Here is a 55,928-nt window from a genome sequence, read left to right on the forward strand (position 1 = left end):
TTGAATATCACACCTTCAGTCGTGCTCAGCCAAGTTCATTAAAATACTCATTGGAAATGTGTCGCTGACATTTCCGTTATCGTGTCCCATGGAACTTGGATCGTGTAATACAGCAACGACAGATTAACACCCTTTTACCACGGAGATCAATAAGAAGATGGATGACTCCTGAAGGAAGATACTTAAATTGAAAGGAAGTTTTCATCCATAATGCTTATTTATACCTGTAGGTATACTCCCTAAATCTCCCCTATCTGCTGTGTAATCATGATTACAGCAGATGGGGGAGTTTAAGCTACAAGATAAAGGGGAAAAAATTAGGGGCTACTAATTAGGACAGGGAGTGGTTATTATACCGTGTTTACTGAAACTTTGACACTTTTGAAGGTCAAGTCCACTTCAGAAAAATGTTGATTTAAATCAATAAAGAAAAGTCAGACAAGCATAATGTTGAAAAGTTCATCAAAATCGGATGCAAAATAAGAAAGTTATAACATTTTGAAGTTTTGCTTATTTTTCACAACAAGTTATATGCGCAATTTAGTCACATGCAAATGTGAGAATCAATGATGTCCCTCACTGACTATTTGTTTGTCTTTTATTGTTTTAATTACACAATATTTCATTTTTTACGGATTTGAAAATTAGGACCAACTTGACTGAACCATATTGTTTAACAATGGTAGTTCCACATGTTCAGTGGGATATAAAACTATTTTTCAAAGGACAATGAGGAGAAAATTAGAATATTTCATACAATAAAATACAAAAGAAATAGTGAGTGGGTGATGTCATCAGTTCCCTCATTTAAAATGTCAAAACTTTTTTATTTACATCCGATTTTGATGAAATGTTCAGTGTTGTTGGATTTTTCTCTTTTTATTCAAATCAACTTTTCGTTAGGGTGGACTTGTCCTTTAGAAATTCCCTCGCGAATAGGGAGATCATCTATATGGTTAGAGCTCGATCGCTATTCATCGCAGTCCATTAATCCGAAGTTTCCTTTATACAAAAGTTTGTTGATTTGCAAAGATCCGATTTTAAGCAGAGGGTTCGTTAATCCTACATTACCACAAGTTCTGTTATCCCAAACGTTCATTAATCCAATTATGAAATAAGGTTCGATAGCACGTATAGTCCATTGGGTATTTACAAACGAATCTTAATTTATTTAAGACCATCAAAACTTCGATTAATGTACCTTTGGAATAATGTTTGAAATGGTGGGACTAACGAACTTTTTTTCATTTTCGGACAAACGAACCTCTTGGTATTGTCCAATTTGTTTATTTCGGAATAACGAACCTTGGGAGTAACGAACGTCACCCATTTGGTTTGACACTCAAGTTTAATCAACAGCAGACCCTGTGACAGAATACATCCAACAGGCATAGAAGCACACCAGCGATTCGAGTAGTGATGTCTGCCGTATCAATGAGAATGAACAAGAAATAAAAATAGCTCCATGTATGAAATAAAATCCATGATCACATTACGTCACAAGGTACGTGATGAAAACAGCATATGTCACATCAAGGAATGGAAGACCGCGTTAAAGAAAAGCGCGCCAAAAACGTCACGATGTCAAGGAATCGTCTGCCTATTTTAGACGCATCGCAGAATAGAGAATAATCCATGGCAATTCGACATCTGTATTGGACGAAGAATGAGATTGAAATTAATTCAAGCAAGACGGTTTCGGACACATTGGTACCCTATATTTACTTTAAGCTATATTTCGTTAATGTTTTTCATAACTGTTAACTGTACAAGCACCTTTAATTTCAAAATCTATTAACGTTGACGAAATTCCATTAGAAAACAGGAGAGAAAGCCTAATAGTTGTGTTTTCAAATGTTCGATGACTTTCAAATCGTTCAATCTCGATCACATCATTTGGTAGTGATTTTTATTTTACCTGACTGCTAAGAAAGCATCAGTGCTTGTCAGCAAGCAACCATAGGACCGACGGCTTAATGTTCTCTGCGAGGGACCTGATAATGACCATCGAGAGGGATCGAAAATATATCGTTCCTTTTCATTGAACATCAAGGTGTTCTATTATCACGATTATGCCCCTTTTCACCGGTGGAAAGGCACCGACAAGGGTCCCGTTTGGCAAAGAATTGTTCTAATAACAAATGCACGATTTCTTAGGATTCAGTAGCTTTTGGTTGTTATTCCAAAGATGTTATAATAGTAACAATAATAATAAGGACAATAATAATAATAATAACGGTATATTTACCCAGGGTAGCCACTTCAGTTCCAAAAACTGTTCTCCCAGCAGACCCTGCTATTATTGTAACAAGCTTTATGAAACGGACCCCTGGTACATCGCCTAAACCCAAGGACTGGAGCTAATTTTAAAGAACGTTTACTGATTCTGCTTCATTTACAGCAATACAATCTATATACTCATTATAACCTTATCAGGCGAAGACTTATATATATAAGTCTACGCACGGTATATATCTCAAGGATATACTTTAAAAAATATCTCAAGTAGATGTGGTTATAAATACTGTAATGTTTTACATGTCATAATCAATACTGAATGTCCGCATTCAAATATGATAAATAGTGGAACAAAAGAACGATGACACAATGGATCCATTACAATCAGTCAAATATGTTTAGCACATGGGGGCTTTATAGGGGGCCATGGACCCCACCCCGAGTTTTTCAAACAAGGAAAAACAGAAAAAGAAAAAAAAAGGGAAAGGGTGAAATATAAAACTTTCTAAATATTTTGTCAACATCTATCACAAAATTAGATGTTGGTATTAAACAGGTCAATTTTGTGTTCTCTCGTTTCGCTCGCTCGCAACTTTTTGGACATTTTGCCCCTTACGCCATGTCTAGCCCCTCATTTTAGCTCATTTTGCCACTGCGTGATTGCTAGCGTTGTTTCTCTCTGTGTTGTTGTTCAAACCTATTTGTGTTTTATGTATTCACCATTTTGTTATAATTTAAAACTTCATTATTTTCTTAACCCTCAACACTATATTGCGTTCTGTAGGCATCAGTCGTATAGTGAAGTATGACGTCATACAGCTTCCAAAGTTCCTTTCTGATATAATCCTATATAAGTCTGAGGTGTAGTCCTGTTGGTTTGTTTACTAACTCTTTCTCGACTGAATCGTACTAAATAACGTTTGCCGAGGGTGGTCATGATAATATTAGCCAAAGGTGTAACCCAGAGATCCTTTCGTATGATTTGATTTTAATGAAAATCGGCACTATAAAAATATAATAGATTGCTGTATGTAAATTGCAAATAAATATCTCTATTGGAGTGTTGTATGATATTTATGTATAAACATAACAAAACGTAAAAATCATACAACATCCGTCCCAATCGAAATATTCATTTGCAGTTTACATAGAGCAATAATTTATTATAGTGTTGAACTTCATTCAAATCAAAGCGTACATACAAAGGTATCTCTGGGTTGCACCTTCGGCTAATATTATAAATAAATATATATATATATATATTATATAAATAGTGTACAATCTATTGTACAATATACTGGATTATATGTACGACAAATATAAAATTATCCCGAGTGCAGGTTTATTTCACCGAGGCCGAAGGCCGAGGTGAAATAGGCTTGCACGAGGGATAATTTTATATTTGGAGTTCATATAGTCCAGTAATATTGTATGATAGAACGTTCACTATTTATTATAGTAAATATATCCCTTAATCTAAGCCCCCCATCATGGATTTTGCCATCCAAAAATCGAAAGTTATATTGTACATATGTACAATATAACTTTTTGAAGGGAGGTCACGTGGTACAAATCCAGCCAATCACAGCTCGTATTTTACTACCACTATTTACTATATATATATATATATATATATATATATATATATATATATATATATATAAAAACAAACTAACAACCATTAAGTTCACTGAACTTTGATAGCATGATTAATCAAATAGTTTTTTGAAAACTATTAATCAAAATACCTTTACAAAAAAATGAAAAAAGAAGGGTATGAAAAAAAACCCATTAAGAATCAGTGCTTTTTGGCCAGAATAATCTGGTTTTGTTTTCGTCCTTTTATTTTCCAGTCTGTGCAGTCGAAGTAAAGTTGCTGAGAGAAAAAAAAGTCCAAATAGAAATTCTGTTGCTTCTCTTGTCATAATATTGAAGGCATCGTTGGCGATTTAAGAAATTATCACAATACCATCAATGAAGCAAAAGGCCACTCTAAAAATACACTATTCAAAAGGACAATAATTAACCTATCACAACGCTTTCGTGTGTCCCACAAAATATATTTACTTAGTCGAAGTACTCAGGTATTTTCTTTTTATTGTGCTGATCGGTCAAGGTTGATAATTTGATAATTGATAAAGCGAGAATGCCTAAAAATACCGTAAGTGCATTATATATATATTTCAAATCAGAGACTCTTCATTTCTACAATGTGGCTAACTATCCAAAACAGTTATTTGGTAATAAATATTTTAAATTGACAAACCTTAAATATCATTAACATGATTATATCAGTAGGTTATACAGGCGTATATACAACCACGCATACAATGTGACTTGCCTGTAAAGTTAAGATATTTAATATTAATCCAACATCATTAACTTAGCTTTAATTCAAAGAAAACGAATGAGTTACAAATTTGTTTTGGGTTTTGGATTAGAAAAGTTTTGAAGTGACCCATGCTACAATGCTATCGATAAGACAAACTGTAGAGGTCACAATCATTATACATCATGCACATTAAATAAAAGAGTCATCGATGAGGTATTTGAGAGATGAGCGCAATTCAAAAAGTGCAAATCCTCAGATCCACTTGATTAGTGTGCCCCTCCCCCCTTTTCCGGTACTCATTTAGCACATAAAAGAAAGGCTTTACTCCCCACCCCTTCTCTCTCTCTCTCTCTGTTTCTCTGTGCCCCTCTCTAGTCTTTATACCATTCTCATCTCCTTCGCATTTTTTCTCCCCTACTCTGGTATTTCCTATGTTTCTTTCTGTTGCCCCCCCCCCCTGTTCTCCTGAAGAGAACCAATAATCTGTAACGAGACAGCAAAATAATCACCGATTTGATGACACTTAATTGTCCTTAACTAAGATTTGTATGTCCTAAGAATATGATCCTAAGATTAGGATTATCTAACTCAATCGGCTTACTATACAAGTAATCGTGACACATACATTTCACCCGATTGTAAACAATACTGCTGGACCATGCTCAAAACGATATGATTCATTAGTCAAGAATGTATGTTGCGATGACTAAACCTTCAATATAAATTAAGAGCATTGATCGAAGTCTCCGTTTTATTGAAATACCTCATCAATGCACCATATAAAAATCTGCATGATTACGCGGTTACAATTTAATATGTTTCAAATCGTTATTTTTTCGTCCTAATAATAGAATCGAAAGTGCGGTTACCTCGTTTGACAAAGCAACAGTACCCCTTGTGATTATTAGGAATGGTCAATGATCGTTGTCAAACAACTATACACAAACACCTTTGTAATAGGCACCGGTGATGGGCACCAAGTGAGTACTTCAGGCTTTATGCTTTCTTTCCGCTCGATTGTAATGATGTACTAATATTGAATAATGATCTTCTTTATAAAGCCTAACAATAAATGAACTCTATTCGGTCGTGTTTTGCCATTCCTTTCAATACAATACGATGATTAGGCAGATTATACCCGGTGAAATTATCAATGCACTTATACTTTTGCCTTTCTTTCTTTTTCCACCAAGTCGTTTGACTTTTAAGGATCCCCTGTTTTGGCTGCAGTATATTGACACTTTTCAAACATAATACAACAAAGACATTCCTCGATGGGGTAGTCAATAACGAAATAACGACACACAATAAAGTGATTTTTAAACCAAGACAACCAGGCGACGCGTGGACATTGTTACTCGCTTGTCAATCTAGATATAGCATTGTCATTTTTGCGCATACACGTGCCAGCAATTCTTTTGTCAATATACAGTACGTTCGAAAGAACACTGTTACAGGTGCCGTGCGGTGACACGTACTCTCTGGAATGTCGATAGCTTAATATAAAGCGGGGGTTTGTCCCCAAACATAAGTGTAAATACTCATTTTAATTTTGTCGTTATTTATATTCGACCTTTTCCCTCTTCAATTACAATATTCATCCAATCAAAATAATGTCTGATGGTGCGATGGCTTGGCTGGCATGTATACACCCGCGTATACAGCCCATAAAACATCTGGTTCTATATTAAAATGCCAATTTATATATGACCTGGACATCACGAAGTGGGGGCTTCGGGCTGCTACCTTATTCGGATGTGATCACTATGAATGAATGAATATTCATCATTCATATGTATATATATTAATCTATTCATGAAATGTGTGAAGTTTTAAATTTCCATAGTGCTTTAGTTGTATGAGGTGGTGTTAATGTTGACATTATTAGTTCATCAGTATAACACAAGTAGCTTTGCGGTTATTTTAAATGTTTATTCTACAAAAATTACCAGGTCCTCATTTTAGTTCGGACAGACACCCTCTATTATAATCACGATTATTGAACCTCCCTAAAATAATGGTGTCAGTGTGGGGCTCCACTTCGAACCCGAAATTTTCTCGAATGAGAGTCAAAATGAACGAAATATATTTCCTTTAACTTAAAGGGGAATCAAACCCAAATAAAACCTTGTTTTATAAGAAAAAGAAAAATCAGACAAGTTGATAGGTGAAATTTTGAACAATATTGGACAAATAACAAGAAAATTATGATTTTTTTTAAGTTGTAAATATTGGTAATCACTATACCCATGGAGACTTCAAATTGGCCGCTTATGTGATGTCATAGTGATGTAAGGCAAGGACTACTCTTCCATGTACTCCAATACATATTATGGCTAAAATGTCATTTTCCCCAAAAGTTTTATTTCAAATGATATTTTTCTTTCATGAGGACATTAAACAATATACTACCTGGGTTATATTTAGATTAATTCCCCAGGGGAATGGGTACTTGGGAGAAAACCACAAATCCCTGATAATAAAGTACATGGCCTATGGGAAAGTTGTCCTTTTCCCTTGTCATAATTTATTTACCCAGTTGCCAGTTTGAAATCTACATGGTATTAGTGATCTCAATTTTAAAGCAGTTATATTTGTCTTATTGCTTGTCCGATTTCTTTCAAACTTTCACCATTCTGTTAAATTAATTTTCTCCTTCCCAACACAACATTCTACGGCCAAGGCTGGATTCCCCTTTAAGATTGGACGTTCGGGGAACAGTTGCCGATGAGTCCCCCCCCCTTTCATCCAGACAACATGTCGCGGTTTTATTGCAAAATCAAAAGAAGAAACCACAATAAAGATTTTAAATGTATCGCATACTCTTTATTTTTTTTCTCCACCAGGCATGACTTCGTATGGTCTTAGATTCGTTTCAATCAGTAGGCATGATAAGCATGTGTGGTTTGAGATCGGAAATCTACAATGCGGCACAATACTAATGTGCAACCAAAGATAAGAAAGGTGAAAAGTACAATATTTATCCGCAAGGAAGTGGCAAAGAATTTCAAGTGAAAGTCAAGTGCACAAGCCATGGTACAATCTCTTAAAAAATGGACATCCATTAGTCGTCTTTTTTTATTTATTCTTTTAATCTAGTTTTTATATTGTTTAATATATTCAAAGTGGCAGCAAAGATAAAACGGAAATCCCAAAGTACAATGATCATTGACAAAAATATATTTTTAATAACAAATTTGCATATTATTTTGAACCAAAATATTGACCTGTATTTTAAGCAAGAAGAATGATTTGTATATACCTCTTCTCCCCATTATAATGAAGCAAATATTCAAAATTTAGCCATGTTTATATTACACAAATTAATATAAAGCACCACATACTTTTGAAAAGTTCGTGAAAAAATGATTTGCGCAGAATATATGAATAAGAGTAGACGTTAATCACGAAGAACACATTGACTCTAGTAAGATTGATTTGAAGATATATTTTACCTTTTGACTTGTTTCCTTGCCCAAAACACGTCATAGAGCGCCATTGCGCCCCCCCCCCACACACCGAGGCCATCGTGATCTGATGATATCTAGTCTACAAATGTAGACCCACGTCTGCAGTGTGTGTACCACAGCTGATTCAAGGAGTCTGCATAGCAAACTAGGTCTACTGTAGCTGCAGATGTCTGAAATGGCTCGGCAGCGCGCTTCGCGCGCTGAGATCCCACCTCACGAGCCATTCAGAGACTGCATAGCAGACTAGATGATATCTGCTTTACACGGAGCTGTGATCCACATAAAATGGCTTATATGCTTGATTTCCGCTTTGTTTATCATTTTCAAGCTTGGGAAGAAAGTGGAGTAAGAAGAATCAAATGAAACGTGAAATGTAAACCCACTTTAAACTTAGTGACAGAATGCTGGAGATGTCAGAAATAAACTTTGGTTTCAGTTGTGTCTTCAGATCCATTTGGCACAAATAGGGTAAAGGCTGTGCTTACCTATCGGGTTAAAATGTTAATTTGTGTGGCAAAGTTGTTGCAAAATGTGTAAATATATATTATCTTGGCAAAAAATGCAAAAGAAATGGCATGAGAAATGTTCCACACGATATGTTTTCGTCTCTTTTCCTTGACACAGCGTGAAAACGAGCATTTCTGTGCAAACCGATTTATGCGAGCTTTACAAAAATGGATAGTACTCACTCAAGTCTAACATTCTGTCAAAATTTTTAATTTCATTAATTTGATAGATGAGACCCAAACCCAAGAATATATTTGAGAAAAATTATCCCCATGTTGTATAATCTTTTAATTCCCAGGTAAACTTTTTTGATTGACACCACTGGTGAAAAGAATCCTTAACAGCAAGCACTGTGGCTAGCCTGCAAAAAGTTGTTTACTAACAGATGATTTATTGATATATGTATAAACATTTATCTGGAAGGTGTGTTAAAAAAACGTAGCCCAAAGAACACCATAAAAGGAAATCTTCCGTATTATTTATCCAAACAAAATAAATTATGCTCTACTAAAATAAAACCAGTATTAAAATCACCGGTCGTTGGGCATTTGGGAGGGGTTAAATAACAAATACATAGGTCATTTCCCATAAAAAATAATGCTTGCCCATACATGTATACATTAATGACAGATAATTATGGGCGCTGCAAGAGATTAGGAAGTAAAGTCTATCCACGACTCCCTGATATAAAGCAACTATTCAAAAATGTATTTCTATCTATAGGTATAATGAATACCAATTTCTATCGAGAGCTTGGTGTTTGGACATCCAAACTGATACAAAATGTTCTCTATCACATAGATTTATAGGTCCCCTATAAGCTAAATAATTATTAAATACCATATACAAAAAATACATTGAGGTTTTGAAAATGACAATCCATATTTTATGGTTCGAAATAGACAAGAAATGACATACTAAAAAATTGCTTTGTCCAATATTGATCGTGGGCCCAGCAGCCTCTGTGCAGCGCCAGATCAACGAGGCTTTATCCCTTTTTAATCGGTGAACGCCAAACAGGGTAGCAGCAACTCCCATCTTATAACGTCTTTTGGTCTGACGCGGCCGGGGTTTGAACCCCCTACCTCCCGGTTGTGAGACGAACGCCTATACCAACTGAGCCGACACACCGGGTTTTGTATCTTTTCCATCACGTTGGCATGTATCATCAACCCTCTTTTAATAATTTTGTTTGTATAGTGATCTTTATTATTCATTCAAATAAATTTCATACATTCATAATCAAGGAAAATAAAACAAAATGATAATTGCAGCAATGCAATACACAAATTAAATAACAGTGTAATAAACATTAGCAGGCAAATTGTATCAGAACAGAGACATAATCCGAAATAAAGCAAAAATAACATTGCAACAACAAATTTATGCAGCTAAAGCAAATAATAATAATAATAAAAGACGTAACAACTACGCAAGTTGAAAGAATGAATGTACATGTACATTGAGCATTATCCCGCCCCATGAACCCCCCTCCCCCATCAGACCCCAAAACTGAACAAACTAACACACCAACAACAACAAACAGGAGAAATAGACAGAGGAGAAAAAAACATACACATAAAGGAGAGAGAGAGAAAAAAAACACAACAACAAACAAATAAACAAACAAAAGACAGGAACAATTAACGAAAGAAGAAAGAAAGAAAAAAAAAGAACCAATAATAGAAAATTCCATACATCGTGCTTGGCTATCCGATATCACCCTGATCATGAAAAAAATCAATTAATAGGTCAGACAATGTACGACGCTGAATAATTTACCCGGTTGTTATTTTCCTACTTGTGCCCCCCTCCCCCCTCGGGAAAAATATTAAATCATCATCCTTTATAATCCATACAACTTTCGAGAAAGTATAGCTCACAAAAATAATAAATATATATTTTTTTCATCCGTAGTCCATTCGCTCGCTATCCTTGCACTAGTCATTTTTTATATATTATTCATATGTACATGTATATAGGTATATTCGCGAGCAGGATGTGCAAGCCCTTGGAATATTCCACACCTATGATTATTAACAATTACGACACGGATTGGAAGGTCATCAACAAGTATATAAAACTATCAAGAAAACAAGCACATCCTAAACCTAAAATATTCAGGACGTTAATGACGTTGGAATCGCAGGATGTTAATAATGTCACATCAATCATCATTACCAATATATATGAAAGACTATAGCAGTACGGGTTTTGATTTTTTTTATAGGCCGTGAATATATTAAAGGGATTCTTTGAATATCATTAGAAAACTACGAACATACTTTTTTAATCGGATTTTAGTGTGGTTACATGGTTGGCTCGAAATTGAGGCACGGGCCCGCACTGTCAGTTTGTCCAAGAAAATAGATATTAAAGTACAATACATTCACAATTGCAATAGCCTGCATTTGGTAGCAAAAAAAAAAAAGACTGAATGATATACATGTAGAGTTAATTTAGTTTCAAACACAATATAAATATTCAAACAAGGGTGGAAATCTCTGGGCAAAATGAAAGGGGTTGGAAATCCCCCCCCCAAAAAAAAGAGTAATCACCCAAAAAGTAAGATCATTTCGTTCAAAATACATGTTTTATTTCGATTTTGAATGGCGTATTTCTTTCCATCATAAAAGAGCAAAAATGGTACCCTACTATTTTGGGTAGGGGGCGCGTCCCCCTGTCCCCTAGGATTTCCTCCCATGTATTCAAAGACGGAGACTGCAGGATTCCATGAAAATAATGAATTTCCATGATATAATATACGTTTCCCCTTTTTTATTAAAAGAATGAAAAATTGAATTACCTGATTTCAGTTAGCAAAATGCGTATTTTTCCGATTTGCCCTTAAAAATTAGCATTCGTCAATGTAAATTACCTCCGAAGAAAATTAATTTCGTCGGAAATTTGATGTGGTATAATCGTGACTCATATCTCTCATAACTTCATTAGTACTACCGTCATAAATTGAATTATTTGTAAAAACAGATACTCTTCTTCTTTTCTGTGCTTCCATTTAGATGCTAAACAAACGAGACAAGATTTTTGCATTCCGTTGAATTAGAAAAGCGCGGTTTAATCATTTGTGTGGATGTCAAATATAGAGCGCTGTTTAAATAATATACTCTGCTCTGCTGGAATTCTTGCGGTTATGGGGGACTTCCTAACGTGTACTTTTCTTGAACTTGACTCTGAAATACCATCGTAGTTCTGTCACCTGTTGCTAATTTTAGTCCCACTTTTTGTGGTAATTCTATCGTCCCACTGTACACATTGCGGGGCTTCCATCGTCAGTACTCGATCTACAAACCAACCCCCAAAATGATTCGTCACCAAAAGCTCCTATCCTAAATCATCGAGGGTACAAAAAACGCGCGCTTTTGTGACAGACGATAGCGATCACCGAATTTTATACACCACAAATTACCGTTCGGATGTCACCTGTGGTTTGTAAAGATCGTCGTCTGCTTTCGGTTTTTGCTTTCTTTTGTCTCCGCACAATACAAGGTTGTTGAAGAAAAGAAAGACATGTAAGAAAGGCAAGTGCTAATTATCGCGAAGAAAGGAGAAATATTCGAGGTATTTTATCTGTAATTTCTGTGCCAAGGACGATAGATATGACTTGGACACACATGTAAATGGTTGGTGACCTTTTGAAGCGAGCCAACGTGTTTCTTGCAAAATTGTTTGCAAACTGTCAGTACTCGAACACGAGAGGGAGCTTGACCGGTTCGTCGGCAGGCGGAGACAAAAGAAAGCACAAAAAAGTGCACAAACACTGATGAGTTTTCAAATGACTTCAATGTATTTCCAAACTTTCTCTTTTTAAGCAACGCCATCTTTGATTTGATATGATTTATCATATTTCATAAAATTCGTGTACAATACAATTTTCTTTACAAAACAAACATAATATATTGGTAATTTATTTTGGTATGAATCGTAAAGAAAAAATAAACTAAATAAAAAAGTCGTTCTAAACAAATATGATCTACTACCAACATCCGAGACCTAAATGATGGTTTTCCAGAAGGGAAGCGGAGAGGGGGGGGGGGTACATTGTCCTAGTTTACTAGAGGTGGTCGTCTAGGGGCTGGGGGCAATTTAGCGGGGGGGGGGGTATTGTCTTATAGAAGGTAATCATAATTGGGGTTAATTGTCCTCAAGGGTGCTTGCACTGACGGGCTTTTTTCGGGGGGGGGGGGGGGTACAAGTCCGAAATTATGGTCAACTTTTGTGACGGACGAGTGGGAATGTGATCCTTGAGGGAGGGGGGGGGGGGTGCAGGGGCTGGCCTTTCGGGATATTGATGACAGCGCAGATAAGAAATTCAAATGTATTCAACGTCTTAAAAAAATCCTCAAAAGAACAAATTAAAAAGCGGACCAGTCTTGTTCCTCCAGACTCTTCTAAACTATAGTGCCATGCTTTTTTCTTCTTCAATATTATATGCCAGAATAGCTAGATTGATGGGAGGTACATTTCGACCCGCATGAATCCTAAAAAAAGAATCCCAGAAAAATTACATGTACCTATACCAAATATTTTTAGATTAGACTACTGTAATTGATAGAAATTTCTTTATGAATTTCAGATGCTAATCAAGTTGAAATAAAGTCTATGTATGTCCGCATTAGACTAACACGAATATCATTGTCGCTTCTATAATACCTTTGAATATATCCCAATATATATCTTAGACATAGATTATAATTATGCAATGACAAATAAACTACCGTACCTCGTACTTTAGAAAATACTTTTCATGTAATTATTATTAAAATGATGTTCATAACAGCTTGCAACATTTTCATTTTGCAGGCGCTTCCCGTGGTACTGCAGCTCTAATTGTGACGTTGGTAAAATATTTGGACTAGTTTTCCGTTCAATTTATGCATTTGTATAATTTGCTTCATCATCACTGTCTAAAAGGACAAGTCAATCCCAACAAAATATCGATTTGAATAAACAGAAAACAAAATCCAAAGAGCATACACTGAAAATTTCATCAAAATCGGATGTAAAATAAGAAAGTTATTACATTTTAAAGTTTCGCTTAATTTCACCAAATAGTTATATCACATCCCGGTCGGTATGCCCGGGTCGGTATGCAAATGAAGGAAATGATGACATCACTCACTCACTTTTTCTTTTGTATTTTATTATATGAAATATTCTTATTTTCTCCTCATTGTCCTGTAAAACAAAGTTTTATTTCTCACTGAACATGTGGAATTACCATTGTTTAACATTATATGGTTCAGTCAAGTTGGTCGTTATTGTCAAAATCTGTTAAAAAGAAATATTGTATAATTCAAACTATAAAAAAACAAAATAAATTATGAGTGAGGGACATCATCGATTCTCTCATTTGCATGTGACTAAATTGTGTATATAACTATTTTGAAAAAAAAAAACAAGCGAAACTTTAAAATGTCATAACTTTCTCATTTTACATCCGATTTTGATGAAATTTTCAGCTTTAGGCTTGTCTGATTATTTTATGTTGATTGAAATCAACATTTTGTATGAGATGGACTTTACCTTCAAACTCGAATAAAGTCGTGATTAAACACAACATAACATATTGTTGATGGTTAGTCTGGTGGAGGTGATCATGATGTTGACGACGATGATGGTTATGATTATGATGATGACGAAGATGATGGCAATGATGATGATGACGATGAAGATGGTAATGATGATGATGAAGATGATGATGGTGGTGATGAAGATGGCGATGATGATGGTGAAAGTGATGTTATGATGATGATGATCACGCTAAATCAATTAGCATCATTGGGGGTTAATGAATGCCATGTACATCACGGTGTTATAATCAGCAACGTTTATAGGCCTACTTGACGGCGATGGGGGCAATGCCCACGGCGGATTGAACTTCTCAACGATGAGGGTGATTCTGATCAAGATGTCCATGCTGATAATCTTCAAAATTAAACCGACAAAACTTCTGCCTGATCGCGACAGGACAAAGATAGTTCGTCTCGCCAATCTGGAGCAGAGTGATGGACTCTCACGCCCCTGCTCGAGTCGGAGAAAGGTCGGTGGTCTAGACGAGAAACATGGGGTTCCAGGTGATATAGGGGCTATTTTGAAGAGCTATTTATAGGGGCGGCGTCATATCATGTGGATATGATCGACCAGGAACGTACCTGGATTGTACGTCATCAGACGGCGTAGGACTAATGAACAGACTTCTGCATATATACGATTACGAGCTTTAGCATGACGTTTCGAGTCGATTGTTCCTCCAATCTCAAAAACATAACGATGGACGCTCATGCCGCCCCGTTTTTTTGGAACAACCTTTCAAATTTCCATACAACAATTGATACGGTAGTCGAATTTAAGACAGGTTGTTGTTTCATAAAGCTGTTCGTAAAGTTCCGAACGACTTTCCGCACGACTAGAACATGTTCTTAGGTCATTACTCAATTACATCTAGATGATCTAGGGATATCACATAGCACAATAAAAGATCACCAGTCGTGCGTTTACAAAGTCATTCGTAGTATAAAATCAGCTTTATGAAACACCCACCGAGTCATAATACTTGCTAATTCAAAATGTACCTCAATTCAACAAGTAAACTCAGTATAAGAAAAACGGGTGTTTTTTCTTCTCTTTATTTTCTGAAGAGCATAGACAGTTACATTATGTGATGTGCACTATATTATTCAGACTCAAAAGCTTGTAACGGCAGTATGTGTTCCGAAGCGAAAGTGCAGGGGGGGGGGGCAGGGGCGTCGATCCATTTTTCAGATGGGGGGGGGGCAAAAATATGAATCAACTTTCCAAAGGCGCTCGATCACACAAAACCAACAAACTCACACACATATGCCTAGATATATATATGTGTGTGTGTGTGTATATATGACTCATGAGAGACACATATCTCATCAACAAATTAATGCGAGCGCGAGCTGAAATTTCTTTATATTCTGACATCAAAGCTTGATATTCTAAGCATTTTTGGTACCAATAGTTAAGATGGGTATCTAAAAAAAACGATAGATGCGAAGCGCAAGCTGAAAATTTTGATATTTCGATCTGAAAAAAAAATAGAATTTAATAAAGAACAAGATATAAATATCCAACAAAACTGAAAACGAGACATTCTATTCACCTATTCAATCATGAAAAGTATGGGTTTTTGCTAAAGAAATGATGCGAGCGCGAAGCGCGAGGTGAAATTTTTTTATATTCCAATCTGAAAAGCGGACATTTTGAGCACAATTTTAATTAAAGAACGAGTTGTGTATCTCAATCTCGCTTGCTGATTTCTGTGTAACATTACAACCCTTTTTTTTGCACATGCCGAATTATTGGGGGGAGGCAAAACGATATGTTTACCCCCCTCAATATTTTCATTGGTGGGGCGATCACCCCCCCCCCCAGGATCAACGCCCTGGGGGATGTGCCTGCACCCTTTTGAGACACCTCTAAGCGTTCCATTTGACGTAGAATAAAATTCGAGAAGTGTCCTTTAATTATCACTGGGGTTACTGAAGTTAACCTTAAAAAGGAAATGACATCAAGTTAGTACCAATCGTACTGACGTATTGGTCAAGTATCATTGAACTCAAAAGCAGCAACAATATGTTTTAAAAAAAAATTCAAATAATAAAACAAAAAGTGGGGTAACGGTATCATCAGATCACTCATTGCATACTCATGACATGCACAGAAAAGTTTTAATAAAAAAAATGCATAACTTAACAATGGGATAACTTATTTTCAATGACAATAATAATTATGATATTCAGCATTTATGAAGCGCTGTTATGTAGTATGCCTAACCATAGGAGCACTACATTTAGAATGTCAGTGAAAATGCTATAATACAAGTGAATGATGTAAAATGCTTGTGTATTTAGTGTCATTCAAAGGCAACAGATTACTCCAATATAAATGACTTTGATTTATATCAAATCATGATTTTAATAAATACATACATTTAGCTAACACATATAATGGTTGCCAAGATATGTCATATGTTAAAAGTAATCCTCATTTTCTGAACATATTGATAATATTGTCCATTTATGTACCACAGTTATCTATGGGCCTATTGGTTTTAAGTCAACTGCATTGATACTAATATATTTCCAAGACTTTTCATCTGTGCATTAAATAGATACTTCAAGAGAATGGGTATTGTGGCATGCCCTATGCATGCAATCGAAGCTTTGTGGGGAGTTACAAATTGATGCAGAGGTTCGCAGCCCTGGTCATACTTTTCGGATGGTGAAGTTAAAGGTCAGTCCCAGCTGATTGATTCACGTCCTACAAAACTCAATTACACACACACACACACACACACCCTCAAAAAAATCAATTTTACTATTAACTACTTTATTTTTTCAGTCTATAAGAAAAAAAATTAAATTGACTCCCCCTTGCTGTGAAAATGTTTCATATTTCCAAGATAAATAATCATTTTTGACATAATAGGGTTTCAAAATCAATACAAAATGCAAATGTATTTAACATGGTACAAGTCTTCCCATTCTATAAAAGAGAGCTTCTATTCAAACAAGTTTCACATCGCTGAATATATCAATAACTCCATCACCTAATGGAAAGTATTATAATATCACACTCTTGTCTAATTTAATATTACTTTACGACCCATTGAAACATCAATCTTTGGCAAGATATTTTGATTAAAAATGTTGAGTAGCTCAAAGGGTCTCCCTAACTTTGTGGAAAATCTAAATAATTTGTATAATTCTCATGCTGGTGGCATATAATTATATTTGGAAGGATAGGAATCAGGAGTATGAAGTTTTTGAAATGACATTACCATCAGGATATCTATAACTGAAAGGTGCTTTCTCAAAGCTACCCTGAGATAATATTAAAGTTTTTGAACAGGGTTCCCCCAGAAATTTGAAAACAGACTTCCATGACTCTCCCATGACTAAATGGCTGCTTTCCATGACCTCCCGTAACGTCCCGGGAGTTACGCAGACTTGGGGATGTCACAAAACTGGGAAAAATGGAAATCATGAACACCAATTATAATAGCAGAGTATGATCACAGATTATGAGAGTTGCGAGACACGACAAACTGGAAAGCTGCCACAGCCAGGAGGTAAATGCAATTCCATGACTTTTCACAAATTTTCCAAATTCCCTGACTTCTCCCCGACTTCCATGACCATAAATTTTTCCAGGATATTCCAGGACTGTGGGAACCTCGTTTGAAGGGAATATTATCTGGTCACTCTGGCTACTTGCTCATTTTCAAACTGTTTGAAGGACTCATGAATGAATCTTTGACATTAATTTTCAGGGCTTCACCTGAACTATTATCGTCGTTTGGCAAGTAAAAGGGCACTAAAGCACATATAGTAAAAAAATCAAATTATTCATTTTTTTTCAGATAATAATAATAATAATAATTAAGACTTATATCGCGCCAAATCCACTCTGTAGAGTGCTCAAGGCGCTTTTTAGGAAATTATAAAAGAAATTGAGAAGAATTGAATAGAAATGTTTTGAGGTAATTTTTGAAATTTTCAGAAGTCAAGCACTGTTTGATGTTATGAGGGAGGCTGTTCCATAGTTTCGAGGATGAGTAAACAAATGATCTTTCACCCCAAGTTTTGGAAACTTTGGGGGTAACAAGAGAATTGGAAAGGGAGGAACGTAAGAGTATTTGATTAATTTTTTGCAACTGATAGTGTCATTTTGCCCTCTCACTTGCCAAATGACGATACATGTATGGCCATGGAGCAAGTAGTACACATTGTTTTCAACTGACTTTAGCCCAAGCTACAGAAAGCTGTATACCAATCAAATTATTTGTTTATGAGTCAAATTCAACCTTGGGCCTGTTGCATAAAACTTTTTACCTGAGAAAACTCTGGTAAAAACTGAAAACTAAGGTTAGTCTGATTTCTGCCATTGACTTTAACACGGGGCAAAACTCTGGTAAAAACAACCTGAGTTTTCTCAGGTAAAAAGTTTTATGCAACGGGCCCCTGGAATATCTCCAGTTGGGAGTCAACTCTGTTTCATGTAAAAATGAATCATTCATTAGTCACTTTGACTCTGAATTGAGTGATTTTTCAGCTGCTGTTACACCATTCCAAGTCAAATTATTTCTGAGTCACTCAAACTTGGGAGAGAGTAGATGACAAGCTCTTGCCTTCCCTACTCAAATTTGACTACCATGAAATCCCAGAATGTAACAGTTAGCATTGGATAATTTGTTGCATATAGCTAAGGTAAAATGACCTTTTACCTTGGTCATGAGACCTGAAACTCATGCAGGATTTTCAGTAATACTTCATTACCCTAATGTCCAAGTTTCATGAACTAGGTCTATATACTTTTTTAAGTTATGATGTCAATTCAAAAACTTAACCTTAGGTTAAGATTTTAATGTTGATGCCGTCGTCGAAAAGCGGCGCCTATAGTCTCGCTCTGCTATGCAGGGGGGACAAAAATCAGATGTAAAATGAGAAATCATGACATTTTAAAGTGTTGCTAAATTCAAAATATCAGTTCTAGTACAACATATATGTGATATAAAATTGAGGAAACTGATGGTATCACCACTCATTTCTTTTTTATTTCATCATTTCCCTCATTATAATGTAAAACAGGGTTTGATTCCTTTGAGAACATGTGGAATTGCTAATGTGATACAATCAAGAGCTTCCTAATAGCAAATTTCCCTTCAGGGGATAATGAATTACTAGTATCATTTAAATTCTTACAACCAAATACAGAAGAATTTTAATTATTCTATAAATGGATGTCATATAATAGAATACAAGACGAATGGGTGGGCAGGTGGTACCACTATCTCTCTCAGTTGTGCCATTTTGTGCATTAACTGTTATGTGAAAATGTGGAAGAGCCTTGGTGTAGTGGTTCTGACTCTCGCCTTGTCAACAGAGGGTCGTGTGTTCGAATCCCACCGTGGTCTAGCGTCCTTTGGCAAGGCGTTAATCCACACTTTGCCATCTCTCGACCCAGGTGCTAAATGGGTACCCAGTAGGATGCAAAAGATATTGTATGTTTGAATTTGTCAGCGCCATAATTAGGCTGTGATGAATGCAAGGAATGCTCCCCAGGGAGTGGAAATTGTGCACTTTTCTTGCGGGATTGAATAGAATCCAATGAGCAGGTTAATAATATGCTGTAACGCGCTTTGAGCCATTCTGGGAAAAGCTATTAGCTATTATCATTAAAATAACTAAATTTCAATGATATTTCCAATATTACGTTTCTTCAATATTTCTCTTTTTATTCAAATCAAGCCAATGTTGGAGGTGGACTTGACCTTTAAAAGGTCATGAGAAAGTTTTCAAAAAGAAATAAAGAGAGAGGATGATGAAATGAATACCAATGTGTGGACTTCCACCTTCCCCCCTCCCTCCATCAACTACATGTAATGTAATGAGTCTCTAATGATTTTACATTAGGTTTTATCAGACGACTATGAAAGCGTACCCTCAATACGGTCAACAGTAATGTCACGGCACAAATTTAATGAGGCCTCCACACACCTTTGTACGACTGATCCAATTATGGAACTTATTGCATTTAGATTTCTTCCTGAAAATGTGAATTTATTTTTTTCTTTTTAATTTTAGGTTCAAATTGACTGTAAGAATACTCATACAAAAATTATGAGATGATTGCAAGCCTTTATTTTGAGTAAGGGCCAAATTAGTTTCAAATCGTAGCCAATCATACGATTGATATGACATCATTACGACTAGATATTCAATTCACTTTTATTCTAATAAGGAAGGTAGCATATGCGCATATTTGATTAGAAGTATTTGTATGATGATTTAGATGTTCCATGTCTCAATATTCGCATCAGTTTTACTACACTTTATTACGAAATAGGGTTGCAGGCCAAGCGAAGGTGTGCGGTGGCCTGTAGGGGTACATAGATGTAGACACGTGATGGTAACTCCTTTTAAGATAGTGAAAGCATTTAAAGCAATGATGGTATCTTAGAAACACAGAATTTGGTGAAACATTCTATCCTCTTTGTCCTTGTTCCCCTGTTGACTACAGAATTCTGTAATTCTCAATGTTACACGCAGTCGTTGTGCTGGGCTATTGTAATAGCAGTGGGCAACAGGTTTAACCTTTGGAATACTGCATTCTAAAATCCCAATAGGCCATGTACAGGGACCATTCGCTTCCAGTAGGCAAAGGGTTAAGTTATCAAAAGCTCCTTGACTTTTACAATCACTGCTACTCAAACCCTCCACTCTTTAATCGATGACCAAAATAATTTTTCACTAAAATGGGGACTCAAAGATAATTTGTATCCCTCCCCCTTCCAAGCAAATGAAATGTATACAGTCTTGGACACCTTCAGAGATGAGCAAACTTTGATATATATTTTGAATTTTATTGGCATGAAGAGATTACATATTGGTAAATGATGGTGTTCGCTAGCTATACCAGTCAAGGAAGAGGAGAGAGAAAGAGCAGACGACCAGGAAGAAGAGGATCCATAATCTCATGCCAGCATTATTCTTGATTGCCTAAAAAAAAAAAAAAACAGAAGGAAAGGAAAAAAAAAGTTTAAAAAAGTTGATAACTTGATTTTTTTTTTTTTTTTTTTTTTGGGGGGGGGGACATTTTAATGTAGAAACCTAAACATATCTTTTGCACACTTTCTGCACCAACACGTAATAAAGCAAAGCCAAAATTTTACCCAACGTTATGTCAAAATAAACAGAATATGGATGATCCTGAAATTGGCAATATATAAAGAAAGAAAGTTGAATGCATTGTGGTTAATTCCAACCAAATTAAAAAAAGGAAAAATAAAAGTATATAATCATGGCATTGGAATCATATTGAGTGAGAAATTTTAATACATTATGTTGAATGCCAGTATTTTTTTTAATGAAGCAAAAATGGTTAATCAATAAATTGGCAATGAACTGGGCGAGATAATTTCAACATTCTTTGTTTGATGCTAGTAATTTTTTTTTAAAAGATACCAAAACTTATAGTATCATTAAATGGTAAAATATTAAGAGAAAGATTATAACAAGAGTTAGTGATGTACAAGATAACATGGGCCACAAGATAGTAATATAAGATACAAAACTCTCTTCAATGCAATTTATATAATTGCTCTGTTCTTTCTAAAGAACAAATTATTGCAACCAATTTAAAAACAAAGTATGAATAATATGCCGTAAAATTGAAATATGGGCTTGTCAAGCAATCAACTCACTTCTCTTATATCTTGATTAGCTGCTGTGATGTTTTCTGTTGTGTGCACCACCGTGTCCCCAATCCTGTCAATGTCTGCACTCTGCAAAGGAATAAAAAAAAAAGAAAGGAGGAAAGAACATTGTTGAAAGTAGTAAATAATAAGCCAGTTGAAGGTCAAGACCACCCCAACAAAAAGTTGATTTGAATAAAAGGAGAAAACTCCAAGCAGCATAACAATGAAAAAGTCATTAAAATCGGATGTAAAATAAGAAAGTTATGACATTTTAAAGTTTTGCTTAATTTCACAAAACAGTTATATGCACATCCTGGTCAATATGCAAATGAGGAGACTGATGATGTCATCCACTATTTTATTACATGAAATATGAAATATTTTAATATTCTCCTCATTGTCAAGTGAAACAACAATTAATTCCACCCAAACTTGTGGACTAGCATTTATTGATATTATATGGTTCAGTCAAGTTGGTCCTTGTCAAATATGTAGAAATATTGTATAATTCAAACAATAAAAAACAAAAGAAACAGTGAGTGAATGACACCATCAATTGGCTCATTTACAAGTCACAGAATTGTGCATATCACTGTTTTGAGAAAAATAGGCGAAATTAAAATGTCATAGCTTTATTACTTTACAACCGATTTTGATAAAATTTCCAGTGTTATACGAGTTTCATTTTCTCTATTTATTCAAATTATTATTTTTCTGGGGTGGACTTGACTTTTAAGAGATACAAATTGTGCAAGACAACAGCATGGTAATGCAAGGTTGGCAGTCAATTGCAAAAGCAACGGTAAACCAAGACTATTGTATGCAGTTTGTTCAACCAGCGTAGTACAGGCACGGATCGGAGGGGGAAAATGTAATGGTGCAGCACGTACAATGCATTAATTGTGCACTCCCGTCAAAGTCATAAATGCATGAACATCGAACACCCTGTAAAATAAGCTACAACTTTTTTAATTCACATATTTGAATAAAACGATTTTTGAGAAATGTCATTATTAACGGATGACCTTCTTTTTGTTGCTATTTGCTTGTCAAACATTTCAGACAAATTTGCACCCTGTTAAAGTCTGACTCTGGTCCCCACACCTGTATACAAAAGTCCAGAAAGTTGAGAACAAGGATTGACTGTCCAAGGTCAATTCCAAGGACTTCAGACCTCTGAGGCCCCATAAATGTCCTTGAAGCTGGCCTTGAGGAGTACAACCAAACCAGTTACCAATGGGTTCTACCATGGACCTATAATAGGTCCATGGTAGGACCCATGGTTTTCCAACAGATCTCAAACTTTTGCATGATGATCATTCAATCTTAATTGAATAGTTAATGGTTTCATAAATTGAAGTACAAAAGGTGTTTCCTTTAAGTATGCTACATTACTATTATTATTTCAACTTCCTATTTGCTGAATGTTCACAATATCTGCTGAACGTTCACAATAAAAGATTTAAATGAATTAGAAGCACTTACAAGCTATTTAACTTTGTTATTGCATATCTGATTTTGATGAAAATATTCAAGAATTATGATTTTTTTCATCATGTATCAAAATGAAATTGCTTTGGGGGCAAACTTTACCATCAACAAGTCAGGGGTAAAGATTAGAGAGTTGAAAACAACGTGTTTGCCAAAGGATTGAGGGTTCCAGTGACATCATATGACATATTCAATAAGCCACATTTCACAAAGCTTATCATCATTAACAAGTTACAAGCTCGAAACTACTGAAATACTACAATTTGATTGGTTGAATATTTACTCTCCATGGGAAACATCGTACAGTAAACTTGTTTTGTTAAAGAAATTCTGTATTTTTTCCTTTGGATATGCCTTTTACATCACTTCTGATCAGGGGGTCTCTATCAAACCTGACGATGGGGTTACTGATGATGAAGACATCAAGAATTTCTGAGGTACATGAAAACAGAATACACATCTAGGGCATCCTTTATGATGAGAAAAACACCTCCTGCTGGGAAATGATTTACTTCAACAATTACCAGAGGTAATTACCTATGTTCACAGGGTAGGCGTGACAATGACAAACAAATATGGAGTTATTAAAAAAGACATTGGTTTGAAATATGATGGACAGGCGTGGAGATGGGTGAAAATGGTCCTCCTATTACCACTTAATGAGTTAGTGATGCAACAGGTGATGGTTTCACACAGAAAATGGTGACAAAATGACTTGAGGAGGAAGGATTCGAGAGCCAGCACCCAGCGTGACACCTCGACGTGACACCCACTGTCGCCCTGGCCGGTAATGAGCTCTGTCGCCTCGGGCCCGTCGGGAACCACTGGTGGTAGGGGCAATTTATATGTTGCATGGATAGAGTGTCGGAGTAATGGGTCGTGCATGTTGGAGAGACGACCTTACAAATTATCTTGTACCTTACTGGTCAATATCGACTAGCAGCCTTGTGACTAACTATGATCTTTAATATCAAATAATTTCTTCTAAGTGGAGAAGGTGCATAATCACAATTATGAACTTACTTGTGACCACCACAATATACAAATTATATGATCTTGAGGCGTTGATATTTTTCTCTCATCAGCATGTGTTCAGGCGGTAGCATATATATCGAGGTATGATGGTGCCAATGGGAATAGCTAACTATTTCTGAATAGTACACAAAAAGGCTTTTAATTTCAAAAGACTTGTTTCATATGGAGTGTTCGCAAGTTGCACAATAACAGTTATGAACATGCTATTCATTACTTGCATAGAACAAAATTATAACTGGGCTGCCTGAGGCATTTCTGTCATAACAACTTTTGTTTCTGGGATTATTAGTACTCATAAGAAATCATCTGGTAAAAAGTGTGTTTGTGGGGGGGGAGGAGGGGCTTCCTTGTATTTACATGTATCTTAGGTTATTATTAGGGTTTGAATTTGGATCAATACCAACAAATTTCTGTAACTCTGTAACATTTATAAATCATATATGTATAAATCATATATGATTCATTTTTTTCATAGGATTGTAGTATATTCCTTGTCAAGGAATGAATATTTGATGTTTCATCAACCAAAAATGTATATCACTGTTCCAATATTAAAAATAACTACGAACATGAATATCCAAAAGCTGTTACTGTGTGGATAGCAGGAAGGAAATATAAGTTTATTTGTGGATCTATTATATTTGCCATTAAAAAATTCATTTTAATCAGGATCTGTAAAAAGATATAAAAACCAAGCTCTCATATGCATAAAATGGGCTAAGCTTTTTGTTAAAATCTTCAAGAATTGTTTTTTATACACATGATATACACAATCACATAATTTGTAAGTGAGGGTTCACACCTTTAAAGGAAAAAAAGAATAATGAACGAGAAAAGAGAAACTTTGTAAAGAAGAATCAACATATGAAATGGTTATCATACTTTTTTTAAGATTGGAAAGTTTGATGACACTCTACAATAAATCACATTATTGAATTTCTGCCCGAGGTTTAGACATGCGTTCACCTATTAAAAAGGGACAAATCAAACCAAAACGCAAAAAGTTATATCAGAATTTGGTGAAAAAAAAGTTACATAAAATGTTTATCTTATATTCACAAATCGGTTATACACAGCATATTCGTATGCAAATGAGAGATTTTGTTACATCACACACACTCACTATTACAGTGTATTTCATCAGTAAAAATATAAAATAATTTAGTGTTTGGAGAATAGGTATCACACAGCTGCTCTTGCATGAATCATCATAAGTCAAAATTGTGTTAATATATTTGATTTGAAGTAATAATAATAATAATGATAATAATAGCTAATATTTACATAGTGCTTTTCCCATAACGGTTCAAAGTGCTTTTTGTCCCGGTCATAGGATTCATTTCCATCCTGCACGAAAAGTGAACAATTTCCACTCCCTAGGAAGCATTCCTTGCATTCATCGCAGCCTCATAATGGCACTGGAAAATTCAAACATACACACTTTCACACCCTATCGGGTACTCATTTAGCACCTGGGTAGAGAGTGGCAAAGTTTGGATTAACGCCTTGCCAAAGGACGCTAGACCACAGCAGGATTCGAACACATGGCCCTCTGTTTACAAGGCGAGAGTCAGAACCACTACACCACAGCTCTTCATTAAGGTTATCTAATTCACTTGACCTTTCATACAGATTGTGCACATTCATAAGTCCTAATTAAGTGCCTTTGTATATTTATTCACATCAATTATACTGTAAAATGAAGTATGAATTTCAACACAAGTCTATGGTATATAGCATCTGAGCTTAGTAATTAACTTTGCACTCATTATAATACACAAAATAGCATCTAAATGTACTTAAATGTAATTTGAATAATGTCATCCAATTAAGCAATTAAGATTATTCGCATGCAATCTAGCTTATGCATACATTTACTTGGACAATCTCATCAGCTGATGACTGCATGGGTCAATTCCTCTGAATTTATAAATACATAATAAAAACAGATTATTGTAATTAGAGGAAATTACATGCACTGGAGTGAATATCTGGCCAAACCATTAACTAATGAACGATTACACAAAACAGTTATATAAACAGTATTTGTCACAAATCCCATCATTTCAGTGTCAAATCCTTCATAGACCAAAATGTGCCTATTAGCTTTCCCTCTTGAATATAGTTCATTTTTCTGTTCATTCTCTATGCTCCTGTGCAAAAATTGTTAATTAAAATTGGATTTTACACTTTATTCACTTTTTGTAATTTGTATCTAGAAGGCAGGGAAGGTTAGAAAAAAAATCTATCATGTTACTTTCATTGTTTTAGCTTAATGATCTACCTGCATAAAATTCAAGTGAGGGCCAGAGGGCTTTAAAGGGAAAGTTCACCCTGAAGAAAACTTTGTTGTAAAAATAGCAGAAAAAATAATAAAAAAAATATTGGTGAAGGTTTTAGGAAAATCCGTTAAAGAGTAAGAAAGTTATTAGAGTTCAAAATTTTGGATTTGTGACGTCATAAACGAGCAGCTACCCCATGTGTTATGTAATATAAATGTATGAATTTCAAATTTTGTATGGTTCCTGATGACTTAATTTTGTTTTCTTTTCATGATCTGGTGTGAAATGATTTGTCTATTGATATACAAAAGTTACAGTGAAAACAATTTTCAATTTTCTGAGAAAATGACATTTCATTGATTTTTTACCTTTCGCTATGTAGGAATGCTGCTCGCATATGACGTCACAAATTAAATAATTGAAACTCTAATAACTTTTTAATTATTTGATGAATTTTTCTCAAACCTTCGGCAATATTTTCAATTATTTTTTCTGCTATTTTTACAATAAACTTTTTGTCAGAGTAAACTTCCCCTTTAAGATTTGGATATTGTTTCAACAAGGACTCAAAAGGTCTACCAAATGAAAAAAAAACCTGCAAAAGACCTGAATCAAAATGTTTTGGCATAATTTGCTATTTCATATAGAATCAAAGTTTAAATAAAATCTGTTGTGGAGATTATTTTTATCTTTATGTGTTCATCATTAATTGCCACCAATATATCAATCAACATAATTTGACAAAAGATTATATGGATTCATGACTTCAGTACGGATGGTTTAAATAGAAGTGGACAAAGATGGAATGATTTTTGCTATAAAAAAAAAACATAGAGTCATTTAGCAGGTGGATTTACATCCCAGGCGAAAGAAATCTTCAAATATATTGCTTCATCATGCATGTCCTAGAATCAACAAAGAAGATTTGAGAGCTATCTGTCATCATATGCTTCAAACCAATTTAGGAGAGAAATGACAAGCAGAGTTAATGAATGATATACTGTATAAAAGAAGCAAGCAAGCAAAACCCAGTTAGGACCTAAATTGGGAATGAGTGATAATATAGTCAGTTGCTTCTTACAAGTAAAATGGTTTTATCCTGGACTGGGGGGCGAGACAAAGACACTGTGACGTCCAACAAAATCCTTGTTGATTGCCCCCCTTCTTGACACCTTATGTTGCCCCCACCTTCTCAGTTTACTTTGTGGCAAACCTGACCACAACGACGTCAATCGTTGCGTCTGCCCGTCCTGATCGCCGATTGTGGGTCTGCAATCCAGACCCTGCCCACTTAATTGAGTGTTTGTCGCAACGAATTGACAATTAACGTTTGACGTGCATTCCCTAGTGAGACAGATTTGCTAATATCCCGATCTAAAGTTGATTCGCAAAAGACTTTGTGGCCATCCGCACAACAAAGACGGAGCAAATTGAAATTATGACAATGAAAGTCCTTGAATTTGCACCTATACTTCTAGCTATGACGCAAAGTCTTTAATGAGCTCTAAATTTCATAATTGAGGACAATTACTTGTGGCATCATAACAAAATGGACCAATTCATATTTAGTATTTTTCAAGAAGAAAGAGGCTATAAACAGGTGTTGAGGTCATGTTTGACAGCAAGATCACAAAATAGTACTTCATTTTCAAAATGATTTCTTGTTGAACTCTTCAAGGTTCAGCCCTACTAGCCCCAATGACAGAAGGTGGTTTCAGACCGCCTCGAAGTTCATCAGTTCCAGGTATTTTCTGATTGGGAAATTTACCTGATCAGAAAAAAACAGGTAATATTGGCAACTTGAAAGCAAATTACGCGTAATATCCCCAAGAGAAAATACCCACTAAATAGTAGGTACTTGGCAAAATTACGAGAACTTTCACGGGGATTTTTCCAAGGTCGCAGGTATTTTGGCAATGTGAAAGCAATTGAACTGGAACTTTTAGCCCAGCGTGTAGTTGTGCGCCGGGTATGTTTTTGGAGCGGTGTGAATGCAGGAATAACTAATGGGTATTGTTTAGCATAAAAAAGTTCTCATAATTTAACAGGGATTCTTATGATCGAGGCGGTTTGAAACCACCTAGAGAGGCATCCTCGCTGGAAAAAACACATAGTCTGTATGAAAAGAGCGTGCAACACATTGTTTCTCACTGTGGATCACATTACGCTGATATAATTCTACTGTGATAAAAATGTTTTCACACTGTGGTTACACACAGGGGTATACTACACAGTGTGCCATCACTGGATACAGACGCATTAATTTCATTATGACTTTACCAGAGGGTGAAAATATTCCCCACTTCTCAAGATGGAAAACCAGTCAATACTAGATGTTATTTTTCACTATGCGTTCAAATTGTAATTGTTCATATAAATTGGGCATTTTTCACACTATGGATATTCTAGTCACTACATGTATATCAATCAAATTGTTGATACACACCCCGGGCGGATGACTGAAGCCAGTGCGTTGTGTGTAAACGTCTCTCCCATGTTTCATAGATGCAGGCTATGTTACAATGGAAAACACTCCGTCCCTCGGATAGGACGTTAAATGGAGGCCCTGTGTAGAGGAGAGTCACCACCTTTGCACGTTAAGAACCCATTGCACTATTCGTATAAGAGTAGGGGGAAACCCCGGTGTAGTGGTCCACCTGCATTCCCCCCAATCAGTTACATCGGGAGGAGAGACCTGCGGGTCACAGTGATTCAGTTCGCTTTTCGCCTCCCAGGCACAGGTGACGCCAAAACAAATAATAATAAATAATGATAATATCATGTTCAAGTTAACTGCACTGGAATGATTACGTGAACACAGTTAGAACGTAGCATTGTTACACAACGTTTCACAGTGTGGTGACTATGTCTATGTGATCATTCCGATGTGGATTTTCCCGATAAATGGGGGGGGGGATGTCATTCAATGTCACACAAAAGCATGGGCATAAAAAGGGTTGTTGTCAGTGAAAGGGTATCATTATCAAAAATAAAGAAAAAAGGATACACGGTCCCTTTTAACACCCTGATACAAAAAGGATTATTACACTTTCATGAAAATGAAATAATTGAGGCATCATTCATGGTGCGGCAAGCCGGCAAGCATGACAAAATACTTTTTTCGGGTATTCTGAGATCGAAGGATGATTTCTTGTATAGAAAACAATTTCAAAGCCCATTTACGAGCATGAAGATGTGTACCCCGCAAAAAATTCAATCAAACATTTTCCACTAACAAAAAAATACACACAAAAGTTATTCAACTGTTTCAATAATCTTCAAAACCTTGACTTTCCTACACGTGTCATTTCCCGCTCTCACTGCGTCATTCCTGACGGACTTGAGCACTCTTGAAGAAGCCCCAATATAAAAATCATTAAAAGAAAACTTGATAATCATGGCAAAATTACAAGTGACATGCAATCACTTTTGGAAAACAAATTTGAAGGATTCAAATTGAAAATGATTACGTTTTTACTCTTCATAAGTAGGCGTTCAAATGAACAAATATTATCCTCATTACGATAACCATCCCACCTCTGCAAATAATTTGCCACTGTTGTGATGTGCTTGTGATTAAAAAACATGAGATGCAATAATTTTGTATTAAATGCTGTACTTAGAAGCAATTATTAATGGCCTCAAGAGTGGCAAGAAATATTGGAGTAGCCTTAAGGAAACTACAGGGGATTGTGGTTTGCTTCATGTAATCAAAAGGACAAGGAGTCCACCACAACAAAATTTTGATTTGAATAAAAAGAGAAAAATCCAACAAGCATAACACTTAAAAAAACACACATAAAAATTGAAATATTGTATAATTCAAACAATAAAAAAACAAAAGAAATAGTAAGTGAGGGATATAATCGATTCTCTCATTTGCTGGTGACTATAAATTTTGTGCATATAATTATTTTGTGAAAAATAAGCGAAACTTTCTTATTTTACATCCGATTTTGATGAAAATTTCAGCAATGTGCTAGTCTGATTTTTCTCTATTGATTCAAATCAACATTTTTCTGAGGTGAACTTGACCTTTAAATGCCCAATATTGCACATTTGCACTCATCATTTCAAAATTAATTTTAAGAAATAAGATGGTACCATGACATTTGCTCCCATGACAAGTGCTCTTACTGAAAATACACACACTAAGGCAAACAATTACAGGAACATCGGTCATCAAGCTATATCTTTAAACTTACATGTAACCCTAATTCCTCACATCATTCTGAACCAAAAAAACTCTGGGCATAACATGAAAACAATGATTTATTTTGGGGGCTACTTTTCACATCTTACTGCCTAAAACTGCAACATTGGATAAGCTTTAAAGGACAAGTCCACCCCAACAAAAAGTTGATTTGAATAAAAAGAGAAAAATCCAACAAGCATAACACTGAAAATTTCATCAAAATTGGATGTAAAATAAGAAACTTATGACATTTTAAAGTTTCACTTAATTTCATAAAAGTTATATTCACATCCTTGTCGGTATGCAAATAAGGAGACTGATGACATCCCTCACTATTTCTTTTGTATTTTATTATGTGAAATATGAAATATTCAATTTTTCTCCCAGTTGTCGTGTGAAACAACAATTAATTCCTCCCAGAACATGTGCAATTACCATTGTTTCATACTATGTTTCAATCAAGTAGGTCCTTATTGTTAAATATGTAAAAAATGAAATATTGTATAATTCAACAATAGAAAACAAAAGAAATAGTGAGTGAGGGACATCATCGACTCTCTCATTTGCATGTAACTGAGTTGTGCATATCACTGTTTTGTGAAAAATAAGCAAAACTTTAAAATGTCATAACTTTCTTATTTTACATCCGATTTTGATGAAATTTTCAGCATATTGCTTGATTGATTTTTTCTATTCATTCAAATCAACATTTTTTGGGGGTGGACTTGACCTTTAACATTGCAATGAATCAGGATATTCCAGAATTTCCTTTTTGAATCAGGATATTCCAGAATTTCCTTTTTGAATTTACAGGGCCCTTTTAGCATTTTGGGGGTAAAATAACCCCGAGCCCCCATGTATTTTTTTCCCCTGAAGACCCTAACATTCAAATTGATTAGTTGAGGAGCATATGTCTCGTTACCAATAAAATATCACTTTTCTGGTAAATATCCCCTTTATCAAGTAGGTAGCAGCCTATATGCAAATCATACTCAATCATGAATATATATAAATTTAATGATATTAAAAATCTGACAAAATTATTCCATAGGTGTCATACATGACGGATCTGAAGTTGCTGGGGGAGGATGCAGTTCATGTAAACCATTTTTAATAAACCAGACCAATTCTGCTTTTTATAGCACATTTTTTCAATTTGTGTTTGAAAAGAAATGGATTATTCTCCTTGAGCAATTAAACTACTCTAGTCAAGAGGTACAAATATAGAATCTTTTAATTTCAGTACCGTGCATCCCTGACAAAGTGCTTCTTTTGTAGGTCTAAACAACCCATGTTCACTCACCCCCAAAAGTGTGGCTTTTCGGTCAAAACCAGGTTTCCAGGGTTGCAAACTAATAACCAAAATATTTGAGATATTAATATCCAACAAAGATCAAATTTACTCATGAGGGCATGGGTATCAAGATGCATTTGTCAGATCGGTGGCGAAAAAATGATACCACTTGCGGCTTTGAACTCTGGGAGAGCTGTATCTACTTTTGGTGCACCCTTCATTTCCCTAGGGACCTATATGTTTGATTCGATTGCCTCATCAGGGTTTGACCTTTTCTTAAAGAGGTCATGAGGGCTGCATGAAGGTGGCGTGAACATGTAGGAGCAAAAACCGCATGTATGAAAAATTAGTGTAATTTGAAATAAACAGGGTACCGTAATGTACTCAGCAGATATCGAAAAAGAAGGAACAGAAAAATCTTGCTACAGTATTAATGTTCAATTGAAGGCTACTTTTGAAATTGAAAAGCTACAGTGTATGCATTCACAAGGATTCAGCCAAAGTCACTGATAATTATAATGTAAAACTTTGTTTCAAAGTTCTTTAGTACATAAGTCATGCTATCATAAATACTCAGGAACATCTTGACTAAACCTGCAGACTGAGCATATTGAATTGAGAAACCTCAGGGGTGTTGCGCAAAGATTTAAATATGACTTAGATGCATTTTTTAAGTTTATGTTTTTGCTAGAAGTAATGTAACCTGTCTAACTAACTATATATATATTTAGATCTGGACGCAGATGATTCTCCCATCAAAATATTGTTGATGCATTGGAATTTGTTGCCCACTTTTGATTTCATGTTGTTATTATTGCCATGTAAACATATGACAGCAATCGGTGACATCGTGCTCATCATCAAAAGATGCATGCAGAGAACTGAAATTAGTGAAATATGCGAGGAATGACACCCGGGGAGTGAGGTTTGGCAGTGGTAAGCTACTGAAAAGCCAGTTGGGATCCACCACAAAAGGTTGGAGGGATGATAGGAGATAGAAAGGATGGTGTCCTTAAAGGGACAGATCACCATAATAGAGAAAGTAATGACGACGTTGATTAGCAACCACAGTAATGATAAATACAACTTCAATAATGAGAATGTTAAGAGTTATGGATGGTAGCCTATGATTAATGATAAAAACAATGCCAATGACAGTTCAGTGATGACAGTAACAAAATATAAAAATAGTTATCAACACTAAAATCGGTAGAAATTTGCCTAAAATCTAAAAGAGCATGCAAGTCACATTTTCCTCCCTCAAAATCTCTCTAAAAACTTTTTACCATTCAATGGCACTCTTTATTCTATCATTGATTCCAAATCACTCATTTTTATATATGACATATATTCGATTACAATACCACTTAAATATTGATTACATCAATACTCCTAAATTTCCTGCCATTCCTTAAACAAGGGGATTTATGAGCAAGTCTAGCCTGATTTGGCAATCAATGAAATATGTAAAATTACATTTTGACCCCAAGATGGCCTATGATGTAAGCTGTGTAGGTAAATATGTGACAATGGTGATAATTTGTTCGAAGTTTAAACGGAAATTATATAAAAATAAGGAAATGAGGACATGTTTTATTTGACCTTTTGACCGCTAGATGACCTTTGACCTCACCATCTTCATAACTACGAATGTGGTATCACCCAAGGATCATTTGCACCAAGTATGAACACGATTGATGCAGAAATAAAGAATATGAGCAAGTTAAACAAAAACTTTTGTAATATGAACTTGATGCACATGGCCGCCCATCATTTGACCTTTTGACCCCTAGATGAACTTTGACCTCACCATTTTTATCACCATAAATGTGGTATTACCCAAGTATCATCGTACCAAGTATGAAAACAAAAGGTACAGAAATAAGGAAGTGAGAGCAAGTTCTACAGGATTTAAACATTTTTGTAACAGACCAACAAGAACTTTTTTTGGTATTAGGCCAACAGGAAAAGCGATCAATAGGTCTCTGGTTATCTCTGGCAAACTTCGTTCAGGCAAAACAAATACATGTAGGCGTTGATGTTGTATTTTACAATCACTGATGTTATAAAAAGTTAAAATTTCTCAAATTTAAAAAAAAAATCACATAAAGAAATAAATACTTCACAATGCTCCCTTCCCATCATCCAATTTAAGAATGTGCAATTTCAGACAGTTGAACTACGTGTACAATGAAAAAAAAGAGATAAATCGTCGCACGCACCACGAACCGTCCTCTCTGCGCACTTCGATGCGAAAGTTACTTTGCAGAAAACGCATTTAAAAAAGTGTTGTTTTTTTACAAAAAATTTTTTTTTTTAAACCAGCAATAAGTGCACCTACAAGGAGAGCAAAATATTTACCAGTGACTTCGTTAAAAAGTTCAGGTTCCAAAGTTTCATCCCGTATCTCTATATTTTTTTTAAGTTAATTATTTACGCCACAATGGGCAACGTAACAGAAAGGACGGTTTGTGGAATAGATACAGTGCACTTAAATTTTGCATCGAAGTGCGCAGAGAGGACGGTTCGTGGTGCGTGCGATGAAATGAACACCATGCCAAATAATTTTCATATTGTCAACACTTCAAGATTTTTTTTTACTGCCAATATTATTTTCAAGTACAGCAATCCACATGTTGAGAGCAATAGCCAACTCCATAAAGAGAAAAAAAAACTTTAATTCACACTAATCAATTGATTAGCTGGCAATAATGAGGGTAATATCTCAGTGGTTTCTAATCTCAGTTAAACTGCAAAAATAACAAAGGTGGGAGCTACATGTACAAAAAAGAAGACCAACCACATTCATAAATGGAAGGATATAATAGAAACAGAATGCAGCTAGTCGCCTAGTACCTCAATGTGTTTATTATCCCCTACCTATTCCAGTAAACCAAGTTCAATGCTCCAAAGTCAATCATACTACTTTCAAACTCTTTGGTAAAACCCGATTGTGGCTTTGGACCTGTAACCTTCCAGCTTTGGGGTTGACACACTAACAGCCTGACCACCAATCTGGCCACAAAGCAGTTAGTCTGATAGTCAAATGCATATCAATATGCCGTTTAAAAATTCTCTATCCAGTTTAAAATGGTATGATGAAGATTCAAAATGAGAGGGGTTGAGAAAACTAATGGGCACCGATGTCAAAGCCAAGATTTTGATAAGCTTGCTTGTTTTGTTTTTTGTCTGTGCATGACTGTTTCTGATGCCCTTTTTACACAGGATTTTCTTAACCCCGGACTATCGCTAACCCCGTACTATCCTTAACCCCGTACTATTTTTTTTCCTTTTCACACATGCCAAATTGTTATTGCTAACCCCGGATAAGGAATGCTTGATTTTCACACACGAAACTCTCTAAACCCGGACTAGTGGTTTTTGTCGATCATTCGTAGTACAAGTACTTCACTCGTACACTTTTTACACACGCTACAATTTCCTTAACCCCGTACTATAGGTGGGGCCAAATTGCCATTTAGCCCCACCTATAGTACGGGGTTAAGCTTAGCCCACTTTCGTTTTACACATGCGATCTTAACCCCGTACTATTGCTCTTAGCACCGCAATTGGTGGGATAACCCTGCTTTTTTTTGCAGGGCCAAATAATCCCGTACTATAGGTGGGGTTAGCCCACTTTGCAAAAATGCTGTGTAAAAAGAAAGTGGGCTAAGCGTAACCCCGTACTATAGGTGGGGCTAAATTGCCATTTAGCCCCACCTATAGTACGGGGTTAAGGAAATTTTAGCCTGTGTAAAAAGGGTTTTTTTTTTTTTAATATTCTATTAATGGGTGAAGGATGTCACATTTTATCTTGGTCAATCTATATATAGTAGGATTAAGCATGGCATACATGTAACTACAGTAGGCACAATAAAACACACATTCTATAGAAAAAAACTCATACCCTGGTATTTTCTTACAGGAACATGAACTTGGAAAATAAAATGCATATGTCATTTTCATCATCATCACCATCATAAATGTCATAACCATCATCATAATCATCATAATTATCATCATCATCCCCACTATCATTACATCACCACCATCATCATCATCATAACCATCATCATCATCTCTGCCACCATCATCATCTTCATCATCTTCATCATCGTCATCATCACTATCTACCACCATCATGATTACCATCATATTCATCATTATCATCATCAATAATACAATTAAACTAGCACATCACTGATGTGGAGCTCATCCAGCATCTCGCAACAAAATTTAACACAATTTTTATTTCAGCCCAGTCGACACTGTAGTGAATTATATTGGTGACATATATTGAGGATATAGAATTGAAATTGATGAAGAAATGACATAAAAGCATTTTTTGTGATCTTTGAATAAATTTCATATGAATTAAATATTAATTATTGAGTCAAAAATTCTTAACTCTGTGTAGAACTTTGGTGAAACTAATGTACATGTAGCTCTCAGATGGAGCAAAAATAACCAAAATCAAGCAACAAATAACTAAGTAATTTTTGAGAGTTTTGAAAATATATGAATAAATTATCATATTTAATGAGTTTCAAAACTCTATGTTGAAATTTTGTATCACCACCTCGAGCTATCACATAAAGCAAACAAAATTGAAATTGATCAACAAATAAAGAAGAAAAAATATTTTTTTGTGATTTATGGAATAAAGTTTGCTTAAATTAGAATAAATAATTTTCCAGACAAAATTTCAAAATTTTGTGTACAAGTTTGGTGAACCTCATGCAGCTCTACAAGATGGAAGAAAAAAATCAAAATCTGTCAACAAATAAAGAAGAGGCATTTTCTGTGATTTATGAATACATTTTGCATAAATTAGCATTAATAAATTTCTACTAAAAATTTCAAAATTCTGTGTAGAAGTTTGGTGGGCCTCATGAAGTTCTACCAGATGGAAGAAAAAATTTCAAAATATGTCAACAAATAAAGAAGAGGCATTTTCTGTGATTTCTGAATAAATTTCGCATAAATTAGCATAAGTAATTTTCTACTGAAAATTTCAACATTATGTTGAAGTTTGGTGAACCTCATAAAGTTCTACAAGATGGAAGAAAAAAAAGTAAAAATCGGTCAACAATAAAAGAAGAAAAAGCATTTTATGTGAATTTTTAAAAATATGAACAAATTAATTTCACATAAATAAGCATAAAAATTGTTCTAGTCAAAATTTCAAAATTCTGTGAAGAAGATTGGTGAACCTCATGAAGCTCTACAGATGGAAGAAAAAAAAATCAAAATCGGTCAACAAATAAAGAAAAAGAAGCATTTTATGTGAAGTTTTTAAAAATATGCATAAATTAGCATAAAAAATGTTCTAGTCAAAATATCAAAATTCTGTGTAGAAGATTCGTGAACCTCTACCAGATGGAAGAAAAAAAATCAAAATCGGTCAACAAATAAAGAGGAAGCAATTTATGTGAATTTAAAAAAATATGCATAAATTTCGCATAAATTAGCATAAAAATTGTTCTAGTCAAAATTTCAAAATTCTGTGTAGAAGTTTGGTGAACCTTGTGAAGCTCTACCAGAGGGAAGCAAAAAATTCAAAATCGGTCAAGAAATAAAGAAATTAGCATATTTAATGAATTTCAAATTTCTGTTTAGAAGTTTTGAATCCCCCACCTAGTGCTATCATAAAAAGCAAACAGAATTGAAATCGGACTTGAAATGGCGAAGTAGTAGCATTTAGAGATTGTGGACGGATGACAGATGACGGACGCCACGCCATGGCATAAGCTCATCTTGCCCTTCGGGCCGGATGAGCTAATAACAGGAGACGAGAAGGAATCAGGGTTGGCGATTTTTTTGATTTTTTTAAAAAAATAAAAAAAATCTGATTTATTTGATTTAAATCAGATTTTTTTTATTTAAATCAGATTTTTTTGATTTTTTTGATTTTTTTAAAGTTCCTTCGAAAAAAAAGGTAATTATCCCCCCCCCCCCCCTTATTCTAACAATGAAATCAATATTGATGTTATACATTTCACCCCTACTATTGTTCTTAACCACATATTTTGTAATTAAAATCCAGTGAAAATGGACAATTAAAAATAAATTTGAGGAATCATGTATCTGAACTTAATTCTATCATACATAGGCCTATGAAGGAATATTCCATAGGGAATTCCCAGTGAGTAGAGAAAATTCCCTTCTGGGATTTTTCATTCAAATATTTAAAAAATCCAAGAGAAAAAATCCCTTATCAAAACTGCCAACAAACCCTTTGCCAATTACTAGTATTCATGTATATCGTAAGAGACATAATTCAAATCAATGATTTTTTTCAATTAGTCACAGCTTTACAATAGTCAAATAGAGACTACAACTGTATATGTTTAGGATCTTTTTGATAAAAAGCTCTTCTCTTGCTACAGATATAGCTGCAAAACTCTCAGTTTTGGAGAACAATATAGGAGATAGCTTAGTCAAACGGTGACTATACTACATTCTGTTAATGTGATTTTTATAATTATGTTATTTAAAACATCAAATGTATGATAAATGTAACAATACGAAATAAGAGGCATGTTAAATATATTGATTACATGCAGGTATCATTTTTTTTATTTTACATGACAGCTACATGTAGAAGTAGTTATGTGTAGGCGAAGGATCAAAAGTGGAAAACTGCCAACAAACCTTTTCTCATTGACTTTTATATATTATATATTTTTTTTTACAAACTGCTCTCTGAAAAGTCTATGGATTATGTGAAAACTTTATGTTAAGAAAGAAATTGACTAATAATAACTGACAAAGAATGTAAAACTTCAGAAGAAAAACTCGACATAATTTAAAAAAAATGAGTACCTATTGACAACATACATCTGTAGTTTTTAAGGAATTACCTGATTTTATTAATTTGATTTTAATTTGTTTTAAGTAGATATGAAGACTTTGTTGATCTTTTATTGATATAAAGTTAATTCAAAGTTTTTCAGTTGACTTGAAGAATTAAAACTGCATTGAACAAATACTTTGTCCATGATTTGTACATTTTTCAATGGAAGTGATTTAAATCAATGGTTTTTAAAAAAAAATCATGGTGATTTAAATCACGATTTAAATCAACGTGATTTAAATCCGCCAACCCTGGAAGGAATATGACCTTGATTCAAACAGCAGATAAGGAAGGGAGTGAAAAGTAGTAGCCATGATTATTAAAAGATCAATATTACCTGTTGGAGGACTTTATCAGTGAAAATCTCCTGGAGTTGTGCAATCTCAACGACTTTGCCCTCAATTTGTCTGTAAAATTGAAGAAAGTTTAAAAAAGGGTTAGTTAGATTCAAATGTTGGCTTCATATTGCATTAGATTTATTTTTAGCCAACACGTTTTCAAGAAGAATATACATGTAATAAAAGGCCTCAGGCCGAGTCACAGGTATAAATTCTATGGGAGGTTTTCTTGGCCTTGACTATATCTGCGTGCTTTAGATTTGGGAGGCCTTAAAAATTGCTTTACAAAAGCTAGAAGAGAAGTTTCTTAAAAAAAATGCAACCCAAATGGAAAGAATGTTGATTTATATCAGAATGTTATCCCCTCCTTGAGATTCACATCCATTTCCTTTTTATCATTAGCACCTGTACTGTAAGCAATACAATTTTCTAAATGGAGATGGGGGTATAAAATGCAGTACATTTTCATCCAAGATACATGAAAGTCAGAGTGCACTAAACTTTCTAATAAGTCATGGTGCACCAAACTTTCTGAAGACTTGGTGCTTTTGGTCTGACGTGGCCGGGGTTTGAACCCCCGACCTCCCGACTGTGAGGCGGACGCTCTACAAACTGAGCCAACACACCGGTCATCAAAATTTCCACCTCATTTGTCCCCTAATCACTCTCTAAAATCCTTAAAACCTTATTCTTTGTGGCAATGGTTTTCTTTAGTTGTCAAAACTGCCACAACATTTCTATAAAGAATTACTATAGAATTATCATATATATTATACATGTATATATTATTACTCAGCTGGTAAGGGGTGAAAATGCATAAAGCTTGCATTGCTGTGTTTAAAGCTTTCAATTTGTGTAAATTTCACTCTGTGGGTCTGGTCTGGGTCTTTCAACATTGCCAGATGAGCTAAAGCAAACAAAGGACATTAAATAAAAAGAACAGCCCCACAGACATCAACAATGTACTGGAGTCCCAAACTAGCTCTTTAATACAACTAATGATGAACTCTACTTGTAACAGGCCCAGCTGTGAGATGGATTGAAATATGATCACATGACTTACTTTTGGCCAATCATAGAGCATGTACATAAGTATGCAAAATAAAGAGATGAATGCCTTCCCCAATACTGTAGAGCAAAGATGAGTGGGATCTAAACCATGCACCTAATACACTATCATTAACAGACTGACCAGAAGGTTCAAGGCCTTGTTTCGTAAAGATTTTTAACTTTGCCATTGTTGTAACTACCAGGTGACCACAGTTGTGACGGGGCCCACATGATAAAAAAATTTCTCTCCAACTTTAATTCTTAAAGAATAAATCTGAACCATTTATTTAGGAGCATATGTATAAAAAAAATCTAAAACCACAGAAAGTATAATGCAATTCTGGAAACGGCATTTAAAGAGATATAAAATCAAATCATCATAATTTTTATAAAATTGAAAAACAAAATGATTGAAAGAAAATAAATAGGCCTATATATATGCAGAGGTGTGAGTAGTCACAAATGAAAAGATCTGAAAAAGCTGAAGAGTGCTGAAAAAGTCTGAAATAGAAAGAGCTCCCATACATTTTGTACAGAGGGAAGCCAAAATAGGCTGAAATTTAGCTGGAAAAAATCTGAACTCTCACACCCCTAATATATGAGAGTCTTAGACTATACTGTAGTTCCATGGGCACCTACCTTACTTCATCCACGAGGCAGTTCATATCATTGAATAACCTCTCATTTTCTTGTTGAAACTGTAATGTACAAGAGTAATTGAGAGAAAAAAAAACAATGATGAACAAGTACTCAAATTACTACATCATATTGATTATCATATGCAAATGTTCACAATACATGCCACACTAGGTCCCCGTGACACTACAAATTTCAATATTTGCAATTTGAAATATGTACTGGGGCCTGTCACACAAAACTTAGCAATGATTTTTCTCCAATTGATTCCATTGACTACAATGTACAATCATCTGTGAAAATCAAGCGTACGATCAATTGCTAACCTTTGTGTTACAGAACCCAGGTGTTGTGGCTGAGTGGATAAGTCTCCGTACTTGGACCACTGCCGCAGCACTTGTGTTCCTTGACAAATTGTTTATCTACATTTGCCACTCTCAACCCAGGGGGTGTTTCACAAAGATTTAAGTATGACTTAGGTCGCACTTAAATGTCGACGCGTACATGATATGCAATGCGCAATCTTATTGATTAATACGCAGTAGTGCGCGTCCTCTTAGCATGATCTGACCAATGCTGTCATGCCTTTTATACTGCGAGCAACTAGACATTTAAGTGCGACTCCAAGTCATACTTAAATCTTTGTGAAACACCCCCCATGTGTAGTAAATAGGTAACCGGTAGGAAGACATTCCTTGAATGCTCTAGCGCCCGATCAGGGTAGCCATGCTACAGCCAAGGCAATTATATGCCATGCTTGCATTAAGCATTACATATAACCATTATTATTACTATGATTGTAAAACTTTTTGTACGCCTAATTTATTCGGTAGATTGTAGGTTTATGGCTGTGAGTTATCAGAAAGGGCTCAAAAAGCTGAAAGTGCAAAACTGCTCCCATACTTCTAAACCAAGGATGTTTATGAAATGGCTGAAAATAACTTCTCTTTGCATTTTACTGGTAGGAATATTTGCATGTCCTACAAGTGTATGTACAAATGGACAAGGCATTAACTGGATTCTGAACAGTAAAACAAATCCAGGGCTACTTTTTTTCAGCTCACCAGCCAAAATTTGTAACATTGTGATGTCATCTTTTGAGAGATCCAAAACTTTATATAGAGTACCGAAGTGATGTCACAAATAACTTTTTTTTTGCATTTCAGCATTTTTTATACCATATTTTGGTAGAGCATGATGGAAAACCCCCACTACCACAATTTGGTGGGAATCGGTCCATGGGGGCCTCAGATATGACCTCATGAATACATAATTAACCCCATTGAAGTCAGTGAATTATTGGCCTAGTTCTAAATGTTAGGAAGAAATGCTTTCAATACCATGGTTGGATCAACCATTGATGGTTCTCCATAGGCCGTATTAAAAAGAGGTTTAAACTACTGTTAAAGGTATTATTTAACTTTGTGAGCAGCCGATTTAAAAAATTCTCAAACCAAGATGAAACATGTGTACAAGTGCATGTATTAGAACTAATAAACCCTGAAAACAACCATTATTGAGAATGAAAAGCTAAAACTAAGGGGCAAACCCCGATTTTGTAAATAGGCATCTTATAGACACCTAAATAGTACACATAAGTGTATGGGATGAAATTAAGATGAAGTTTCCGGTCACTTTATATTTCAATTTTTGAAGCACTAAATAATCATTTTCGAACGCAATTTTTTCTGGGCTTCATTTTTGGAACATATCACAGACACAATTGACAAGTGTGACCTTCTAGCTCAGATTTTTTAAAAGTCAAATGCATGTTAATCAATCACTTTAAGAAGTACAAAACCATGGACTATTTAGATTTTATGTACATAATTGTATTTATTTATGCATTTATACTGCAAAAATCTCCAATAGTAAAGGCACGCTTTTGGCAAAAGATGCTACCCTTATGCTTGAATGAGGTGCAAGTGTGTGAGAAATCTGCACAGTCCATTGCTTCATACCTCTTTTGTGAATTCTAGCCAATATTATTTTCCCTCTGAACAAATAATCATTTACCATTCTTATCTCATCTGGTGATAGGTCATCATCTTCTTCATCTTCTGGACTTGTTAGATTCAGGTCAAATGCTGGGTTTTCTGCGATAAACAGAAATTAAGAAAAAAAAGTTCAAGAATTACATTCTTTCAATAATCAACAAACTTTGTAAATTGTAATATTAGTTTTGATACATATTGTTGTGCAAAGTATTTCTATTTACTTTATACTTCATATTTCCTTTCTCTTAATCGCTAAGAGGCAATATGCAAATTTGCGGTATATAAAATTATTATTATCATTATTACTTTCCATATCACCAACCCTACATTGGATATATTATCTTTTGATGGTTCTGCATATTTCATGAAAGTTCTCAGCACTGACTTGATTGTAAGCTTTGACAGTTTTAGTGAACTCATGATATTTATTGACCAAGACGCACCGGTCTCTGATAAAGAATGACAACTTGTCAGTGCTGACAGGCTTCATGAATTTGTGCCAAGAGTGACGGTCTTCCATCAGTCAATAAAATCAGAGGAGACTATATGTGGCCTGCCATCCCCCCCCCTATAAAAAAGAACAATGAATCTCTCAAATGAGCTGTAAGATTTTTTTATGGTCTTGAAAATGCACACCTTAGGCTTTGAAATGATCAACATTAACCCACTCAAGTACTTGACTGAATGTACAGTGAAGAAGTTCAAAAATGAGCAAGAAAAATAAGGAAACACAAGGTTTGAAGTTCAGAGTTCACTCAAGCATGAGATAGATGAGGACACTTTGTAATCTCAATTAAACTTCCGAACAGTCCACAAAAAACATACGTCAAAGTTACCCTTATATCTCAGCTTTTATCCAACTTTACAACTTTGAACTATTTCGGGTAATTTTTTTTTTGAAGACCAAATTTACATTTTGTGGCTTTTGGGCTTCTAACAAAAACTTTCTCTGACTACTTATTCTTGGTTTGGTATGGCTGGTCACATATAACAACAAAAGAGGGCGCTGTTCTCCTGCTGCCATTTGGGTGAACACCTCTCTGAAATATCAATAATTTTCAAGTTTTTAAACATTTGTGATTTAGCCTCTGGTTGCAAAGAATGTTTTGATACTTCAATAAAGACCATATTATTATTATTATATTATTATAATAAAATGCATGTAGTGGAACTAACACAAAAAAAAAAATTTTTTGTATCAGATTGGTCAAAATGGTCATTCAAGCATGCCAACCATCACAGACTTACATTGACCACAGCTCTGATACGAGAGCATTTCTAATAACTGTACAAGACATCTCACCAGAGACCAAATGCAGTAATAATTGCAATTGAATCGAATCCATAACCTTTGGTTAGACAGGTAGACGCTTTACCAACTTCATTCTGTAATGAAATGAACTTCATGATAGTCTCCCAGCTTAAAATGGACACCATGATGAGGATACTATCTGAGCTAGAGACAGAAGTCAAAACATTAAAGGTCAAGTCCACCCCAGGAAAATGCTGACTTGAATAAATAGAGAAAAATCAAACTAGCATAGTACTGAAAATTTCATCATTATCGGATGAAAAATACGAAAGTTATAACATTTTGAACTGTCGCTTATTTTTCACAAAACAGTGATATGCACAACTAGGTGAGTCAGTCGATGATATCCATCATTCACTATTTCTTTTCTTTTTTATTGTTTGAATTACACAATATTTCATTCTTTTGATAGATTTGACAATAAGTACCAACTTGACTGAACCATATAGTATTATACAATGGTAATTTCACATGTTTAGGGAGGAATTAATAGTTGTATCACTTGACAGTGAGGAGACAATTAGAATATTTCATATTTCATATAATAAAATACAAAAGAAATACTGAGTGGATGATGTTATACATAGTCTCCTCATTTGCATACCAGCCAGGATGTGCATATAACTGTTCAGTGAAACTAAGCGAAAATTTAAAATGTCATAACTTTCTTATTTTACATCCAATTTTGATGAAATTTTCAGTGTTATGCTTGTTCAATTTTTATCTTTTTATTCAAATCAAGTATTTTTTGGGGGTGAACTTGTCCTTTAAAGCTTGATTCAAACTTTACTCTGTGTGAAACTTACTTTTTAACTTCTCTTCTTCCTTGTTAGAAACAGGTTGATTCAACCGAGCTGAGGGTCCTTCCTGTCTCAGTCTTGATCTATGTGGGGAAGAAAATGATAGGAGACATTTGCATGACAATACCTCCATTTTATAGAATACCAATAATGCATTAGTTTGTCTCAGTAGCAATGCAGTGCAATCAAGGGTACTTGCAATTTGCGACAATCAAGAGGAGCTTGCGAGTGCTACTACTGCATAACATTTTCAATACCTGGTAAGATTACAACGCCACTTCTACACAAATCCACCCTATGCATTATTAGTTTTATAACTAGCACATCAATGATGTGGAGCTCATCCGGCATCTCGCAACGAAATTTAACACAATTTTTATTTCAGCCCAGTTGACACTGTAGTGAATTATATTGGTGACATAAAATGAGGATATAGAATTGAAATCGAAGAAATGACATAGAAGCATTTTTTGTGATTTATGAACAAATTTTATATAAATTAAGCTTAAATAATTTTCTAGTCAAAATTTCTAAACTCTGAGTAGAACCTAGGTGAACCTCGTGTAGCTCTCAGATGGAACAAAATAATCAAAATCAATCAATCAATAAGTATTTTTTGTGAGTTTTTAAAATATATGAATAAATTAGCATATTTAATGAATTTCAAAATTCTGTGTTGAAATTTTGTATCACCACCTCGAGCTATCATATAAAGCAAACAAAATGAAGAAGAAAAACAGTTTTTGTGATTTATGAATAAATTTTGCATAAACTAGCATTAATAATTTTCTAGACAAAATTTCAAAATTTTGTGTACAAGTTTGGTGAACCTAATGCAGCTCTACCAGAGGGAAGCAAAAAATTCAAAATTGGTCATCAAATAAAGAAGCATTTTTTTGTGCATTTTGAAAAATGTGCATAAATTAGCATATTTCATGAGTTTCAAAATTCTGTGTAGAAGTTTTGAATCCCCCACCTAGTGCTGTCATATAAAGCAAACAGAATTGATATTGGACTTGAAATGGCGAAGAAGAAGCACTCTAAAATTGTGGATGAACACCAGACGACGGACGACACGGCATAGGCTCTTCCGGCCCAAAGGGCCGGATGAGCTAAAAACAGGTCAGCAATATGAATTTACAGTGGAATTCAGAAATTTGATAAAATCCCTCAAAATTTCCTTGGATCACACAAATAAAAAGGCCACATCTCTTTTAATATATTTCTCTTAATAGGCAAATCTGAATGGGAACCGCAATATGTTAAGGCCAAGTTACACTGGAACCAAATCAGATGCGGATCCATCCGAATCCACGTATTTGGGTGGTTTCGGGAGTATTCTGTTCTCCCTCCGTAAATACAAGAAAAATTCAGGAAGGATTCGGGAACATTTGAATCCACCAAAACCATCTGAGTTAGGCCGAATTCTGTTAGAATCAGTCTTCATTTATTCCGGAGAATTCGGTTTTGGTGTTACCCTGGCTTAAAAAGGAATTCATGCATACCCTAGCCATGGAGTGTTGGCACCTGAATATCTTAATAATACCATCAAATTATACACACCCTCTCGTAATCTTCGTTCAATCATGGACATATGCAAACTTTGCATTCCCTTGTCAAAACTCTCCTCTGCCGAAAAATGTTTTGCAGTAGCAGCTGCCAAGACTTCGAATGCTATCCCTCTTTCAATACGAAATGCTTCCAGTGTTCTTGGCTTCAAATCTTCCCTTAAGACATACCTTTTTCCTCAATGAACAATTTCCCTTTTTATCATGAATATTATAGTAATTATTGCAAATGTTAAATTATTATTCATACATTGTACGCACTATGGTACTTTTTGTTTTTAGCGCCTCTAAATATCCATTATTATTATTATTCATAATATTGTGGTGTGGTCATGATTTGTCAATACTGGTACTCACATGCGTTTCTTGTCAACAACACGCTTCACTCTAATTGCCCTCTGTTCGCTATACAGCTTACATACACCTGTAATATAAGGATCACAATAACACCATCAGTTCAGTTTCATATGTAATATATTTACAAAACAATTAAAGCTTAAAGCTAAATGAAAGTAGTTGCAGTAAAACACTGATTTCGTAAAAAAGTCTATAAAACCAAGGTTAAGTATTAATATATCATCGTGAATCTAGATCTGGTACAGTTAAATAAATTGAACTTTGTGAAATCATAATATCTAGCTAAAAAACGATCACACTGAAGATCGCCAACAGAGATAGGCACACGTGGGACAGTGTATTATTATTATTGCGGGAACAGAGACCCGACGGAAGTGACCGAATCTGCGCTTATTTTGCTTATTTCTCAGCAATTACACAATTTCTTCCAGAATCCTTTGGCACATATTTTTTATTCATACAAACAGACACTTTGGTGATCATTGTATTAAATTCTGTAAAAAGTCATTTTGAGATCGTTCCCACAACTGGAATTTATCTTTAAGGTCAAGCTACAAGACACATTGATTACAAAGAGATGAGCAGTCTTGCGTGCCATCAAGGAATACTAACTGCGAAATATTGTGTAAAACTGGAGACATAAAAATGCACTTCTGGGGGTGTTTCACAACGTGTGAATGGAAAGTCATGCGTAAGTGTCAAAGCATGCACGATATTAAAGGCACATCCTCATTGATTTATACGAAGTGGCATATGTGACCTACCATCCTAAAACCACCATTAAGTCGCCAGGTAAGGTTTTCTGTCAATAGCCAAAATATCAATTTAGTCTCCTTAAAAAAAAAAAAAAAAAATGCTTATCGGAAAGAGCAATTCTTTTTCTTCAGTTGAATAAAAGAAAACATACAAGAGATTCTTGGACACTACTTTTTCAGATTGCTTGGAAGTTTCATTGAGATTACACAGTATGCCCATCTCATGCTTGAGTGAACCCCAAACTTCAAAACTTGTTTTCTCCTTATTTTCAAAGCAATTGCTGAATTTCCTCTGCATTCAATCAACTACTTATAATGGCTATTGTTGGTCAATTTCAACCAATTATATATCATTTTAAAGCTGAGGAAATAAATTTTCAAGCTCAATAAAAATCTCAATATTCATTTTGGTCGACTTATTGTTGGTTTTGGGGCGGCAGGTTACATATGTCCGCTGAGCATGATAAGACAAGCAATTTAAAATGCATGCAACCGATAATTTAATTCAAACTCATACATTTGTGAAACTCTCCCCTGACGCGTCATAAGGTCTATCTCTGGCAGTATCTTCTCTTAGTTCTGGGGAGCGTTTCCATCAACAATTTTTTCTGACAAGTTGTCACACCTGACAACTATCCTTGATTTTGATTGGCTGAGCACTGTTGCTATGGTAACTGTCGGATAAAATGGAACTTATCGGACAAGAAACGGTACCCAGATGTTAATGAAAAAATATCTCCATTTCACCCTATCTCTTGTTAATCCATAATCTTGTGCAGTATTTCAGTTTTAGTTCACCTTTTGACATTAATAGGACTTAAAGATAAAAGCCAATTATGGAAACTACTAGTAACTGTACCAGATTTAGATTCACAATGAACCAAGTATCATTTTATCATTTCTGCTTTTATTGCAACAAAACTAAAATTGTGGCTGACTTCCCTTTTAGAGGAAAGACTGGTAATAACATTTTTCTCACCTTTCAGGTAATCATCGATGAGTTCAAACACTGCTTCTCTATGTTGTCTCACTTGGGAAGGGACATTCTGACGATGAGCTGTATGAAAGGAAAAATGACTTCAATTTTGTTTTAAAAGATCAGGCACGGTTGATTACACACTAAAAAGAACGTATGGCATAACTTTCATTCTGTAAGATGCATATTTTTCTACTTATGATAAAGTTAGTTCATCTCTTTCAAAAAGCACTGCCAATTTAAGACTAGGCAGGGAATTCAGGCCTTTTAAATGTGTTATTACTTTCTAATTTTTCAACTGGTTTTGATGGAATATTTTTTTCATTCACTTTTCCTCTATTCCATTTTCTCCAAAGGGTTTTGATTCACTTTGACACGATATACAGTGCTGATAAAAAGTAAATACGATACCTTCTGCCTTGAGCAACCTTATCGTATCTGTACATGTTCGCATAAAATCCTGGGCGTCTGAGTCTATCTGATCTCTCTCAGCATCTGACATGTGACAGCCATCATTCACAAGATGACTGCAAAAAAAAATCAAGAAACAATAACATTAAAATGCATATCACATGTGATAATTTTTTTTTAATGCCATCAATATCAATCAATATCATTGATCATTTTGTAAGAAATGGATAAATGTTAGGCTACAATGATAATTTCAAAGTAAATGTCTGTGAAGGAAAAATCAAGAGAAAAGAAGGGACATTTTATAGTTTTCAGGTCATAATTCATCTATTGTAAATTATTTTGTGTACTTACCTTGCAGCATTGATATATTGCTTCCTGTGTTCAAGCAAAAAATCTTTCAGCTTGGAGATTGTGATAACCTTTCCACAAAAGAAAAAAAGTAATAAATACAAAACATAACAATGATTGAAATGATAATCACGTCGGTGCAGGAATGCCTTTAGCACCACACTTCCAAACACCTCATCAGTGCAGAAACGCCCTTTCGCAATGCCCATATGCGTGCACCTAGGGGCATTCCTGCAACACATGACAAAATATGATCATTGATGGTCAAGTGACATGTCATAATTCAGAAAGTCAAATTTGCAAACTATCATTTTCCAGCAAACGTATACAAAGGAAAATGGTCTCCCAAAAGGGAGACTTTATCTAAAATTAGATGCAAAAATCTCTGATATTGCCTAGAAGTAGGCACGGCCATGGCATACTAGCGTGCTCTCATGGATGTGCACAAAATTTATATAGGATCGTTGATGCCAATATCGCGGCATATCGCTTATGTTAAAGTCTATGGCAGTGCTGAATGTTCCATTTCCCCCTCTGTGATTGTATCCCTGTACAGTGAATATGGCGACATCATAACCGGCTTGATTTTAGCTAGATTCTGATGTCAAACTTACCTTCAAAATCCAACGACATCCACTCAAAATAAGCTCAAATCAATCAATGATTTGGAGAATGTGATAGCTCATTTTGTGTTTCACCACATTTTTATTCCATTTTATGAATTTTTTGTTCCAATGGGTCCAAATTTATGGATCATTTTTGAAACTTGAATTGATGAAGTTTCCGTATTAGACCTGCGCAGGCCATCACCCTATCGTGCTTATCATGCATACTGAAGTCATAGATATAGGCTTGCATGTTGGAGATGATGGATTTACATGGATTTTCGCTGATGCACGGCACAATGTTTACACACGAAATATGTATATTATGTCATTTACATACGTGTGCGCATCCGTGCAACGACTAGCTAAAGTGAGGTACCATTTCGTTTGTGTATTTTGGGGGAGATAAACATGATTTACTTTGCTACTTCTTTCAGAAGTTATATGGAATTTCTGTAACTTTTAGTAATTCATATTATGTTTTCGGACTTGAAGATAATTTTATGTGTTTTTAATGACAAATTAAGCACTTTCTAAATGTTGCTGTCCTACCTACCATTGGTAGCTGCATTGGAGATGATTGTTGTTGTTGGACATTTCATAGTTGGTAATTTCCACACCCAAATGATCCCACTGAGAGTTTCAGAGTCACAAGGTTGATAAGCTACTAGTACTATTATTTTTTAAAGGACAAGTCCATCCCAACAAAAAGTTGATTTGAGAGAAAAATCCAACAAGCATAACACTAAAATTTCATCAAAATCGGATGTAAAAGAAGAAAGTCATGACAAAGTTTTGCTTAATTTCACAAAACAGTTATATGCACATCCTGGTCAGTATACAAATGAGGAGTTTGATGTCATCCACTCACTATTTCTTTTGTATTTTATCATGAAATATTCAAATTTTCTCCTCATTCCCAATCAAAAGGACGAGTAATTCTTCCCTGAACATGTGGAATTAGCATTGTTTAATACAGACCAAAAGCTTTGGTCTCTGTTATATTGGTTGTTCCTCTGAACTCTGTTGGCTCCACTCACCAATTAGACCAAAGTTCTATCTTGATCTGTAAAGGGACTCAACGGCAGAAATAGCCAAGTTGAAAAGAACCCCCACAAACAAGTTTAATAAATTATTATTATTACCAAAGTACATAACCTATTACGTACGCCTTTATTTCTTACCCTATGTTCCTGCCTGGAAAATGGTTACCATCAATTTCTTTGTGAGATTCCAATCGTTCGTTGGAACCTGTAAGCTGCCATCTTGGTTCTGAATATTCATGAAAGTGACGACAGACTCCATCCCTTGACCCTTACATCACTTACAGTACCCGGATGTTTCCATGAGTTGTCGCTTGCGTATGATCGACAAGCAATCCAACCCGATATAGAAGGGATGATCTGACCAAAACAGAATAATTAACTAGTTCTTTTTATGCAATTGAAGTGAAAAATAAAAGATCCCTGTCGAGGGGTTTTTGCATTGCAAACCCTCTAATGGCGGGTGATCGCTCACGAGCCGTCTGTGTACGAGGAGAAATAAAAAAATGTTTAAGAACTCCTAGAAGCAGACGGCTAACGTTATGTTTACTATTATTGTTCAGTCAAGTTGGTCCTTAATTACCTCAAGCGAAGTTCATGCAGGTTCCACTCCACTTCACTACCGCTACACTACACTCCACCTACCCGAACTTCGAGACGGTGAATCATTTTGGATATTCTGAGTCACAAAGGTGGGATGGAAATCATGTTTATTGTAAAAATTAAACTAAAAAAAAATATAACAAGAAAGATAAGTAACTTAATATCTTACTCTTCCTGACTTATGGATCCTGCTGAGTATCGTTGTAGAAGTAGAAGTATTTCACTTCGTGTCCATCCTCCGGTTATCCTCAAAATTGGTGATCAAAATTTGGCCAGTATCTTCTTCCTCACACGTATTATTCATGGCTGATTTCAACACATCGCATGTGATTGCGATCGGTCGCAGGTCAAACCGATCACGATCGCATGCGATGATTTGAAATCAGCCATGAATAATACGTGTGAGGAAAAAGATGCTGGCCCCAAATCACCAATTTTGAGGATAAACGGAGGATGGACAGGGAGTGAAATACGGGTGAAGAGTAACATATTAACAAGTTATCTTTCTCTTACTTTATATTTTTTTTCTTTAATTTTTACAATAAACATGATCTCCATCCCACCTTTGTGACTCGAATTATCCAAACTGATTCACCGTCTTGAAGTTCGGGTAGGTCACTAGGTGGAGTGTAGTGTAGCGGTAGTGGAGTGGAGCGGAGCCTGCACGAACTTCGCTCGAGGTAGTCCTTAATATGTATAAAAAAAAGATGTTGTCTAATTCAAACAATAAATAAGTGGAATGCCTCTGGCCGTCTCACCTGCATCACGCTGTTCAATATAGCAGCAATGCTGACTTTGAAAACTACTCTAACTCGCACAAGATGTTCAGTGATACATGGTTACTCTTATGTCCACTTTTTATGAACTAGACCAATAAACTTACAGAGATATGATGGTTATTCAACAAAAAAACCTAACATAGCCAAAGTTCATTGACCTTTCATGACCTTTGACCTTGAACTTGTGACCTGAAACTCGCACAGGATACTTGATTACTCTAATGTCCAAGTTTAACAAACTAGACCAATAAAATTTCAAAGTTATGATGGTAATTCAACAGATACCCCCAATTTGGCCTAAGTTCATTGACCCTAAATGACCTTTGACCTTGGTTATGTGACATAAAACTCATGCAGGATGTTCAGTGATACTTGATTAACCTTATGTCTAAGTTTCATGAACTAGGTCCATATATTTTCTAAGTTATGGTGACATTTCAAAAACTTAACCTCAGGTTAAGATTTTGATGTTGATTCCTCCAACATGGTCCAAGTTCATTGACCCTAAATGACCTTTGACCTTGGTCATGTGACATGAAACTCTCATAGGATGTTCAGTATAGTAATGATCTTATGGCCAAGTTGCATGAACTAGGTCCATATACTTTCTAAGTTATGATGTCAAAACCTTAACCTTAAGATTTGATGTTGACGCGACCGCTGTCGGAAAAGCGGCCCCTAAAGTCTCACTCTGCAGTCTGCTATGCAGGTGAGACAAAAAACTGAAGAAATAGTGAGAGAAGGGTCATCATCGTCGACTGTCTCACTCTCATTTGCATGTCACTGAATTGTGCAGCCACAAAATTTTGAATAATAAGCAAAACTTGATTTAAAAATGTCATTCTGACTTATTTAATTTTTTTACATCCGATTTTATTTTTTGCATTATGCTACTTTGATTTTTCTGTATTTATTCAAATCAACAATTTTCTTGGTTTGACTAGACCTTTATATACTGGTGTTAGAAGGTAGAAGTTGGAGATAATCTCTCCGATATTGGTTGTGGTGGCTGTGCGCCTGATCTAGTCTACGCAGGTGCCGGAGTACGAGCTCTGAGCTGGGCTCCGCCGCCGCGGGCCGCCGAGTCGGGTGAGCTCCCGGGCCGCTATCGCCGCTGGAACCGATTAAAAAATACTTACCACTTCTTTTGCCTTTAAAGCAAAATCATCTTTCATGGGTTTTGCATGACTCAAGAGGGATGACTTAGAAGTATCTTTGGTAACTCCAAGAGCTTTATTTCTTGTCCGAACTGTTTTAATTGATGCTTTGAAGAGTGAAGTTCTGTCTGCTGCCATATTGACAAGTTTTTAGCTTCACACGTCATTCTAAGAGGTGTCGTTGAAGAAAAAATTAAAAATTAAACCAAGCTACGTACACCCGCATGCCAATCTCGTGTAAAGATCATTGCAAAAGAAGAGTAAATGGAAATTATTATAAAACACATAAGAAATAATATAGAAAACAAAAGAAAGTGGAAGAGATAGAGTAGAATTAAAAAAAAAACAATAAGTAAAGACAAAGCTACACAAGTTTGGTCTGCTTGAAATTATTTTTACGCACATGGGAATAGTACCTTTGGCCTTTTCATTACCAGTATATATGTACAGCACAAATAGCAGATCAGTATCGGAATCCCGGGATCGGAATTTATACAACTAGGAAGACAAAAAGATTGATGCAGTATTAAGGTAAAAATGTATAAATAAAACAAGGGAAACATCTCCAAAATTATGAACTTTAAATGTAATTAACCGTCCCTATTCGGCTCTGAAATTGTTCTCTTCTTATTTTTATAAAAAAAATAATCATTATGCAATCAAAAAATAAACAAAAGGGGGAAGAGAATAGGACAACAAATTATGTTAAACTAACTTCTAATTTATTCTGTGAGGACGCCGCCGCCTTTCTTTTCCTGGCACATCGTTTCAGACAACTAGGTGATCGGTGTCGACGTCTTTTGGGGACTGTTGCCTTGTAATACCATTCGTGAGCGTGTGTAAAAAAAATGTTAGGGCCTATTGTGTTTTTAATTGCAGCATTTTATTTTTATATCTTGCAGAAGAATATTTCTAGGACCGATCTTGAACGTCTCCAAGGAAAGAGTAACGAGGGATCGCCACCTCGAATTCAAATTTTAAATTCTCCCATGTAGCTTAGGCTACTGGGGATCAACATTTTCGTTCGACGAGTTGTCAAACTTACCATGATTATGATTGGCTGAAAGGCACTATTATCATAGTAACTGTCCGATAAAATGGGATTTTTCGGAGAAAATGTCTGACAAGCCCTTTCATGAAACGCTCCCCGGGTGTATATAGGCCTACCATAAACGTCCATAACACTTTCTCAAGTTAATTTTGGATTACACGTGTTACATTTGCGAGGATAAAAAATAAACGAATTTATAGGGTGTCAAGTTTCTTTGTTCGTGTCAACTATTAGAGCATCAGATTTTATCTATTGGATTTCATTGTTCGAGCATTATTATCTCTAGTTTTACCATATCTCACTATGTAATGGTGTTTGTTTGTGGGTAATAATACACATACAACTCCCGAATCATTTTCTTCTCTCATACTCGTTCCCATACACATTGATTTCACACACAAACACACACACATCCTCCCATGTACACACCATATCACACACCCACACACCTCACACAAACACAAACACACACCCTCACAACAACAAAAATCTTGAAAATCCTATCAGACAAATTGTCAAAATCAGAAGTTAATGCATTCTGGAAGTCTAACGAATTTAAAACTTGTCTAAAGTTTGGGCAAAGTTTCATAATCATTAAATGTGAACTATACACATTTGAAATATTGGGCAACATACTGTCCACTGTGTTAGGTAATGTATGTTGGTAAGAATATGTATATTCTGGGCAATTATTATCCAATCAAGCAAATTTATTACCCAATTATTACCCAATTTGGACAGATTTTAACTAGTAGATGTATGGACAGTATGTTGCCCAGGGTTGGTTAAAAGTTGGGAATTTTTTGCCCAACTACTTTTAAGAGTGTAGTGGATTATCATTTCACATTCTAATCTTACAGAAATGAATCGACAGTGAAAATTATATCTAGCACCCTCTCTCGGCCATACACTATTTGGATACTTATCTTACAAGCTTTGATTATTGAAAAATTTAATGCATGCAAGATCATTACTAGCTCATTGCTCGGGAAATGGCTTAAAACAAAAATGAATCAGACACGATTCATCATCATTTAGATCAAAGGACAGACAATGAACATAGACAATGGATACGATAGTTTGATTGTTGTCTCTTTATTAACATTTAAGTTAGAATATAAATCGAAATAAATATAGTAAGACAAATTCTTGTGATATCATATTATACACTAGTTACAAATGTTCTGCCAGCT

At 35.1% G+C, this 55,928-nt stretch overlaps 1 protein-coding gene across 1 annotated transcript; it reads right to left on the reverse strand.

The window, feature by feature from the left end:
• Positions 1 to 19,867: 19,867 nt before the first annotated feature.
• LOC121425523 (syntaxin-18-like) lies at positions 19,868 to 53,860 on the reverse strand. Its single transcript, XM_041621600.1, has 11 exons — positions 53,667 to 53,860; positions 49,501 to 49,568; positions 49,147 to 49,262; positions 48,739 to 48,816; positions 47,005 to 47,071; positions 45,086 to 45,162; positions 42,987 to 43,066; positions 40,974 to 41,032; positions 39,284 to 39,353; positions 21,800 to 21,880; positions 19,868 to 21,095 (listed from the first exon to the last, which is right to left on the reverse strand). Exons 1-11 carry the CDS (start codon positions 53,820 to 53,822, stop codon positions 21,003 to 21,005), a joined length of 945 nt encoding a protein of 314 aa, XP_041477534.1. The 5' UTR covers positions 53,823 to 53,860; the 3' UTR covers positions 19,868 to 21,002.
• Positions 53,861 to 55,928: the final 2,068 nt, after the last annotated feature.

The sequence above is a fragment of the Lytechinus variegatus genome, chromosome 12 (genome assembly GCF_018143015.1).
Source record: "Lytechinus variegatus isolate NC3 chromosome 12, Lvar_3.0, whole genome shotgun sequence".
Classification (NCBI taxonomy): domain Eukaryota; kingdom Metazoa; phylum Echinodermata; class Echinoidea; order Temnopleuroida; family Toxopneustidae; genus Lytechinus; species Lytechinus variegatus.

Excerpts from the sequence above, each read along its gene's own strand:
- LOC121425523 (XM_041621600.1), bottom strand. The coding sequence starts at position 53,822 with ATGGCAGCAGACAGAACTTCACTCTTCAAAGCATCAATTAAAACAGTT. Across the intron at positions 21,881-39,283 it reads CTGATAAAGTCCTCCAACAG|AGTGCAGACATTGACAGGAT; the intron begins GTAATATTGATC and ends ATTCCTTTGCAG. Across the intron at positions 21,096-21,799 it reads CTAATCAAGATATAAGAGAA|GCAATCAAGAATAATGCTGG; the intron begins GTGAGTTGATTG and ends TTTTTTTTTTAG.